The sequence below is a fragment of the Panthera uncia genome, chromosome B1 (genome assembly GCF_023721935.1).
Source record: "Panthera uncia isolate 11264 chromosome B1, Puncia_PCG_1.0, whole genome shotgun sequence".
In the NCBI taxonomy this organism is placed as follows: domain Eukaryota; kingdom Metazoa; phylum Chordata; class Mammalia; order Carnivora; family Felidae; genus Panthera; species Panthera uncia.
The window spans coordinates 40,532,119-40,604,207 of NC_064811.1; the positions used below are offsets into that span (position 1 = coordinate 40,532,119).

The window sequence follows — 72,089 nt, forward strand, 5'->3', positions numbered from 1 at the left end:
TGGGAAGTGCCAGTTGGAATCCCAGTGTGATACTTCCACTCTCACCCGAAAATGGCCAACGTGAAAAATCACACGACTGACAATAGCCAGTTTTGGTGAGGATATGGAACAACTGAAACTCACACATGGCTAACACGAGTGCACTTTGGTACAAATACTGTGGAAAATTGTTTGGCGTTATCTACTAAAGGTGAACATACACATACCAAGTGATGGATCATTTCCCCACTAGGTATACACTCATCAGAAATGCTTGCATAAGGGCACCAGATGACATAGAAATCAATGTTCAGAGCAAACTATGTGCAACAGCTTACGTGATTTTATAATTCTAATATAAAATGAAAGAAATGAGTGGCAATTCATTCTCTGTTATTCTATTTATATACGTTTCAAAAACAGAAAAGCTAATGTATAATGTTAGAAGCCAGGACAGTGGTTACTTCTGAGTAAGAGGGAAGGAATGATCATGTGGAGAGAGAATGGGTGGGGTGGTGAAGTTCTAAGGTTCTGGCAGTGACTTGTCTTAGGATGATGATTATACAGGTTTCTACACCCTGTGATAACTTATGGAGCAGTACACTTAATATTTGTACCCTTTTTTGCATATGTATTCTACTTCAATAAAAGAACTTATAATAACATTATAACATAGGCAACCATCTATTTTGCTGAAGTTCTAAAATCTTCTAATTGACATACAAATAGCATCCTGGTTCTTGTTCTGAAAGACAACAGTAATTTATCCTATGAGTGCATAAACCCTAACGTAACCCAAGAATCGGGCCAGTGGGCCCAATATAAGCTATAGAGGTGATCTGTAAAGCATCCATATAAATTCCTCAGTTGGCATAATGGAACCACCAAGCTGCCACTGACCTCAAGGACCAGAAGATGATTGAGGAAAATGCTTTATGGGGCAGGGCTTTAGGAGAAGGCTCAGTTAACAAATACCCAATGGGAATTCTCATGTTTCTCCTCCGCTGGCCGGTAGAGGATGCTTTGTGCATCGCAAGCAATTGAGACGTGAGAAGTTTGCCACCAAAGTAATTGTAGGTAACATCTGCTGAGTGCTTTCTGTGACCCAGGCTCTGTCCTAAGCCTGTTGTAGGCAATAACTCACTTAGTCCTCACTACAGCCTTATTATTCTCATTACACAGATGAAAATATCAGAGGCACAGACAGGTGTAACAGTTTCTCCAAGGTCACAGAGAAGTGAAGAGACAAGACTTGAACCGAGCAATCTGGCCTCAGAGCCCATACTCTTCGCTTCTAACCACACAGCTCCTCCAGGCTAATTAGCAGCTTCACAAACTGCTGTTGCATATATGCTCAGTAACGATACAGAAGGAATACAACTTTTTATTCACTGGAAGAATGTTCTTCCCACCCAAAGAAAATATATTTTTTTTCCTCCGCTGGCTGTGGTTAGAAACTCATCTGTGTGAAAAGCCCTTGCATTGGCAGCTTTGCAATAAAAAACCTCCTCCTTCTGCCTAGTAAAGTGGGAGGCTTGGAATTAGGGGAGGCTGCTGACCAACTAGAAGCTTCTGACCTCAGGAAAACTTGGCTGTGACTATGAGTAACACTATCCATTTTTGGAAGCAGTAGGAATCCTCTCTTTGCAAAGCTCTGTTCTGCTCAAGACCCCGTCTGTTTCAAACACCCTAATTCCCCAGGAAGAAGGGAGATTATAGACTGCCTATCATTTGGTAACATCAGACTTTTCTCAGATGCCATTCAGTATATTTTTTGTTAGAGCTTCTTGGTTTTTATTTATCTGTTTATGTGAAGATACATGAGATTACAGGAATTTGTTTTTTGTTTTTCTGAAGAGCAGCTGGGCCACTGCGGGAACCAGCAATCCAAATTTTGGTGCCTTCCCCCTTCCTTTAAGCTGTTAAGATTGTTCGACATTTCCAAAGTTTCAAAGGTCTGCTTGATCTGATTCATCTTATAGTAAGTGAAAGCTAGTTAACTTCTTCAAACTAAGTTCTAAGCAACCAAATGGAAAGTGTCCAAGGAATTCACTAACGGCTAAAATATTACATATCATATCATTATGACTCATGCCTTCCTGTAAACGTGTTTCTGGAAATGCTTGCCTAAAGAAAGTGATTTGAGACAAGTAGCACCCTAACACGGCTTGGATAGTTTAGGGGTGCCAGGCTGTCTGGGAACTCGGGTTCCAACCCAGGTAACTGTCGGGTGTCAGCAGATGGCAAAGCGTTTCTTTGCTGGAATGAAACTTGAATGAAGCCAACGTGAATTGTTGTTACCACTGCAGTGTTTCTGCTTGTCCGGACAGTAATCCCAGCGTGTGAAGCCTGCAACTTAATTATATGAATACAAATTTTAAGGATACTCTTAGATGCTGACTTTGTGCCACTGAAACTCAATTTTTTTTTTAATATGAGTCATTGAATAGGTAAAAGGGAGGCATAGATATGCCAAGTTTATGATGGCCAGCACTTCCTGGATTTCTAATTTCTGTTTCTTGGAGAGAAGCTGGTTCAGATTCTCTCAGTGAGACAGATTTGGGTTCTGTTTTTCTGCTGTTATATTCCCACACTGAGGCACCCACCAACAACATACGACTGGAATGCTTTGCTTATTTTTCTGACTTTGTGATTAATAAGACTTTGTGTCCTTCCATAACTTTAAAACCCTTTTATCAGAGGAATATATGAACATGGGTGTGGATTGCATAATTCAGAAAGGATTCCAATGAAAACCAAGTCATCTGTACCACTCACTTGCAGCTCAGTTCACTCCTTGTTATGGTTTTGATATCCAGGCGACTTCTCTTCTTGCTCACTGGTTTGTTCTCTAATTTGTCTATTTACTGCTGAATCATTTCATTCAGTTGGTTTATCATGATCTTTCTCTTCAGGGTTTTAGGCCTTAATCGATTCAGTGACGGTCTGCCAAAAAATCTGCAAATTCACAACTTTTCCTGAACCTGTCAGAGAGCTGAGGTTGTAGGTCAACCCACGAACTTGAAATCTAAGGGAAGACAGGCACCTCCAAGGAGAAATGGGCCATGAGCACCTGTTTGGCCAGAACAGATGCTGCTGGATGGGTCGAAGTTGGTAACAAGGATTTAACTAAGATTCTTAATGAGTTGCTAAAGGCTGAATGTGACTAATGTAAGAATATAGAGCCCTTTGGAGCAAACAATTTTTGTTCCCATTTGCACATTCTTCACTGGACTCCCATGTGCTCGTGAGAAAGGCTGGAGACACGGTGGTGAGGCTGGTGTGTGCCATAACCAAGGAACACTGAGTTTAGGGAAGCACCTCTTACAGAGCAAGCCCGCTCTTTGGGGGAAGAGGCTACCTCATCCCTCGGGCTGCTCCCTACACACTCAACCCTGAGAAGTGGCCAGGAGGAGGCGTGAGAGCCTCGCTCGCATTCTTGGCACACCCAGTAGGAACTTGCAGGCACCCATATGGCGGATCGCCTCTCCCAACAAGGTCGAGAGCCAGTCTCAGAGGACCCGGCCCGGGGAGTTCTTCCACTGAATGGGGAAGATCCTTCTTCTGCCCATTACGCCTCGGCCATGGGCTTGCCGTTTGGGACGGGAGGGTATGACATAGTGGAAGTGAAACCTGGGAACCTGCCTCTTCTGTTCTGAGGGACCAGAGGAGGCAATGAGAGAGGAGTAGGAGGGCAGAAGGGAGACGTGCCACCTCCATATGGGGGGTGTCGAGACCAGGGTCCCTCGGGACGGGTGAGAGGAGACCGGGGAAATGCTGAGGGCATCAGTCAGGACTCTGGGTGGGGGTGACCTCAGACACCACCCCTTCCCCCACAGACCTGGGGCCACCACGGCCAAGAAGCAGACTCAGTCAGGCAGCATGGTCAGGAGATGGGGGGCTGGACGGTAGCTTTCCAGAGCTGCTCTTTGTACCATTGCGGTGTGGCTCAGACCCAGACAGTCCCGCAGGGACCCAGAAGGGGGTGTGCTGGACCTAACTTGTGTGCCTCCCTACACTCCTTTGGCCACGTGCTCCTGGGCCCAGTCATGTGGACCCTTCCCATCCTCTGCCACCAGCACATCACCGCCTGTAAGCCTTACTTTCTTCATCCACATAATAGGGATGAGGCACCTACCCCATTATATAACCACTTTGTGCCTCTGTTGCCTCATCTGCAAAATGAAAATAATATTACCCGTTTTCCCCCATCCCAGGTTTATAGTTATAACTGATACACAGATTGTTTAAGGTATACAGCATAATGGCTTGGCATACATATTGCGAAATGATTGTCACAGTAACTTTGGTTAACATCTATCATCTCATATAATATCACCTATTCCAAATGATTGCTGTAAGGATTAAATGATTTAACACGAATAAAGCACTTAAAACAATGCCTGGTGCAAATAGGTACCATGTAAGTGTTTGCGTTATTGTCACTGTATTTTCGAGTTAGATTTGCTTCATCAGAGTTCCTTTGTGAAGCATAGGACGTAGCAAATGAATATATTTAAGTGTCACAGTATTGTAGGCTTTTAGAGCTGAAATGGATTAAAAAAAAAATTAATCTAGTCCAAACCTTTTGTGTTGTAAGTGGCAAAAACAGGCTCTGGGGGGCATACCCAAGATCGACCAGGCCATAATGGCAGGACTGGGACTAGAATCCAGTCCAGAGCTCTTTCCACTTTCCCACACTGTACTCCATACTTATCGAATACAGCACCAATGTGCCATTGGCCCTGATTAAGCCATGGTCTTTACCACAGCAGTCAAGCTTGGATCCAGAAGGCGACACAGAAGCTTACAGGCAGAATTCGGAAATTACCCCCAACACCACCACCCTCTGTCTTTGCCTTTGGAATACCTATTGAAAGCTGGTTCTTTAATGTCATAAGATAACATCAAGAGATGTTATGGAGCTCCCCCTCTGTGCTGCACCCCTTGGCCAGAATTGGAGCGATTGTATAGGAAAGTTCCTTTAATTCTTCCCAAATGAACTCTCTCTGTACCGCCTCTTAATTCTCCCTAAGAAGTCTCTCGTCCAGGGAGAGTTTACGTAATTTTCTAGTGCTAAGGCCAAAGAACAGTTCTCTTTTGGAACCTGATATTAGGCATCGATCTTTGAACTCTGCTTTTTCAGACTGCCGGGCTAAAACAGTGGAAAATGTTGGTCTTTTAGAGTGCTTTTTGCAAAACCTCTCTTCCATTCTTTCCTCTCTTTTGCCTCTGTCACCTCCCCAATGCAGACCCTTTTCACAACCTGGTGATTGAGGAGGGGTGCTATAGCATGTTGGTTAGAAGGGTGGTCTAGAGCGAGACCAGGTTTGAGCCCTGGCTCTGCCACTGATGTGCAGGGAAGCGCTTCTAGGGAAGTTGCTTAACCCCTAAGCAGACCCGTGCCAGAGCTGGCCCAAGCTGGCACAGGGGAACAGAGTTTGTGCATCTTTTCCCAAGTCTATGTCCAGTGACTTCCTGTTGGCAGGTTGAAATTCGCCTTGGGGATGTTTTACACCGTGAACGCTGGCAAATGCTACAAATTAGCATCCTCCTCCCTCCAGCATTTGCCTGCATACCTGTGCCTCTAAGCCTTGGTTTCTTCATCCATGTAGTGGGGATGACAATAGTATTTACCCCGAAAGAGCTGCTGTGAGAGTTAAATGAGAGAACGTATAGGCGCACCTCAGAGACCTTGCAGGTGTGGTTCCAGATAGCCGCAATAGAGCAAACATCACAATAAAGCAAGTCAAATGAACTTACTGGTTTTCCAGTGCCCACAACAGTTCTGTTTACACTATACTGTAGTCTACTAAGTGTGCAATAGCATTACATCTAAAATCAACGTACATACCTGGATTTAAAAATCTTGCTAGAAAATGCTAGCCCTATCTTAGCTTTCAGCAAATCATAATCTTTTCGCTGATCTTGGGGTCTTGCCTAGATGTTGAAGGCTGCTACCTGATCAGGGTGGTGGTGGCTGAAGGTTGTGGTGGCTCTGGCAATTTCTTTGAATAAGACAACAGTGAGGTTTGCTGCGTCGATCGACTCTTCCTTTCACTAACGGTTTCTCTGTAGCACATGATGCTGTTGGATGGCATTCTACCCACAGCAGAACGTCTCTCAACATTGGAGTCAATCCTCTCAAACCCTGCTGCTGCTTTACCAGCTAAGTTTATGTCATATTCTGTATTCTAACTCCTTTGCTGTCATTTCCACAATCTTCACAGCGTCTTCCCCAGGAGTAGACTCCATCTCAGGAAACCACTTCCTTTGCTCGTCCATGAGAAGCAGCCCCTCATCTGTTCATGTTTTGTCCTGAGATTGTAGAAATTCTGTCACATCGTCAGGCCCCACTTGTCGTTCTAGTTCTCTTGTTATTTCCACCACGTCTGCAGTGCCTTCCTCCACTGAAGTCCTGAATCCCTCCCAGTCATCCACGAGGGTCGGAATCAACTTCTTCCAAACTCTTGTTCTTGCCAATATTTGGATCTCTTCCGTGAATCATGAATGTTCCTAATGGCATCTAGAATGGTGGATCCTTTCCAAAAGGTTTTCAATTTACTTTGCCCAAATCTATCAGAAAAATCATTGTTTATGTTGGCTCTAGCCTTATAAAATTTCTTAAATATTTCTTAATAAGATTTGAAAGTCAAAATTACTCCTTAATCCATGAGCTAAAGAACTGATGTGTTAGCAAGCATGAAAACACATTAACCTCACTATACATCTCCTTCAGATCTCTTGGGGGACCAGGTGCATTGTCGACAGGCAGTAATATTTTGAAAGGAATCTTTTTTTCTGAGCAGCAGATCTCAACAGTGGGCTTAAAATATTCAGTAAACCATGTTGTCAATAGATGTGCTGTCACCCAGGCCTTGTTGTTTCATTTATAGAGCACAAGCAGAGTAGATGCAGCATAATTTTCTCTTTCTTTAAAGTTTATGTATTCTGATAGAGAGAGAGAGAGAGAATGGGGGAGGGGCAGAGAGAATCCTGAACAGGCTCCGCACGGCCAGCGCAGAACCGGATGCAGGGCTTGAACTCACAAACCGTGAGATTGTGACCTGAGCTGAAACCAAGAGTCAGACCCTTAACTGACTGAGCCACCCAGGTGCTCCAATTCAGCATAGTTCTTAAGGGCCCTAGGAGCTTTGAAATGGTAAATGAGCACTGACTTCAACCTAAAGTCCCCAGCTGCATTGGCCCCAAAAAGTCAGCCTGTCTTTGAAGCTTTGAAGCCAGGCCCTGACTTCTCCTCTCTATTGAAAGTCCTAAATGCAGGGTTATCACAAGCCTTTCATTTGTAAAAAAAAAACCAAAAACCAAAAAACAAAAAAACAAAAACAAAAACAAAAAACAACCCCCCCCCAAAAAAAAAACAATATCTGCAAAGCACAATAAAACAAAGCACAGTAAATTGAGATATGGCTATATGGAAAATACCCAGGAAGTGTTCAGTGTGGTTGCTGTTATTGTCCACCTCCTAACTAGTCTAGTACCTCCTAGCTCTTTCCGTTCTAGCCAATCACTCATTCACTCAACAAACATTATATTCAGCAATTCCACGCGCCATTCTCCCTCCATCAGTTTTCTCCTGTTTCCTACTGCCCGAGATCATTTTTCCCAAACTCAACCATACTGCAGACATATTCTGAATTATAGATTCTGTGAATGCGGAGTGAGGAGGACAGAAGATAGAAGTGAACAGGAGGGAAATCTAGAGTAAATGTAGCTGTAAAAACCTGCTTCACTATGTCAGAGATTAGTCTTTATTCCCGGTTCTTCCGCTAATTCTTTGCTGTCCTGGAACTGTGACATTGTCTACATCTCTCTGTTTATGCATCAAAACATGAGCAGCAGCACCTGTGTGTGTGCTTGAACAGAGGTGCACATATATGAGTGTGCAAGTGTGCGCACACACACACACACACACGCACCGCCACCCAGCGTGGGGAGGATTCTCAAGTTTAAACCTGATGGTGGTCAAAGCTGCTCCAATGGGAGGTGCTGCCTGCCATTTAATTCTTCTGGGATGTTCTCCAGGCCTTTTGCTTTGCTGTCTATTCTTTTTCCTGTTTGGCTTCCAGCTTTCTTGTCTGTCAATGTCATCACCTCCCGGTGAAAGAAGGGAAAGGAGGTTACACTGAGACTGTGCCCACAAGATGCCAAAACACCATGGAGCCCGAATGTGTACAAAAACTCACTTTTTCCTGAACTAACCGGTTCTTTATTTGGTTTGCTGGCTTTAGAACATCTGCGTTGTGATTTGCTGCAAGCTCCACAAGAGTGGAGGCAGAAAGCTGAAACTAACTATTAACTGTCTTTACTTTTAAGGTTTACAGGGTTAATTATTTATGCCAGGGCTCCCCACACATCCTTGCAAAGAGGGAAGGGAGAGGTGTTTTTCCACGCACTCTCTCCAACTTCTTTTTGCCCACATCCTTACCACAGCTTACCTGGCTCTTCCCTGATTTTCCAGGGGGCCAGCTGCTGACTCCCTCCTCCTGACTCCCCCCTACACCCATAAACCTGATCGAGATCACTTGGTTTTTCCTAACCAACATGCTCCAGATACAGACAAATCTCCTCCCTCCTCAGAGTTTGGAAGATTTCAGAAAGAGCTTCATTAGGAACTTAAAGGGCAAGCCAGTATTGAGTTGGTGTTCACCAGTATGATTCTACTTGTCATGAAGATATTAAAATATTGTGCATGACATCATCTTATATAGAGAAAAATTCTAAAGATCCCCCCCAAACCTGTTAGATGTATTAAAATTCAGTAAAGTTGCAAATTATAAAACCAACATGCAAAAACCAGTAGCATTTCTATACAGTGATATCAAAATATCCAAAAAATAAATTAAGAAAACAACCCTATTTATAATAGCAAAGCTATAAAATACTTAGGAATAAATTTCAGGAAGGAGATTAAATATCTGTACACTGAGAACTATAAAACATCATGAAAGAAATGAAAGAGGACACAAAACAATAGAAAGGTATCTATCCTGTGTTCATGGACTGGAAGTTAATATTATTAAACTGTCCTACTCAAAGTGATCTACAGATTCGGTGCAATTCCTTCCAAAATTCCAATGGAAGTTTTGCTAGAAATAGAAACAAACAATTCTAAAATTCAGTAGAACTTCAAAAGACCGCAAATAGCCAAATCAATCTTGTACAAAAAGAACAAAGCTGGAGGCATCACACTTCCTGATATCAAAATTTACTACAAAGCTATAGTAATCCAAACAGTATGATGTTAGCATCAAAACAGACATATGGATCAGAATAGAGCCTGGAAATAAATCCATGTATTTACAGTCAGTTGATCTTTGACAAAGGTGCCAAGAATACACAATGGAGAAAGGAGAGTCTCTTCAATAAATGTGTTGGAAAACTGGACACCCATGTGCAGAAGAATGAAGCCATACCCTATCTCACACCATATACAAAAATCAACTCAAAATGGAGTAAAGACTCAAACATAATACCTGAAACATAATACCTGAAAACTACTTGAAGAAAACATAGGAGAAAAGCTTCTTGACATTGGTCTGAGCAATGATTTTTTTGGGTATGACCCCAAAAGCACAGGCAACAAAAGCAGAAAGAGACAAATGAGACTGCATCAAACCAAAAAGCTTCTGCACAGTAAAGGAAACAGTCAACAGAATAAAGCAACAATCCATAGAGCAGGAGAATATATTTGCAAACTATATATCTGATAAGGAGTTAATATTCAAGATATATAAGGATTTCAAAGAATGCTACAGCAAGAAAATAGGTAACTCTATTAAAAAATAGTCAATGTACCTAAATAGACATTTCTCAAAAGAAGGCATTAAAAAAATACATTTGTCTTCTTTGGAAGATAAATTTTAAAATGCTCAACATTGGGGTGCCTGGGTGGCTCAGCTGGTTAAGCATACAGTTCTTTTTTAAAATTTTTTTAATGTTTATTTATTATTGAAAAAGTCAGAGACAGAGCATGAGCAGGGGAGGGGCAGAGGGAGAGGGAGACACAGAATGCGAAGCAGGATCCAGGCTCTGAGCTGTCAGCACAGAGCCCAATGCGGGTCTCAAACTCACAAACCGCGAGATCATGACCTGAGCCGAAGACTGACGCTTAACCCACTGAGCCACCCAGGCACCCCAGGCGTCTAGCTCTTGACTTCAGCTTGGGTCATGATCTCACGGTTCGTGGGTTCAAGTCCTGCATTGGGCTCTGCCCTGACAGTGAGGAGCATGCTTGGGATTCTCTCTTTCTCCCTCTCTACCTTTCCTTCCCCCACTTGTGCTCTCTTTGTCTCTCAAAATAAATAAAGAAATAAATAAACTTAAATAAATAAATAAATAAAATGCTCAATATTACTAGTCATCAAGAAATACAAAACAAAAGCACAATAAGATATCACCCCACACCTGTTAGAATGGCTATTATCCTTGCCAATCCACCCCAGCTAATACACCAGATCCTCAGCACCACAAGCCTGGCAGTGTGCAAGTAGCCCAGATGGGACACGCCACCCAACAGTGAATCCCGCCCTTAGGAGAGGGGAAGAGAAGGCACACACCAGTCTGACTGTGGCCCCAGGGGGGGCTGGGGACAGACATCAGGTCTGACTGCGGCCCTGCCCACCAAAGCAAGTCATTCAAGACAACACAGGGGAAGTGCCCCGAAGTCCCACACCACTCCAGGGATGATCCAAAATGAAGAAATGGAAGAATTCCCCTCAGAAAAACGTCCAGGAAATAACAACAGCTAACGAACTGATCAAAAATGATTTAAACAATATAACAGAAAGTGAATTTAGAATAATAGTCATAAAATTAATCACTGGGCTTGAAAACGGTATAAAGGACAGCAGAGAATCTCTTGCTACAGAGATCAAGGGACTAAGGAACAGCCAGGAGGAGCTAAAACATGCTATCAACGAGTTGCAAAATAAAATGGAGACAACTATGGCTCGGATTGAAGAGGCAGAGGAGAGAATAGGTGAACTAGAAGATAAAATTATAGAAAAAGAAGAAGCTGAGAAAAAGAAAAAAATCCAGGAGTATGAGGGGAAAATGAGAGAACTCAGTGATGCACTAAAGAGAAATAATCTACGCATAATTGGCATTCCAGAGGAGGAAGAGAGAGGGAAAGATGCTGAAGGTGTACTTGAAGAAATAATAGCTGAGAATTTCCCGGATCTGGGGAAGGAAAAAGGCATTGAAATCCAAGAGGCACAGAGAACTCCCTTTAGACATAACTTGAATCGATCTGCACAACATATCATAGTGAAACTGGCAAAATACAAGGATAAAGAGAAAATTCGGAAAGCAGCTAGAGATAAACGTGCTCTAACATATAAAGGGAGACCTATAAGACTCATGACCGATCTCTACTGAAACTTGGCAGGCCAGAAAGGAATGGCAGGAAATCTTCAATGTGATGAACAGAAAAAATATGCAGCCGAGAATCCTTTATCCAGCAAGTCTGTCATTTAGAATAGAAGGAGAGATAAAGGTCTTCCCAAACAAACAAAAACTGAAGGAATTCGTCACCACTAAACCAGCCCTACAAGAGATCCTAAGGGGGATCCTGTGAGACAAAGTACCAGAGACATCGCTATAAGCATGAAACTTACGGACATCACAATGACTCTAAACCCACATCTTTCTATAATAACACTGAATGTAAATGGACTAAATGTGCCAACCAAAAGACATAGGGTATCAGAATGGATAAAAAAACAAGACCCATCTATTTGCTGTCTACAAGAGACTCATTTTAGACCCGAGGACACCTTCAGATTGAGAGTGAGGGGATAGAGAACTATTATTCATGCCACTGGAAGTCAAAAGAAAGCTGGAGTAGCCATACTTATATCAGACAAACTAGACTTTAAATTAAAGGCTGTAACAAGAGATGAAGAAGGGCATTATATAATAATCACAGGGTCTATCCATCAGGAAGAGCTAACAATTATAAATGTCTATGCGCCGAATACAGGAGCCCCCAAATATATAAAACAATTACTCACATACATAAGCAAACTTATTGATAAGGATGTGGTAATTGCAGGGGACTTTAACACTCCACTTACAGAAATGGATAGATCATCTAGACACACAGTCAATAAAGAAACAAGGGCCCTGAATGATACATTGGATCAGATGGACTTGACAGATATATTTAGAACTCTGCATCCCAAAGCAACAGAATATACTTTCTTCTCAAGTGCTCATTGAACATTCTCCAAGATAGATCATATACTGGGTCACAAAACAGCCCTTCATAAGTATACAAGAATTGAAATCATACCATGCATAGTTTCAGACCACAATACTATGGAGCTTGAAATCAACCACAGGAAAAAGTCTGGAAAACCTCCAAAAGCATGGAGGTTAAAGAACACCCTACTAAAGAATGAATGGGTCAACCAGGCAATTAGAGAAGAAATTAAAAAATATATGGAAACAAATGAAAATGAAAATACAACAATCCAAATGCTTTGGGATGCAGCGAAGGCAGTCCTGAGAGGAAAATACATTGCAATCCAGGCCTATCTCAAGAAACAAGAAAAATCCCAAATACAAAATCTAACAGCACACCTAAAGGAAATAGAAGCAGAACAGCAAAGACAGCCTAAATCCAGCAGAAGAAGAGAAATAATAAAGACCAGAGCAGAAATAAACAATATAGAATCTTAAAAAACTGTAGAGCAGATCAACGAAACCAAGAGTTGGTTTTTTGAAAAAATAAACAAAATTGATAAACCTCTAGCCAGGCTTCTCAAAAAGAAAAAGGGGATGACCCAAATAGATAAAATCATGAATGAAAATGGAATTATTACAACCAATCCCTCAGAGATACAAGCAATTATCAGGGAATACTATGAAAAATTATATGCCAGCAAATTGGACAACCTGGAAGAAATGGACAAATTTCTAAACACCCACACTCTTCCAAAACTCAATCGGGAGGAAATAGAAAGCTTGAACAGACCCATAACCAGTGAAGAAATTGAATCAGTTATCAAAAATCTCCCAACAAATAAGAGTCCAGGACCAGATGGCTTCCCAGGGGAGTTCTACCAGACGTTTAAAGTAGAGATAATACCTATCCTTCTCAAGCTATTCCAAAAAATAGAAAGGGAAGGAAAACTTCCAGACTCATTCTATGAAGCCAGTATTACTTTGATTCCTAAACCAGACAGAGACCCAGTAAAAAAAGAGAACTACAGGCCAATATCCCTGATGAATATAGATGCAAAAATTCTCAATAAGATACTAGCAAATCGAATTCAACAGCATATAAAAAGAATTATTCACCATTATCAAGTGGGATTCATTCCTGGGATGCAGGGCTGGTTCAACATTCGCAAATCAATCAACGTGATACATCACATTAATAAATGAAAAGATAAGAACCATATGATCCTGTCAATCGATGCAGAAAAGGCCTTTGACAAAATTCAGCATCCTTTCTTAATAAAAACCCTCGAGAAAGTCGGGATAGAAGGAACATACTTAAAGATCATAAAAGCCATTTATGAAAAGCCCACAGCTAACATCATCCTCAATGGGGAAAAACAGAGCTTTTTCCCTGAGATCAGGAACACGACAGGGATGTCCACTCTCACCACTGTTGTTTAACATAGTGTTGGAAGTTCTAGCATCAGCAATCAGACAACAAAAGGAAATCAAAGGCATCAAAATTGGCAAAGATGAAGTTAAGCTTTCGCTTTTTGCAGATGACATGATATTATACATGGAAAATCCGATAGACTCCACCAGAAGTCTGCTAGAACTGGTACATGAATTCAGCAAAGTTGCAAGATACAAAATCAATGTACAGAAATCAGTTGCGTTCTTATACACTAATAATGAAGCAACAGAGAGACAAATAAAGAAACTGATCCCATTCACAATTGCACCAAGAAGCATAAAATACCTAGGAATAAATCTAACCAAAGATGTAAAAGATCTGTATGCTGAAAACTATAGAAAGCTTATGAAGGAAATTGAAGAAGACATAAAGAAATGGAAAAACATTCCATGCTCATGGATTGGAAGAATAAATATTGTCAAAATGTCAATACTACCCAAAGCTATCTACACATTCAATGCAATCCCAATCAAAATTGCACGAGCATTCTTCTCAAAACTAGAACAAGCAATCCTAAAATTCATATGGAACCACAAAAGGCCCAAATAGCCAAAGTAATTTTGAAGAAGAAGACCAAAGCAGGAGGCATCACAATCCCAGACTTTAGCCTCTACTACAAAGCTGTCATCATCAAGACAGCATGGTATTGGCACAAAAACAGACACATAGACCAATGGAATAGAATAGAAACCCCAGAACTAGACCCACAAATGTATGACCAACTAATCTTTGACAAAGCAGGAAAGAACATCCAATGGAAAAAAGACAGTCTCTTTAACAAATGCAGAAGATTGAAACTAGACCACTTTCTCACACCATTCACAAAAATAAACTCAAAATGGATAAAGGACCTGAATGTGAGACAGGAAACCATCAAAACCCTAGAGGAGAAAGCAGGAAAAGACCTCTCTGACCTCAGCTGTACCAATTTCTTACTTGACACATCCCCAAAGGCAAGGGAATTAAAAGCAAAAATGAACTACTGGGACCTTATGAAGATAAAAAGCTTCTGCACAGCAAAGGAAACAACCAACAAAACTAAAAGGCAACCAACGGAATGGGAAAAGATATTTGCAAATGACATGTCGACAAAGGGCTAGTACCAAAATCTATAAAGAGCTCACTAAACTCTACACCCGAAAAACAACCCAGTGAAGAAATGGGCAGAAAACATGAATGGACACTTCTGTAAAGAAGACATCCGGATGGCCAACAGGCACATGAAAAGATGCTCAATGTCGCTCTTCATCAGGGAAATACAAATCAAAACCATACTCAGATATCACCTCAAGCCAGTCAGAGTGGCCAAAATGAACAAATCAGGAGACTATAGATGCTGGCGAGGATGTGGAGAAACGGGAACCCTCTTGCACTGTTGATGGGAATGCAAATTGGTGCAGCCACTCTGGAAAACAGTGTGGAGGTTCCTCAAAAAATTAAAAATAGACCTACCCTATGACCCAGCAGTAGCACTGCTAGGAATTTACCCAAGGGATACAGACGTACTGATGCATAGGGGCACTTGTACCCCAATGTTTATAGCAGCACTCTCAACAATAGCCAAATTATGGAAAGAGCCTAAATGTCCATCAACTGATGAATGGATAAAGAAATTGTGGTTTATATACACAATGGAGTACTACGTGGCAATGAGAAAGAATGAAATATGGCCCTTTGTAGCAACGTGGATGGAATTGGAGAGTGTGATGCTAAGTGAAATAAGCCATACAGAGAAAGACAGATACCATATGGTTTCACTCTTATGTGGATCCTGAGAAACGTAACAGAAACCCATGGGGGAGGGGAAGGGAAAAAAAAAAAAAGAGGTTAGAGTGGGAGAGAGCCAAAGCATAAGAGACTCTTAAAAACTGAGAACAAACTGAGGGCTGGTGGAGGGTGGGAGGGAGGGGAGGGTGGGTGATGGGTATTGAGGAAGGCACCTTTTGGGATGAGCACTGGGTGTTGTATGGAAACCAATTTGACAATAAACTTCATATATTGAAAAAAAAAAAGCATGGCTATTATCAAAAGGACAACCGATGAGGGCTGAGGTGTGCAGAAAGGGGAACCTTTGTATGCTGTTGGTGGGAACATAAATTCGTACCTCCATTATGGCAAACAGTATGGAGGTTCCTCAAAAATTAAAAACAGAACCATATATTACGATCTTTCAATCCTCCTCCTGGGTATATACCCAAAGGAAAGGAAATCAGGCTCTCAAAGACATATCTGCCCTCCCATGTTCACTGCAGCATTATTCACAATAGCTAAGATATGGAATCAACTTAAATGTCTATCAACAGATGAACAAATAAAGAAAATGTGGTATACACACACACACGAATATTATTCAACCTTGGAAAATTAGGAAATTCTATTATTTGAGACAACATCGATAAACTTGAAGGACATTATGCTGAGCGAAATAAAACCAAATACTGCATGATCTCACTTATATGTGGAATCTAAAACAGTCAAACAGAAACAAAGAGTCGAATGGTGGTTGCCAGGGGATGAGGGGGCAGGAGGAGGTGACGTTGGGCAAAGGGCCCAAAGTTGCAGTTACGCGGAATGAATACATTCTGGAGATCTGATACACAGCATGGCGACTATAGGTAATGATGCTGTTTGGTATACTTGGACATTTGCATAGAGAATAAGTCTTAAATGTTCTCTGCACACACACACACACACACGCACACACAAATTAATTGTGTGACATGATGAACATGTTAACTAAGTTGATGATGGTCATTTTGCCACATGTACATATATTGAAACATCATGTTGTATGCTGTAAATACATTTAATTTCCATTTGTCAGTTGTGCCTCAATAAAGGTGGGGAGGGGAGAGACGGGAACACTTGTGTGCCGGCTGGTATTCAGGACCCCCCCCAAGTGCCATGGAAGCCCCCCAGCAAAGGCAGAGCAAGTAGTGAAGCAGGAAGAGAGCTCCAGATCCCTGCCCCACACTCAGCAAGCATCCATTTGACTGATTAGTTCTTATCTTTAAAATAGTTGAATATTACCCCGCGCTGAGAGGAATAAATAAGATTACATGTTCCAGAGCTCAGATTCCTCCTCTGAAGTCAAGAGTGGCCAGAGACTGGCAGGCTTCCATGGGCCGGGGGACACATCTGCGCTCTGCAACCCCCCCACCCCCGCCCCCTAGGAGCTGCCCTGTCCTGGGTAAACTCCCTTGGGTGCTGAGGCCAGAGCCACTCTACTTCTCCTTTTCCGTCTCTCGCTTAGAACCTGGGCCCCCTCCTAGAAGCATGAGATTCCTGGCCCAGCGGTTCCCAAACAGCCCTGCGGATCGGGGCCCATCCGTGAAGAGGGTCTTTCGAGCCTGCTGAGATGCGACACATGCAAGAGATATCCTCTTGTGGAGTGGCTTGTATTGTATTGTGTTGTGTTGTGTTTTATAGAGGAGAATGGTGGCTTCCTTTACTGTTTTATTTTTTATTGTGGTGAAATACACATAACACCATTTTCCATCTTAACCATTTTTTCAGTGTATAGGTCAATAGTGTTCCGTAGGCTCGCGTTGCTCTGCAACCTATCTCCGGAACTTTTTTGGTCATGCAAAACTGGAACTCTGTGTCCATTAAACAACTCCCATTCTCCACTTCCCTTAGCCTCTGGCAACCACTATTGTGCTTTCAGTGTCTATGAGTCTGACTACTCTAGGGACCGTTTATCTGTCAGTGGACCTTTAGATTCCTTCCACCTTTTAGCTACTGTGAATGATGCCGCTATGGACATGAGTGTACAAATACCTGTTTAAGACCTCGCTTTCAGTTCTTTGGGGTATATACCCGGAAATAGAGTAGCTGGATCAGATAGTAATCTTATCTTTAATTGTTTCATTGTAGACCTTTCAAGTTTCTGTCCCTTGTTCATAATTTGTGGCACTGGGGCATGGAGGGAATGATTGATTTCACAAGGCAGAATTTACAAGAGATAATATCGCAGCATCATTCGCAAAATCCAGCCTAGGGTAACATAAAGGAGATGAAGCCTTATATCAGTGGCTGGTTTTGGAACCAATAAGAACGTGAGGAGATGAATTGGTGTGTCCTTTCAAATGTTGTTATCCTGAAGGCTGTAAACCTATTTTAATGATTTTGAGAACACATTCTTGCGAACAATTCCCTGGGCAGTCAGTCGCCATGCATTCAGAATGGATGTGATTTCTGGAAATAGCTGAAAGTGATTCAGAGCCACATCTGGTGAAGATGATTGGAACCACGCAGGGAAATGCTGGTTTCATCAAAAAAGAAGCTATGGCTACAAAATAAGATAGCTGACTTGTAAACCTTTCTGAAGGCAATTCCAAGAGAGGAATTCAGAAATATTTTGAGCAATGGAAGCATTACTGCTACAAGTGGGTAGGTGCACAACTTGACTACACTGAAGGAAAAGCTGTAAGTTTTCACTCTGCTGTGAATATATGGTGGGGGCGGGGGGGAAGCAAAAAGAAAAACACAGCTTTCCAAGGATACCCCATAACTTACTCTCTTGGGACACCAAACACAAGCTGGCAACTCACAAGCCCTATCTTGGCCCACACTCTGGTTTTCTTGGCTTGCAGAGTATTTTTTTTTTTTTAACACTTGAGTATTTAAATTGGGAGATTAATATTTTTTGGTCTTAATTTCTGACTAATGAAAAAGTCAGCAGAATTATGCCATATTAGCAGGCATGTTCTGCAGCCAGACTGCCTGCGTCTGAATCCCAGCTCTGCCCCTTTTGACTCGTTTGACCTTGGAGTCACTTAACCTCCCTGTGCCTCAGGACTCTAACTCAGTAAGGAGTTGTGTTTGTTTTTTTTTTTCCCTCGTCTGAAAAATAGGGATAATAATAGTGCTCCTCATTGGGTTATTGTGGGCTTAAAATGAGGCTATCTTTCTGCCTGGGTAATGAAAACTACTATCTGGGAGCACTGCACTGTCTTTTCCGTAGGGGGCAACAGTGACTGGGCTGTGGCTTACAGGGCTGTGTCCCCTGGACGCAGTTCTCAGACAGTCCACTTGGCCTATTTCCATTACCCGTCTGGCTCCTGTGGGCCTGTGCGGTCTGCAGCCGTGCCTTGGGATTACGGAGCCAGCGGAACAGCCACATTTCAAGGTAAGGAAAGAATTAATCTCCCCTTCACAAGGTCCATTGAGGGTGGATTCCAGTGCTCCCGGACCTGTAATCCTGGCCCACCCCAAAGGCTCTCACCAGTGCTCCGGCAAATTCTAGCAGGGCCGCAAAACAGCTCACAAGCACGCAGACTTGCAGAGCAAGGAGAATTTCTTTCACCTTTTACGGATATTCTTTCTGGGATAGCAGGGACCACTTAGACTTAGCGATGAAAAATATTTCTATTTCTTACGATCTCAATTGTCTTCTTTTTGTTTAAAATTTGAATCTGTCGAAAAGCAATGGAACTCTCCAACAGGAATGGTTGAAGCAGTCTTCTGGGGTGACTTCTTCTCTCTGTTCATTGCTTCCAGTTGGTATCTGGGTATATGAGGGCGGTCCTTGATCTCTGAGGCTTTGGGGAGAAAGGATTCTCAAATTAGGCTTTGCAGGAGGTGGTCCTGGACCGCCCAGTGGCTGCCTATCTTGTTGTCATTCCCTGTCACTTGACTGGGCCCAGGAGCACGTGGCCAGAGGAGTGTAGGGAGGCACACAAGTTAGGTCCAGCACACCCCCTTCTGGGTCCCTGCGGGACCGTCTGGGTCTGAGCCACACCGCAATGGTACAAAGAGCAGCTCTGGAAAGCTACCGTCCAGCCCCCCATCTCCTGACCGTGCTGCCTGACTGAGTCTGCTTCTTGGCCGTGGTGGCCCCAGGTCTGTGGGGGAAGGGGTGGTGTCTGAGGTGACCCCCGCCCAGAGTCCTGACTGATGCCCTCAGCATTTCCCCGGTCTCCTCTCACCCGTCCTGAGGGACCCTGGTCTCGACACCCCCCATATAGAGGTGGCACGTCTCCCTTCTGCCCTCCTACTCCTCTCTCATCGCCTCCTCTGGTCCCTCAGAACAGAAGAGGCAGGTTCCCAGGTTTCACTTCCACTATGTCATACCCTCCCGTCCCAAACGGCAAGCCCATGGCCGAGGCGTAATGGGCAGAAGGATCTTCCCCATTCAGTGGAAGAACTCCCCGGGCCAGGTCCTCTGAGACTGGCTCTCGACCTTGTTGGGAGAGGCGATCTGCCATGTGGGTGCCTGCAAGTTCCTACTGGGTGTGCCAAGAATGCGAGCGAGGCTCTCACGCCTCCTCCTGGCCACTTCTCAGGGTTGAGTGTGTAGGGAGCAGCCCGAGGGATGAGGTAGCCTCTTCCCCCAAAGAGCGGGCTTGCTCTGTAAGAGGTGCTTCCCTGAACTCAGTGTTCCTTGGTTATGGCACACACCAGCCTCACCACCGTGCCCCCAGCCTGTCTTGTGAGCACCAAGCAAGTCCCGGTGAAGAATTTGGAGGTGGGAAGGGGTGGCTTTTTGTAGCGTTTTCCTCTTTTCTTATTGTAGGCAGCTTGAATCCATGGCTGCTGTGGAGCCTGAACATGGACAAAGCCAGGTGGCTGTTTCCAGAAACAAGCAGCTGCCTATTGCCTTTCTGGCTCCAGATAATCTAATTTCTGATTTGATATGAGCTTCAACAGAGCAGCGGGAGGAACGCGAAACTATTAACTGTCCTTAGTTTTAAAGTTTTCAAGATTATTCATGTATGCCAGTGTTGTGTGCAAAGTCTGTAAAAGATTTTTTATGGTAACAAGAGAGAGAACGGAAATCACCTAATTAGATGCAGGGAGGCCCTCCGTGCGCTGACTATACTCACCCTCCCTCTCCTGTAGACTGAGGTTGTACTGAGAGAATTCTATAAACCTGGTCCTCGCCCTTGAAGAGTGTTCAATCTCAAGATACACTTGCTGATGAGAACACCAAGGATTATAATAAAAGACTTCCATTGGTGACTGTCACTTAGGCATGTGGGACATATGGAAATCAAGGTGGTGTCCAAGCATGGGTGGGAAGCAGGCCCAGTACAGGACTTTGGCTAACGTGCTGAAAGAGGCCGAGGAAGACGTCAAACTCAAGAGACCAAAGACTAGTATAGATACCACCACGGACCTAGACGCCATAGGAATCCTTGCCTAGTGCCTTTAAAGATACACTTAGAAGTGGGTTTCCTTTCTCCAAAGCCTATAAAGGTGGGGTAAAAGCAACCATCTTTCAATGATGAAAATTGTCAGAGAGGCAGGGGTTTGGTAGGCCTCACTATTGAAATTAAAAAGAAAATTTTTATAATGTTTGTTTTTGAGAGAGAGAGACAGAGTGTGAGTGGGGGAGGGGCAGAGAGAGAGAGGGAGACACAGAATCGGAAGCAGGCTCCAGGCTCCGAGCTGTCAGCACAGAGCCCGATGCGGGGCTTGAACTCATGACCATGAGATCATGACCTGAGCCAAAGTTGGATGCTTAACCGACTGAGCCACCCAGGTGCCCCCCAAAATGTTTTAAGTGAAGAAAAAGACTGAAAGTCAGGAAGAGTAAACATTCTTCCTTTAATTTTAAAATTTTCTAGAGCACAAGAATTCTTCCCAATAAATCATACACAGTTGTTATTAGCGGAAATTGGATGCATTTTCCTTTGGGCATTTCTGAAAGTGAAAAGTCTGGGGCCTGGTTCCCATCGTGAATATGCGTGTCCTTTCTAACGTAAGTGCAACTCTTGGGAGTTGGAATTTATTTGTTCAATCGACAAATGTTTGTCGAGCACCTATTTTGTGCCAAGTACTGTCCTTGGCCCAAGGGATGCTATTGTGGCCAAGACAAGATTTTTGCCCTTATCGGAAGACAGACACTGAAATGATAATTTGGCAGATAATTCTAGGAAGTATGAAGACGACGGTAAAATGTGATAAAGAATGCTTTGTATGGGGTATGCTACCTCAGACAGGATGAGATGGGAAAGCCCAGCTGCGAGGGTGAGCTATGAGCTGAGACCTTTATTACAATGAGCAACCATGGCAAGAACCACAGACAGAACACTCCGTGCCCAGGAAACAGCAAACAGGAAGGCCTTGCAATGGGACCACACTGGGCGTGTTCTGGGATAGGAGAGAAAAGCCAGTGTGGCTGAAGAGGTGAAATGAGAGTGGCAGGTAGTCGGCTTGTGGGGGAGGCAGGCAGGGAAGGTGGCACGGGGGTGCTGTGGGCCAAGTGGGGAGCTGAGCTGGAAGGTTTTACAGGACAGTGATACCGCCTGGTGGCTGCATGGAAACTATCCCTGTATTTTCATTGGAAAATAACAAGACGGCAGTTTGTACATTCACTTCTGGGTCGGGATTCAGATGTTTGAAAAAGAAATATTTCATGTTTTGCTTAGTAGCAATCCTCTTCGTAGGCAAAGAGGTGTACATTAGCATTTCCTCCAGTGTTTTGAGTTGTGCTCACACAGTTCATGACATTATGTACTCAAAGACAAAATTTCCGCATGCTTCCGTCTTTAGATTTAGACCATCCTAAATGGCCGGGCCTTGGTAACTGAAATGTAAATCGAATCAATTTATACATTGAGTTTTCCTCTACTGACAGAAGTAAGGCTGTAGCCCATTACATTTTCATACTTTTGAATTCAGTTTAACATTATTTATTTGGATATGTGCTTTAAAATGTTTATTTTTGAGAGAGAGAGAGAGAGAGAGAAAGAGGCACAAGCAGGGGAGGCTCAGAGAGAGGGGAAAACACAGAATCCAAAGCAGGCTCCAAGCTCTGAGCTGTCAGCACAGAGCCGAGTGTGGGGCTTGAACCCACAAACTGCAAGATCATGACCTGAGCCAAAGTCGGATGCTTAACTGACCGAGCCATCCAGGCGCCCCGCACATGTGCTTTAGACAATACATTGAGATTCTTCCTGCATGCATGCATACATCACTTTATAAAGTGGACAAGAGTCCAGCATGCATGTTTCCTACCTCCCTGGCTTCGCATTCCTACCCCCTTGTCTTCACCTCTTCCTTCCCAAATGTGGAACTGATTTTTCTGGACAGCACATGTTTGTACTTCTGGTGCAGGAAGCACGTCTTTGGGAATCTCTCGCTCTGGATTCTGAGCTCTCTGAGGACAGGACTGTGTTGGTCCTGTCCCACCCCGTCCTCCGTCACACCCCACATCCCATCCTCCCTCACTGGCTTGCACAGTATTTTGCACATCAGAGGCCTTCCATTGAATTGTAGGATAAATACAAGACTGTTTCTGCGCATGAGTCAAAGTAGTCCTTACGGTATTTTAAGCGAGCCGCAAAGTTGACTGGAAGCAATTCGTTCCAGACTGCTGAGTCAGCCAAAGTCAAAGCTGATGCGTTTTGAAGCCGAGAGGTGGGGGAGTAGGTGGAGAATGTATGTGTGGGTGTGGGTGTGTGTGTGACCACAAGCTGCAGCACCTCCAACACGGAAGGATCCCAGGAAGGCTCTCCATTTGGAGATGGCAAGCTGTTACATAATCCACTCTCCCTGTTATCAGCGCTCTGCTTCTGTGCAAGGAAACACTTTTGCAATGATTCGGTTTTGTCACAGTTTGTTTCTCTTTTTCCTTGGTAACTGCAGGCAGGACTTGATGTTCCCCGCCCTCCCCGCCCCCCCCCCCTCCGGCTGGATTTGGGGGTGAGTGAATTTCCATTTTTACTGCTTTGTAAATCATTGCCCAGGCTTTGAAGGAGGCACTTTGGTAGGCACGGGTGGCATGTGCTTAATGCCTAATGCAGAACATACCAGACGTCTAATCACCTCTTTGCTGCGGCAAATGCATCGCAGCCATACTTGCTTTCCTCCACCCTGGCTGCAACTGCAGACCCTGTGTTGCACAGGAAAATTTTGTTCATTTTGGTGGAATGTTAAAATGGGGTTGCCAGGTAAACTGCAGGTCACCCCGGTGAATCTGAATTTCAGCCACAGAATAATATTTTAGTATAAGTAGGCCCCCAGTACTGCATGGGACATAGTTGAATAGTAAAAAAAAAAAAAAAAAAAAAAAAAAAAAAAGTATTTGTTTACCTGAAAGGCAAACGCAACCGGGCGTCCTGTATTTGTATTTCCTAAATCCGGCCGCCCTGATGAAAATCACGGTGGCTTGCCGGCCGGCAGATAGTCACCCTCGGTTAACAGGGATGGAACATTTCTTGTCAGTTCAAGGTCTTCTGCTGTGCTCGGTCTTTCCACGGGAGGGTAGCGAGGCCCTCAGTGTCCAGCCGCCATGTGGTGCTGGAAGGAGGCAGGGAGGCCGGTCTCGGAGCAGATGGGCCTCTGCCAGCTGGGTCAGGGCTGCTGTGGCAGGAACAGCTCCAGCGTTACTTAAATTAAAAAAAAAGGGGGGGGGATGGGGATCCACGCAGGCAGTTTTAGCAGTTAGCATTCTATGGCTATAGCGTCCCTGCTGCCCGGCCCACGGAGGGAAAAGGCATTGTGGGCATAGGGAGGATGGGGAGAGGAGAAATGCAGCCCCACCGCCCCCCATGCGGGGTGATGGTGAGTGCGAACGTGGAAGGGCCCTGGAAGATGGTGCGTGGAGCCCAGATGGCAAGAAGAAGTTTAGGCCGGAAGGGTGGAAAGCACAGGGCTACACCCACCTGTGGGGGAGCACCCCTGTCCCAGGGAGTGTAGCCCTGAGGACACAGGCAGGCATTTGCTGCAGCAGGCGGATGGTTTTCTGGGGCGGGAGTGTCTGGAGATGCTGTGCCATCCTGGGAAGAATGTTCTAAATCTCCTGGGGAGCAGGGCTTCCATACCCAGCAGGAACGGCAGACCGAAGGTGAGGACTGTCCGCATGGATGCGGGATGTCCGAAGTGAGTTCTGGTTGGAAACGCGAACTAGCTAAGCGACCTTGGGCACATAAATTTACTTAACTGCTCTTCAGTTTCCTGGACAGAATCAGGCTGGAGAACCTGGTGGGCTCTTATAGCTCTGATCTCATTATTCACCCGGAGACTGCTTGAAACTGCTTCGAATTGGAACAATGCTTCCCCAGAGGCAGTTCAGTTACCTATGTCATCTGTAAGAAAGAATAGAATAACAAATTTGGGGGAAGGGGGAATGGAGGGGAAGTGACTTGCTGTTTTCTGCATAATTATCAACATTATTTCTCACCAGCCACCTGAATCAACAGTCCCTCCTCCTTGCTGAAGGGTGTGAAATATCATTCTGGGAATGTGATCAGCATAAATAAACTGTAGCTAAGGCAAAACAGAAGTGTACCTATAGTAATTTTGGTATTTGCAGGGTCCAGAGAGTCTGGAAACAGATATTACCATTTTCCTTTTTTTCAGATTGAAGATATTTGTAACAACAGGGCCCTTCTGGGTAGAGCATTAAGTATATTCACTGTGTTTCTGGAACACACACACACACACACACACACACCCCTATACATATATATGTATATTACATATACATTCAAGACAGAGAAAGCAAATATTGCTTAGTGAATCTAAAAATAGTCAATGAAGGTGTATGTAACTCTAGATTTTTCACAGCTGTATTCAGGTAGCTGCTCTTTAAACAAAGCATTGCACTTGAATGGAAAATGAGCTTTCAAATCAATGAGATATAAGAAATGACTGTAATATTTGCACTAGTTATTAAAGGCATTAAGTACAGAGAAAGACTTAACTTTATATGCGTGCAAAGAATTGATAGGCAATATCTAGTATTAATAAAACATTCTCTCTTCCAAAAACAGACAGCGAGGGGTGATTTTTCATTTTTGTTCCTTTTGGAACTTTACATTTGATTTGAAAAGCATTTCTGATTTCTGCACCAGATCCCAGGTAAGAATTACCAGAACCCGTGGGCTCATGCTTTCCAGCACAACTGGTTAAAGCTGTGCTAATTATCCTTTTTTTTATTAGCTACACCTAACCACTTTTCATTAAAACTGGAGAGTCAGCTCTATGTTCATTTTATTTTTATGAAATAATTCACCAAATAATTATTTGAAATCTGACTTTACCTTTAAAGTTCCATTCAATATTTGATCCTGGAATGTCGGGGCGTGGGAGTTATGTATCAAACATGATACTTCCTCAATGAGCCGATGGTCCAGATGCTACAGGGCATGGGTTGCTTCAGGACTGACATTCTGGTTCTCGGCCTGGAATCGGAGGCGGGTTCTTTTTTCTCTAAAGGAGTGGATCTTTATGCAGCCCCACGAGGTATGAGTAGAACCCCAGTGAGCTTCATTGCCGTCTCCAGCCCTTCTGGGTAGAGCACAGAGCATTGTCAGAGACGGGAAGGAAGAAGGAGTTGCTCTGATAGTCCAGAGTCTCTAAGCTATACCCCATGCACCTCCCAGTGAACATCCTGTTGCCTTTGACGACGTACAGAAAAAGTCAGAGGGCCCTCTCTTTTTATGGAGTCAGTGGTGTTGTTCTGACCCATATCAAGGCAGGCCAGCTTTAAGGGCCTGGACTGTGCAGGTACAATAGCCTACAAATCCCATAAAAATAGATGCAAAAAGTGAGACCTTCATTTTAAGCACAATATTGGGGCCTGAATTTAAGCTGCTATTTCGCAATCAAGCTTCCTCAGCCGGTTTCTGTCTTAATAGTTGGGAGGACAGTCCGATGACTCAAGAAAGCATGGTGTTTTAAGGAAGGGATAAGCTCCCAAAGGAGACTATCCAGGGGCTTCTTCCTAGACACAACTCTGTCAGAAAAACAATGTGGTTCAAAGCAGAACGAGGTATGGCGCCCGGGTGGCTCAGTCGGTTAAGCTCCGACTCTTGAGTGCTGCTCAGGTCATGATCTCACGGTGGTGGCGTGGAGCCCTGAGTTAGATCGGGGCTGAGCATGGAATATGCTTGGGATGCCCTCTGCCCCTCCCCCACTGAGGAATGTGCTGTCTCTCAAACTCCAATTCAAGGGAATACGTGTATCTTGATGTTTACAGCAGCATTAGCTACAATAGCCAAATTCTGGAGGCAGCCCAAGTGTCCCTGACTGTTGAATGGATAAACAAGGTGTGTCGTATATTATTTGATTTTGAGTTATAAATAATTCTGTGGCGGGGCAAATTTATGAAAGAAAATCAAAGTGTGGAATTTCAGTAGGTATGTCATAGAGAAAATCTAAAAGAAAGCCGGAGAATTAATGTGAACTCTTGTACACAAAGGAGATCACTTCTAGCTCTGCCCGTAAATAGCCCGCCTGCAGTTACCCCAAAGCTACGCTTGTTACTCTCTTGGGCCTTGGACTCACTAAACAACAGAAATTTAGGGGCCAAACGGGAGTTCCTGGTAAGGCTTTTCACAGGGGGTTATGCTCTAGCATAAGGGAGCTGGTACAGAAAGCTAAGGGTCCTTCAGGCTAACTCCCCATACAAAAGGGGGAAAAGCTTTTAAAGGGGCAGAGGCGGGGAAAGGAGTGACCGCTAAGACCTTTGGGGCAGGGAGAGATACAGGAAGTTGGTGAGCAGGCGCAGTGCCCAGAACATGCACGCGTGTTGTGGCATGTGAAATCTCCACCTCTGGGCATCATTTTTCGTATCATGATGAGGGAGAAAGTCAGTGAAAGGTCAGCGCTGGGGTCCATCTTGGCGCAGACAGGTTTGGCCAGGTCTTCAGTCTTGTTGAGTCCCTGCTTGAGGCAAGCACCCTGCTTCCGCATTTCTGCAAGAAATGCTACTCATGGGGCATAGGGTTTCAGCTCTCCAGGAATGCTAGATTTTGTGGTTCAGGTTGAGGGGACCGACACCAGTTCCTGCCTCACACTCCATAGAAATAATCTAGTCTGCATTCCCATGCCTAATTTTTACACGCCAGTACAATGTATTCCTGTATTCCTCTATGTTCAGATAACAGCATGCAAACAAACCACTCAAAGACGTAGTGGCATAAAACAGCATTTTACTATCATCTCTCTCAGTTCTGGAGGGTGGTGAGTTCAGCTGAGTTGTCAGTGCTGTGGATCTTATAGGGTTGCAATCAGGTCGTGGCTGTTGCTGAAGTCACTGGCTTTATTCATAATGTCTGGCATCCAGGCTAGGAGGTCTGGAACATTTGGGAGCTGGTTGGGCATCTGTCTCTCCATGTGGCTTCTCCACATGGCTAACTTGGGCTTTCTTAGGCTACAGTGGTCTTAAGGTGATTGGACTTCCTCTGAGGGAGCTGGCTTCATCCAGAGCAAGCTTCCCCAACACCGGCGGCGGAAACTGTAAAACTCCTTATGACAGTCTCCGAGGTCCTTTAGTGCACTTACACTGTCTCCATTGGTTAAAGCAGTCACAAATCAGCTCTGATTCGAGGAGGGGGAAGGACAGCCCCCACCCCGCGATGTGCCCTGCATGTGCACAGAGGGAAGAGTCGATGGCTTCACGAAGCAGGTTTCTACCATGTGAATTAGTTCACGTGCGATTAAAAATGATGTCCGTGTAACCTAGAACTCAAGTTCGATCATACCAGATTTTTTTTCTGTGCAAGGGGAGCTGGCAGAGCAAGAGTAGAATTAGAACCTTCAGCAAGAAAGAAAAAAAAAATCCCACAAACTAAGCAAAGCAGGATTTCTTTAGTTGTGTTTTATGAAAATTAAAAATGAGCACGTGCACCAGGCTCCCCGGGGATGCCCAGATTGGTGCATCCCGGTCTTGAGTCACTCTTGGCCGCTCTGCCTGGGAAGCCCCTGGCTCAGATTTCGTTCAGCCGGCATTGTCCCAGCACCCCCCAGCTCTAACTAAACCGTGGCCAGCATTTCCACTCAAGAGGCCCTGTGAATTTTTCACAACCACCATTGTTAGCCTCTAGCTGTGCCTCCCTGCCTGCCTGGGAAATCCAAGGTGACTATCAGGTACCAATGACTGTTTTCCTTAGCACCCTGGTTACAAGGTTGCCTGACTTTTGAGTGGTCTCCCGAGTTTGATGTCTCAAAGTCCCATGGTTTTTAATGTGACTCTACAGAATGTGAGGTTTTTCAGATACACAAATTTCATATCATAGCAGAAAAACCTGAACTATTTATCCTCTGCTGAGAGAAAGCAGGAATCTTTGGAGAGAAGCTGATTCCATTCTTGGGGTAATGTTGTAGCCTGGTGTGGAACATTTATTGCCAGAAAGCAATGATGCTTTAGGAATTCTGGAGAAAGACACAGAAACCAGGTTAAGGGTGGAGCCATTGGCCAGGTTACCACAAATTGAGTATCAAAACAAAAAAAATTATGGTTGATTAAATATGTTGAGTCATGGGACATCTGGGTGGCTTAGTTGGTTAAGCGTCTGACTCTTTTTTTTTTTTTTTTTATTTAATTATTCCAAGAGAAAGAGAGAGAGAGAGGGAAAACAGAGGGTGGGTAGAGAGGGAGGGGGAGAGAGAATTGCAAGCAGGTTCCGTGCTGTCAGTGGAGAGCCTGATGTGGGGCTTGAACCCATGAACTGCAAGATCATGACCTGAGCTGAAACTAAGAGTCGGATGCTTAACCGACTGAGCCCCATGGGTGCCCTCGACTCTCGATTTAGGCTCGGTTCATCATCTCACAGTTCGTGAGATTGAGCCCCAAGCCTGCACATCAGTGTGGAGCCTGCTTGGGGTGCTCTCCCTCTCCCTCCGCCTCTCCCCTGCTCATTCTCTCCCTCCCTCCTTCTTTCCCTCTCTCTCTCAAGAATAAATAAATAAATTTTCTTTAAAAAAGCAATTCACTTATGGCACTGGTTGCTCTTCAAGAAGAATAAGATATTTCCCCCCAATTTTATTGGGATTTAATTGATGTATAGCACTATGTAAGTTTAAGGTCTGTAGCATAGTGATTTAAGAAGACTAAGATTTTAATGTTTCATGTTTTGGGTTTACAGTCACTGGTCCGAGTTTTATGTAATAGGTTTAGAAGCATGTAAAAGTAAATTATACAAGGGATTTTTCAAATGTTTCTTAGATAAAAACGTGCTATTATGGAATTGTTAGGCTGATAAAAATTTGAGCTACTCTGCTAGAAAAATGCAAAAACGTTTATGTTAATGAAAAGTAAGACAAGTTTTAAAGACCATTTATGTAATCATAGAACTGGAGACATCATAAAAATAAGTGAAACTAAAACAGAAGGAAAATGGAGGTGGGAAGACCTATGGGGGGTGCCTGGCTGGCTCATTTGTTGGAGCATGTGACTCTTGATCTCAGCCTTGTGAGTTCGAGGTGTAGAGATTGCTTAAAAATCAAATCTTAAAAAAAAAAAAAAAAAAGATCTGTGGAACTTAGGTGGTTTCAACTTTGAGGCAGTTTGTGGGCAGAGCCCAAAGGTGAGCCATTTTGGAAATCTGGAATTCACAGGCCTCAGATCTCACTCACATCAAGTAATGTTAACCACGCTTACAGCAGGCACGTTGAGAGGGGTTTTAAAAATTTGTTTGTATAAGCACTTGCTGAGAAACAGAGCTACTTACATAGAATGCCTGTGATGTTAATGCCACATTACCAGAAGCCTTTTCTTTTTTTTTGGAAGCATGAAGAAAAACAAACAAAAAGAGTCAAAACCGTGTTTACCTTTGCTCTATGCTGCTGGAATACAAAGTAATTTTTCACTTCATAAAAGAACTGTCCACCCTGAGATGATTTGCAGCTTCATAGACTTGAGTCAGAACTGAATGTCACCTAACAACTGGAAGTTGGCCCACAGATGTCTAGAACTCAATCACACCATGTGAAGCTTTGTTTCTTCCACAATACACAGCCGTGCCGTGGGGGCCCCAGGAAAGAAGGCAGTGGTCCACTCTACTTGGGTGGAATTGGGTGAGACAGACTCATGGAGGAGGTGATCCTTAAACTGTATCATGAAAGAAAGGTATATGAGGCTGAGTTTAGTGGAAAGCTCATAGGTGCAGCCTGGAAAGGGGGAACAGTGTGGACTAAGGTGTGGTGGGGCGATATAGCCCAGTGTGTTTGTAACTTTGAGGTCAGGAATGAGGTAGAGCACAATGAAATAAATACGGGATGGAAAACTGCCTGGAAAGCAGGGCCAGATCATGGACATCCCTGTACATTGTAATAAAGGGTTTGTTTTCACTCATTTATTTAATACATTGTTGTATGGAAAACCTAAATGACAGACCTGGGGAGGCAAGACACATTTTGTTATGGTTGTTCTCCTGGAGGTTATAATATACAAGGGGCAGACAGACGTTAAATCAATAATCACAAATATACCTATTTAATTTTACTTGCGATAAGCTCTTGTCTGTGAAGGACGATGCTTATGAGAGTTTGTAATGGAAAAATCTAACTTGCTCAGGGGGTCCAAGAAGCCTTCCCTGAGGAAGTGAACATGAATGTGAGAACAGAATAGGGGTTACTGAGCCAGAGGAGGGCTGGTTTGGGTGTGGTCGTTGGGTGGGGTTGGGAAGTACATTGAGGACAGTTGTGACAGGGGCAAAGACCTGGGGACAGGGAGTTATCTGGGGCTGAAGTGAAGCAGAAAAGCCTATCGATGGACTCCAATCAGGGGAGCCTCATGATCATATTTGCATTTTAGGGACTGCCCCCTGGCTGTACTGTGGGAAATAATAACAGCATATAGGACTGGAGGTAAAGAAACCTGTTGGTGTGCTATTATCTTAGATCCAGTGGGAAGGTCAAGGTGAGAGCAAAAGCTGGCAGTGTGGACAGAGAGGAGGGGCTAGATTTGGTAGATGTTTAGGGGCTAGACTTGGCTGTTCCTGCTGACTAATGAATTAGATGTGGGAATTGAGGAGGAAGTCAAAAGAATGACTCCTGGGTTTCTGGATGAAGCAACCGAGTAGACGGCGAAAAGGGGCACAGAGGATCAGATATGGTGGGTGGAGAGGATTAGGCGGAGCTAATGAGCTTCATTTTGGACACACTTGGTTGGAGGTGCCTATGGAAATATCCAAATGGCAGCTGGATGCGAGTGTGAAGTTCCAGGAAGATTTCAGAGCTGGAGTTACAGAAACAAAAAACATCAGCAGTTAAGGTGGTGGTGGAATGGACAGTTCACACAGGGAAAGTGGATTGAGTGAAAGACAGAAGACAGGTCCTGGAAAGGACCACACCCTAGGAAACAGAGGTATTTAACAGGGCAGCGTAGAAAGAAGAAGTAGAAAGGAGCCCGAGGAAGAAAGACCAGAGAGGTAGAAGAACCAGAGGTAAGGACATGCTGGATATTCTCCATTTGCCCCCCTCCAGATCTACTTTCTTTCCTTCTTTATCCAGCTTTGTGGCCGGGAAGGCTGACCTCTGTGGACTGCAGCTACCAGCTCTCTTGCTCTCTGGCTTCCAGAGGTCAGCTGCTGGGAGGCACTGACAGGAGAAGGGAAGGCCAGAAGAGAGGGAAGCTGGGTGATCTTTCCCGCCACATTGTGGATTGTCAGCGGGTGTGCTCCTCAACCAAAGTCCACACTCCCGTCGTGTACACACAGCTACAGTTCTTTCGCCTCTGCAGGCCTCGGGGTGGGAAAGGCGCCCTCTGTTGCTTGTCTGTAGGTCCCTCACCTTCCTTTGCTAGTCGCTCTTAATCCCGTCTAGATCTTTTCAAGTGGTTCCTTCATTGGACTGTCTCCAGTCTCCCTGTTTCTTGCCATCTGTGTCTTGCTGGGATCCTTGCCCTTGAAGAGAGCTAGCACAGACCACAGGATGAGTTTCAAGGTGGGGGTGGTCTACAGTGTCCAATGCTGCAGAGACCTTGTTTGAGGAAGACTGAGGAGTCTCTGGTATGTAGCAGCTGGAGGTTGTCGTGACCTTTACTGGCACAGGTCAAGAGCATGGTGAGCTGAAGCCTGATGGCAGTGCACTGAGGAGTCAATGGAGAGCCACTGAAAACTCCTCTGAGGAATCTAGCTATGGAAAGAGAAGAAGGTGGTATTTTGAGGGAGCCATAGGTAGGGTTTTGTTTTGTTTTGTTTTGTTTTTTTACTTTTACTTTACTTGGGCATGCTTTAGCCAATGGGAAGAAGCCATTAGATAAGGAAAGCTTGGAAGTGAAAGAATGGGAAGTATGAATGGATCCATGCCCAGGACTGTAGCAAGAGCTAAACCTTGACCACAGAATGCTCACTTCTTCGACGGGCCAAAGAGTGAGTGTGAATGTGGATAGTAAATGTGTACTGCTATGGGGTAAGGAATGAGGAAGTTTCTTCCTGACAGCCTAAATTTTCTCAGTGAAAGTTCAAGGACAGGGAAATTTCAAAATAGCAATTGTGAACAACAGGGGATAAATTGATCCAGGACCAATGAAGACCTCAAAAGTTTGCTAAGATAAATGAGTAAATGATTGGTCTAAATGATGTAAACCTGAATGCAGGATGAAGTTATAATGTCATCAGATAAAGTTGGAAAGTTAGGAGGTGTCTATGGAATTTGGTGTTTATATAGGCAGAAGGGAGTATGGGAAGTTCTTTGTTTTGTTTTAGTAATCTCTACACCTAACGTGGGGCTTGAACTCACAGCTCTGAGATCAAGAGTCTCATGCTGTACTGACTGAGCCAGCTAGGTGCCTTCATCAAAGATTTTTGAGTGATGGAGAGATGAAGAGAACATAAGACTTTTGGGGGAGTAAGTGGGGGCATGGAGAAGTACCAATGGTCACAAAAAGGCCTTAAAATAATCTACGTGATAGATAGGGATGTGCCTTATTTTGAGGGTAGAGATTACAAACTTAAGAGTCACTGAGGAGCTAGATCCTCTAAGACTAGTGGTGATGCCAACAGTTGAATTAAGGGATGGTTAGTTCCTTTCCCCAAACTCACTCACCTCCCATCCTAATCACCCTAAATATACACTCTAAGTTAAAACAGGGTGCTTTCTATGCAAATACTGGTTTGACATAAACTGCCTCGTCCTATCCAGACTTAAAACGCCACACTTAAACGTCTCCTTGTATAGACATACGCTGCATACACTCCCACTGCATAGAGCTTAGAGGCTACTCAGATCTAGGAAATAAAAGACAGAGAGTCTGAGATAAGTCAGAAATTTTAACTGGCTTTACTGGGTGGATGTTGTGATGCTATTGACCAAGAAAGAGAATGTGAGAGACCATGTTTGTGAAGGAAAATGATGAATTTTAGGTCCCAGGATGATCTATGTGGATTTGGGCCATTGGGGTTGAGAATGTGAGTCTGAAGCTTGGGAGGTGGGGCTGGGCCTCATTGTACAGATGCAGGCGCCATCTGTATGGATCTGTTGTGAAACAGCGGGGTCCCAGGAGAGTGGTGTGTAAGAAAAACTGGGAAGAGATCCTTGAGGAACGCTCTTTGAGAGGGCATGCAGAGGTGGGAAGGAGTGTCGGAAAGGAAAAGGAGAAAATGCCAGAGAAGTGGAGAATGAACAGAAGACCACAGCTCCTGACAGCCCAGATTGGACAGTCACACTAAGGAAGAAATAGTTGAAGATAATGGCAGAGGATCTTTTCCTTGTACAAAACATATCACGTCTCTTCTTAAAGACTGATTTTTAATTTACTGTTTGGTCTACAAAATGGTCCCTCTTTTAACATAACTTATGGGAAAAAAAAAAAAAACAATTTAGAGTTACTCTGAATCCCCCCCAACTTTGTAGTTTCATGATCGACCTCTCAAAAGCTGTGATGACTTTTGTGCAGAATTTGTTAAAATGGGTTCAGCCGTTCTGTCCGGTGCTTCGGTCTATACTAAAATGCTATTTGAGTTCTGTTTGACTTTCAAATGTCCTGGTCTCTGTCGTAGTAGAGCTGGTCCTCACACAGAGAGCCAACTCCCAACAGGTTGTTCTGGGTCTGCATTTGAGTAGAGACGTTACAGTGCTCCTTTTCTGACTGCGACACATTCTGTGAATATGTACCCCAGTCTCTATCACCAAAGGGCTCCTGTGCTCCTACTGAACTGGTTTCATTTGGAGGCTCTTGTAACAACGGCCCCTGGCTCCTGGAACTGTTTTCAGTATAATCCCTCTCTTCTCTTTCACACTGAAGAGCTGGCTCGTCACCACAGGACTGTAACAATAGAGTTTGGCTTATAACCTTCCTGGAATCATAGTCCTCAAGAGGACGGATCAACCCCTCATTTGCATCAGTGTCTATCGGGTGGGAATTCATGTTGACCCCTTCAGGATTTTGTGGTGAGGGTCTTAAGTTTTCACCTGTAGTGACCTTGAGAGGAGTATCATTTTGAGCTGTGTTTCTCCCCTGAATGCAAGGTTCGTATTTGTAAATATCTGAGTCTCTTTCATGACAGTCACTCTTATCAGAATCTGAGGGAGCTTCAGGAGAACATGATGGTTTTTGTGGTAAGACATCTACACTGAAAAATTCTAAGTCTCTAAGTGAGCACTGCCACTCTACTGCCTCAGATTGGAGAGCTGTGGCATAATCATAAGTGACCTTGCCTGCGATCTCGTCCCTGAGGGGACTATTGCCTGGTGATCCAGGCAAGGTCAAGGCATCCTCAACTGTACGAGTGTTAGAGGCACTTTCCAGATGAGTCTCGTATAAACCAGAGTCTGGTCCAAAAATGAGAGGTTTTTCAAAACGATCCTCCTGATTCTCACATTTCCCCAGAATCTTCTGGAAAGTGCTGTAGGCCTCAGGATCCTCTAATGATGTAACATTGTCCTTCCTCACCCCTGAGTCCTTGTCCTCTGGGGGCCCGCTGGCCCTGTGGCTCTCTTCGCCATGTGCCTCTTCTTCGGTCACATTTCTTTCATCATCTGAACTTGAACTGAGGGTAAATAAAGACCCTTCATCAGAATCGTAGTTGCTGTCCAGCTCGCACCGAGGGTCACAAGGAGCATGTTTCTGCTCTGGTTCCGTGTTAGTGGGTGTGACACGCAGGTCACGGCCCCATCCCGGAGGAAGGACTGGTGGGGATGGGTTCATCTCTCCTGGGTCACTGAGTGTGACCTCGCTGGAGCAGGCGGGAAGCCCCTCCTCAGCACTGGCCCTTGTGAGCCTCTGCTGCTGTGTGTCCAGCAGATTCGTGTAAATGCTCACTTGCATTTCCTCCGAAAACTCCGAAGGTAACCATTCGGTGTCCCCTCTTTTCTCGTTCTCTGCAGTCCTCTGTGCTTTCGTACATGCTTGCATTTTAGAGAGAGAAGCTGTCATTCCTTGTGAGAGTGGTGCGTTGAATTCATCCGAATCACTATGAATTGATCCAGAGACAGTTAGCAATCTGCCAGCTGCCGCAGGGACACCCACTGAGTGCTCGCTGAGAGAATCTTCCTGGGCCACCGTCGCATAATTTATTTCTCCAAAAACATCTTTCTGGTAGATGTGATCCTGTCCTGCAGGAGTTGGTTCCTTATGATTGGCATTTGTCTGTCCTCGGAGAGTGGAGCAGGCCTCGCTGTCACTCAGAAGTACGTCATCCTTTCCACTCCCAGGGCCACTGTGGTCCCCGCACGGTCCCCTGCTCTGCCGGCTGCCAGAAAGAATTCCGTCAGGGAGGGCAGCAGCATCGGGGCCTGCAGGGGTCTGCTTCTCACGGAGGGGCAGGTCTGTCCTCAGGCCCTGGGTGTTGCCTGCAGCTTCGATGTCCATACAGAAGCCCTCGTTGGAGTACGCGTTATCTGAACTGGGCCTTTTGTGTCCGCACCTCTGTTGCCACAGTCTGTCCAGGAAAGGCCTGGCAAAAGCCCCCAGGCAGAAAGCCACGAAGAACGTGATGAACACCGCCAGGCACACCGCCAGGGTGAGGTCCTGGGAAGCCTCCTCCTTTACGGGGCTCCTGACCCATCTCGGCAGCCGGCTCCGCTTCTCACTGGGGTGGGTGCCGGCAGGGTCCTTGCTCCCCGGGGTGGAAAAGTGCTCGGATGGTCCCTCCTGGGGCCGCTCGGCTCTGCCTGCTATGAGGCTTTTCATATGATTCATAGTAACGAGAGGAAGGCGGGTGTCCCTGGAAATTCTTTGGGGAGTCCACCGGTAGGCCTCCTCATTCCCTGCAAGTGGGGTGGGGGAAACGCACAGTGAGTGGACACTGAAGGAGGGCTCTGGTGGCTTCAGAAGCTTGCGTGAGTCCTCCTCAGTGCCCTATCTAACTACATCTGAAGCGTATAAGCAGCCTTACTGATGGATCAGGCAACTGTCTAATGCCAATAGGATGTCTGCGGCTCCCTGCGCTTGTGCACGTGGCTGTCTGGCTTAGGTCTGCTACTCGTAGGCCCAGGAGGCTGGGTGTTTCTTAGACTTCTTGCCCGACTGCTGCCCAGGGGAGGAAAGAAGCCAGACTTGAGGGGACAGCTGCGTCGCTCCTCCTTCCTCCGCATCCTCCCCTGCCGCACATTTCTGAGAACGTTCCATCAGGGCCCTGCAAGGCCCGCCCTGGCTCTGCCCACGTGCACCATTATCTTTCCCACGGCTAACGTTAAGACTTCTCTGTGGTCTTCGTGGATTTCTTCTAAACCTGGTAAGCACGGCCTTGCTTGTCCTTTAGTGCAGCCGTGAACAGAACAGAGCCCAGGGCTCACTGAAAAACACTTCCCATCCCACAACCAGGAGGGGTTTGGGATCTTTAGCCAAGATAGTTAATGGCAAAAAAAGGTTTTCAGAATGCTCAACTCTAGTAATGTGGTCTAGCATTTGGGGAAAGTGTCAGGGAACAAATCAAAGAAAAGTATATTTTTGAAATATGTATGTTTTGTTTATCTATAGGAATATCTTTTCAGAGGGTTAGGAAGTATTTTATTTTATTTTATTTTATTTTATTTTATTTTAATTCCGGTATAGTTAACATACAGTGTTATTTTCAGGGGCAAGCACTTTAAATAATCATGTTTCACATTTTAAAAGTTCGTTCTTTGATCAAATATTTGTTAAGAATTGGGATAAAAATGCGACATTTTGGGGCTTTCTCTTCTGGTGAAATTTCTGTTTTTGACCAAATCTAATTGTTTCTGAGCTATTTAAACTAGGTTTCTTTGACCCTGTGAAGAAAATTATTCATGAAGTGAGAGAAATAGGTAGCAGTGATGATTCTGTGACACAGTGTGTGGCTGACTTAATGCTATAATCAACATTTTTGCTTTAGGGAGACTGTCACCGTTTCAAATGAGACTAAATTTTTCATGGACTTTTTTTTTTTTTTTTTTTTTCAGTTCGGCTGGAACATTTCAGGAAAAAGAGGCACCACTGACTTACCTACAGACTGGCTGCAAATTATATTCCATGTTTTCCTCCAGGATTCAGAAATGAAATTTTGGAAGGCTGCCACACTATGGTCACACTGCCATCGATTATGAGCCAAGTCCACCTCCAGATGGGGAAATTCTAGAGCAATGAGCATCATTGGCAGGATGGTGGTGAGAACATTGTTGCTGAGGTCTACAACCTGCTTGAGAAGGAACAAATTTAGGACAGTCTGTGAATAAAAGACATTTGGAGACAAAATAAACAATACAGATATTGCGTACATTGGTATGGAGACAATATGAATTTTGCACTGATGTGAGAGTTAGAGAATACTGGGTTTAAATTTCTGTTCTGCCCCTAGCAACTCTATCAGCCTCAGCAAACTGTTCACTTTTTAGGAACCTACCCCCTAGGGTTGTTGTAAGGATTAAATGAATGTGAAAGCTTTAAGTATTGTGCCTACCTATATTAGATGCCTAATCATTTTCCCTTTCTTCTCTCCTATGATTTGAACTATTAGATAAAACTTAGACTTCCTGTTGTTATCAAGGTCTAGAATTAGATACTAGGTCTAGAATTTCTAGAAGCACTGTGATCTTGAAAGTGACAGAAGATGCTGGATGATGAGTGCATAGAACACAGAACTGTGGTTGACCAGAAGTAGCAGAGAGATCTTTTGCATCAACTATTATCTCAAGGGTAGTAGTACATTTCCCTGCATCCATGGATACCTAGTATACACAAGATGACTAATTTTTCTAGTTTGATCAGAAATGAAGGGGAGAGACGCCGGGGTGGCTCAGTCGGTTAAGCATCTGACTCTTGATTTTGGCTCAGGCCGTGATATCACAGTTTGTGAGACAGAGCCCCACGTCGGGCTCTGCGCTGTGAGCACAGAGCCTGCTTGGGATCCTCTCTCCCAATCTCTCTGCCCCTCCCCTGCTCCCACGTGTTCTCTCTCAAAATAAATAAACATTAAAAAAAAAAAAAAAGAAAAGAAATGAAGGGGAACCTGGGAAACAAAAAGGATTCGGTGGCTCTAGAAACACAGAGCCAGATCTGCTGAAGTTGGATATGGCCGTGACACGATACGGCAGGAAGAGCAGTTGGGTGTAGCTCTAGCTACTATTGGCCGAGTGCTGCTGGGTACCAGGCCTTCCATCAGGCGCTTCACATGCATTATCTCCAATCCTCCCCAAAGCTTCCTCAGAGGAGGAAACTGGGCTAGGTCACACAGTACTTACCACCTAGCCCCTGCTACTAGGGCCTGGTACATGGCAGGTACTCAGTAAATAATGGAGAAAGCAATGAATGAATGAAATGGCAGAGTTGAGAGCTGATCTAGCCCCACAGCCGTGCGCCTTCCACTCTGGAAACGCTCTCTCAGAGCCTGATCTCCCACTGCACTGGAGTGCAGGGCTGGGTGGGTGGGGGGAGGCAGCGGGAGGCAGAGGTGGGGCTTGAGGAGGGGCAGGTAGTCATTAGAAGAACAGAAAATCGTAAAAGAGAAAATGCAAACCTTGCTGGAAGGAAAAAAAAAAAAAAGGAAAGTGGGCCATGGATGAAAGCCAGAGAGACTGAATGTTATCCAGGTCAATTGTTTTCTAAACATCAGGGGAAAAAAACATCACTGATATCTTGGGCTATATAAATTCCTAAGACCACTACAGGTAGAATCGGAATTCTCCCTGAACTTAGGTAGTGAGGGCAACCTTTCCAGTGTTGAGTAACCAAGCAGTCTTGACTCCCAAGGGAAGGTTGCCAAAAATAGGAAGTAGGAGACCAGGAGGGGGATAGGGAGAAAATTAAACCACTTTGCTTGGCCCGGCCTGGCCTGGGACCAATAGCTTTCTTCTGTACCCCTCCTCAGCAACAGAGTGAAATCCTCTGATGGTTTTCAGCTGGTTACTTTCTTTTTAGTGCATTATCTACATTTTTGTCACCCTAGCATCTTATTATATTACAAATCATGGGACTGAAAACAAAACTGAAGCAAGGACAGAAAACGAATCAAACGATTCAGGAGGAGTAATTTCTGAGAAAAGATGAAAGCAGAACAGTCCAATTTGGCTAAAGAAAGAAGCCATCCACCAACATCTGAAAGGGGTGTACGTTACAGAAAGATTGGGAGGCACCTAATATAGCTCCACAAATCACTGCATCTAGGAAGAACGGGAAAGATACAGAATGCTAATCTGAAATGTCAGTTTACATAGATCTCATTCTATCTAAACACGATGATGACTGTATGCTTTGAAAAATCTATCTGGCTTCTGGAAAGATGCCCTCACGGGAAAACACATAGCATAGTGCAAGTATTAAATACATCTCCTGAAAAAGAAGAAAACATCTATTTTAATATTCAGCTTTCTGGTACCAAATATATCCATCGAGTTCCAAAATCAGTTTTTAGAGTTCTTGCCAAACACGGAGAAGGGATAATGGAGAAGGAGAAATTGTATGATTCTGGGCAGGTCAGGTGAAGCAAGAATTACAGAGGATTGAAAACATTCCTGGGGCTGGTTTTTAGTTGGCCTGTAGCATCTGTTGCATGCGAGCTACGGAACACTAATGAAGCACAGCAAAAATGCACAGGAGATAAAAACAGACATAGGGCAATTACATACACAAATACACTTATAATCAGTATCCAGTGTGTTAAACGAGGTTCCCAGGCAATCTGGCAACCTATTTGTGGTGAATCGGGGAGCACTTTCTCATCTGCTCTGATCAATACTGTGGCAAAGATGGTCCCCAGCGATCGTGCCTCCTGGTATTCACACCCTTGAGTGGTCTCCTCCCCTAGAGCGTGGGCAGGGCCTGTAACTTGGTTCTAAGCAACAGAATATGGCAAAAGCAATGTGATGTCACTCCCATAATCACATTGTATTAGATTGTAATGTTTTTCTTGCTGGCAGGCTCTGTCCTTCAGGCTCTAAAGCAAGTTGCCATGCTGTGAACTGCTCTATGGAGAGGCCCCCATGGCATGGAACTGAGGGGAGGCTTCGGCTGACAGCCGGTAAGGAATTGTTCAACAGCTCACAGGAACTGAGTCTTGTCAACAACCACATGAGCTTGGAAGTGAATTCATCTCCAGCTGGACCTTCAGGTGAGCTTCCAACCCTAGCCAACACCTTGACTGCAGCCTCTTGAAGTAGCCTTAGCAAAGGACAAGGGACCCTGCCTGGCTTCCTGACCCCGCAAGTTATGAGATAATGTGGGGTTTGGGACTGCTAAATTGGTAGTAATTGTTACACAGCAATAGGTAACTAATACACCTGTTCATGATCATCTACTTATTCATTGCTTTGCTCGACAAGTGTTTTAAAATATGTGTTGTGAATTAGACATATGCAAAGCACTAGAAAACAAAATAGATTATGGCGTATGTCCTCAAGGAGCGTAAGGATTATGGGGAGGTAGGCATTAACAACTAACCATCCCTAAAACTAAATGATGATTTCTGTTGTGATGAATGCAATAAGGAAAAAGCATAGCATATTATAAGTGTATATAAATGGGCAACTAATTCAATCTGGAGGCCCCGGGAAGGCTTCCTTGAGGAAGTGACATTGGAGGGATTCATAAGAGTTAGCTCTTCCAAAGGATCAGCAAGTGGGGAGGCCTTAGTGTGAAGACAGAAGGAGTGCAGTGAGCAAGGGGAGAGTGGTTTGCAATGAGGCTGGAGAGGCAGGCGGGGGCTAAGCTCTTGTTGCGAAAGCTTAGGAGGGGTTCTAACAAGAAGTGGCACAAGCAGATTTGTATGTTAAACTAGTGGGATACCGTGGCCACTTTAGAATTTCTATATGTAGTCTACGATTATAAAGAGCTTGGGGCGCCTGGATGGCTCAGTCGGCCAAGCATCTGACTCTTGATTTTGGCTCAGGTCGCTATCTCGTGGTTCGTGAGATCAAGCCCCGCATCAGGCTCTGCACTGACAGTGCGGAGCCTGCTTGGGGTTTTCCCTCTCTCTCTCTCAAAATAAATAAATAAACATTAAAAAAAAGAGCTTGCTATATTCCAAATACTGTTCAAAGCACTTTATGTGCATTCAAACATTTAATTCTCACAACATTCTATGAGAAAGGAATGAAGTCATCTCTGTTTTTTCAAATGAGAAAACTGAGGCACGGAGACATTGGGTCACTTGCCCAAGATTGTGGGGCTGCAAAGTGGCAGAGCTTCGGTTTCAACTCAGGCAGCTGACCCCAGGGTCCACTCACCTCACCACCACTTTACTGGTCTCCCTTCAATAGTGGAGGGACTTGGGGGACCCTGGTTGAAAGGGGGCAGTTGGAAATTTGTCTTGCAGAAATACTTGAATAACACTTCTCATAAAATTGAGAAAAATCAGCTATGGTGCTGCTGTCTAATCTGACGGCCACTAACCACCCATGTGGCTTTAGAGCACTGACCTGTGACTAGTTAAATTGGGATATGGGTGTGAATAATATACACCAGGGTTTAACAATGTGAAATAGCTCATTAATAATTTTTATATTGATTACATAACTTTATATTTGTAAAAAATAATATTTGGGTATACCGGGTTAAAAAATATTTTACCAGGGGCACCTGGGTGGCTCAGTCAGTTGAGCGTCCAGCTTCGGCTCAGGTCACGATCTCGCGGTTCGTGGGTTCGAGCCCCACGTCGGGTGCTGTGCTGACAGCTCAGAGCCTGGAGCCTGTTTTGGATTTTGTGTCTCCGTCTCTCTGCCCCTCCCCCACTCACGCTCTGTCTCTCTCTCAAAAATAAACATAAAAAAAATTTTTTTTAAATAATAAAAATATGTATTACTAAACGAAATTCACCTACTTATTTTTACCTTCTGAATCTAGTGACTAGAGCCTCTAAAACTGCATACCTGGCTCACAGTGTGTTTCTCTCGAACGATGCTGGCCTACATGAAGAGTGAGGGTGACAGAGGATACGGGGCACTAAGTCTCTTCCTGAGACATCGCTAGATGTCACACTGGAGGCCCCTCGGCCTCTCTAAAGGAGTACTGTGGGAGGATTTTACAATATCCCTCAGAGAAGAGGGAGGTGGAGGACAGTGCTTGGGGAAGGGACGGAAGCTGCCGGGCCCAGAGCAGGGCTTTGGGATGCTTCCCCCTCCCAGCTGTCAGTTCTTCAGTGAGATTCATTGCAAAGTGCCTGAGAGACAGGTGTTCTGGCTCCAAAATGTGACGTAGAGACTCCAGGATGGATGGGTCTAACGTGCAGAACAGTATGTGGCATGTGGTAAGTAATGTACAAGCATGAGCTGTTGTTACTATCATTTTTGTATTTAGTGCCCAGCTTGGGTTTGGAAGCAACAGTGTCACAGGCCTTCAGGGCCCCATGTCATCCTGGGTTGCTGACATCTCAGCATTGACCAGCGTGGCTCAGGGGAACCTCCCCAAGTGCTCCAGATTGCACAAGACCCCAGTGACCTTTGACCCACCTTGCAGCTCAGGGAGGGGGCCTCGATTATAACTCCAATTTAATTTCTTGCCAGCTGGTAAGTGGTAACTTGGAACTGGGTTTAGTTTGATTTAGAAAAATAATGTGCCAATTCTTGGTGCTGGGTAATATGTTTGAATAACACTCATGTCCATGACTGAGGCATTTGATTTTTAAAAAAAAATGTTTTAAATTAATCTTTAATCTTTATTTTTGAGGGAGAGAGAGACAGAGTGAGAGCAGAGGAGGAACAGAGAGAGGGAGATGCAGAATCCGAAACAGGCTCCAGGCTCCGAGCTCCCAACGTGGGGCTCGAACCCACAAACCGTGAGATCATGATCTGAGCTGAAGTCAGATGCTTAAATAGACTTATCCTTTTTGACTAACAGCCAGTACTCCTGGGTATGGGGAATATTTCAATAGAAATATTCTTCTAATGTAATTGCCCATATGGCTACATATTGGAATACTCTAAAAGTCATTTTATAACCTGTAACTTCTTGAGGTCCTTGAAGGCTCCTGGATGAATTCTGAATATTTTGTTGCTCTTTAAGTTGAGGTTCTCCAGCCGTAGGCAGTTACGAAAGTCAGACAAACCTATCTGTGATATCCCATTGAACGACAGGTCCAAACTCTGTAATGACTTCAGTTTCCACAGTCCTGTTAAAAATAAAAAGCAAATTAAAATATAAATGGGTGATATTTACTGTCGCATTGTTTATCATGGTGAAAAAGTGGAGTCACCCTACGTGGTTCTCAGTGGAGAGGTGGCTGGACAAAGCACGGTACAGCTGTACCCCAACATACTGTTCCGTCTGAAAGAGAAGGGGGGACCGAGGGAGCGGGAGGGGAAAGGTCAAGTTGCAGAGCAGCAGAGAGTAGGATTCCAACGTTCTTGGGGAAAAAGCCACATGCAAACCAGATACATATGTTCTGAGCAAGCAGAGAAAAAGCCCAGGAAGGAGATGAACCAAACGATCAGTACTAGGAACACTCCAGAGGTATTGTTGATACTATGAACATTACTAGGCATTCATGTATGTTTCATAGGTAGTAAGTTGTAGCTAGATTTTGTTTTCTGACAAAATAATCTAACTGGGTTTTGGTCTCTGTCTTTGTATTTCACTTGACTCCAGAGAGTAACCAGGAGGCCCATTTGGTCCAGAAAATAAAGGCGGAGAAGGAGGTGCCTGTCCTCGCAGACTTCCAAATTCGATTACTCGTCTGAGTCTCATAAGGCAGCCCTTCATTTTTACGTTTCCTTCCACTCTGTTCTCACATGTACTTTGAGTCTTTAACCAACCACTACCTAATAGAGCAGGCTGGTTCAATTCCAGAAGGGTTTGTTCCTCTGTACTGTCTGCAAGGACCTCGTAATCAGACTGACCATGCAGAGAGAGGATGACCTACTTCAAATAGCTGTCCATCCATGTTATCGTATGTTCACATCAGCCATACAGGTGAAATAAGAGATCAGGAGGACAGCTCAATCAAAACATTAAGAGCAAGGCACATAGTGCTGAGGACAAATAGAGCATAGAGCCCTTGTGTCTGACTGAGTGATAAGACATACAAGAAAAAGTTTCCAGTTATACAGGCAGCTACATCCTCACCATCCTACTATAAAAGTAACTGTTATTTGTCCGTCAGCCTCTCCATTAGGTGACCAGTCCCTTCAGGGCAGAATTCACATCTTTGTGAACTCCTGCCATGCCTGGAATATAATATGTATTCAATAAGCCAGAGATTACGGTGTTTGACCTTCTCAGAGATTTAAAAATTATTGAACTAACAATAAAGATGCAATACAAAAATTTGCATTTCTAGCTTCTCTTGAAAAAGCTGAAGTTCCAACTGGCACAAGACAGTGTTTGGTGAGAGCCAAATGAGGGCTGCCTGCTTTAGATGGGGCAGACACTTACAGAAGATGATTTCTTTGTACTCACGCCTCTATTAAAACCGGGAAAACAAAGGATAGGTCAAGAAGCTGCCTGTTTAAAAAAAAAAAAAACAAATGGGAGAGAACCAAGGCTGATATTCAGCTGGCAGATGCTACTAAGAAGTGCTTCCATATTGGTTTGTAAATAATGATTGCAGAGCTCTCCTGTGATGCCACATGACCCTAGGCACCTCAGTGAGTCCCCTCCCCTGCAATGTCCACCCCCCACCAAAGCAGGACTCTGCTCCATCACGATGGCCGGGAGGCATGCAACTGGAAAGCCCAGGCTACAGTCCAGTTGTTAAGTATTTTGAATATAACCCCTGGAAAAAAATATGTTTCTTCGTGGAGTGAAGAATATTCCTACACATTTTCATTTACAAACATATGGGTCTGCGAGAAAAAAAAATGCAGCATAAGACACCAATATGAAAGCAACTATAGTTTCCTTAACATTGTCATGACGCTTACCTGGCCTATATATGGATGTGAGCCCATAGTTCCCTATAGTAACTCACTGCTTAACTGAATTGAACGTGTACCCTAGAAGTCCAGTGGAGGGAAGAAATCATTGTAAAACTCCTATGTAATTGTACACTCTCTTTATGCCCTAAGCATGTCACAAACATGTCCTTTTGAGCCTCATAAAGCCCTGGGAGCTGTTACCGTCTTGTAAATGACAAAACCTAGGCGCAGTGAAGTTAGGAACTTGCCTAATGTCATAGTAGGTGGAGCTGTGGAGCTCGGATTGAAACTCAGATCTCGTAACCATTACTGTTTAACCATGGACACTTCATAAAAAAAAAAAAAAAAAAAAAGACACGGGCAGGCCCATGTTTAAAGAAAAAATAGTATAACATATGTAGTGGCAAAATGAATGGCAATACTAGCACAAAGATCAGGGGAAATTAAATGAAAGAATACTGTTGTAAGTTTCTTGTGTTATAGGCAAGTGGTATAATACCACACAAAAAACAGACTGTGATGTTAGGATGTATATCAAAAACCCCAAAGCAACCCCTAAAACAGCACAGCAACAGCAAAGAATTATGGCTAGAAAGCAGATAAAGAGGATTAATTTCAAAAATACACCATTAATGCAAAATAGGCAAAGGGAAAAGGGGGAACTAAGAATAGAAGGAACAAATGGAAAAAAATATAAATATGATAGGCATAAATAATAGTCTAAAAACACCAATTAAAAGGCAGAGATACTCCGTTTGGATAAAAATTCAAGGGTCAACTGTATGATTCCTACAAGAAACCCACTTTAACTATGAAAACATGAATAGGATACATGTTAAAGGATGGAAAAAATAGTCTTTCCTGCAAATGGCACTGGAATAATTGCATATCTTTAAAACTTCTATATGCTATTCATACTATGTACAAAAATTAACCCAGACTATTTTAAAACTATCATAAACCTAGCTGTGAAACCTATATTTAAACCTACATGTAAATAGATCATAAACTTAAAATGTAAAAAAGTAAAGTTATAAAACTTCTAGAAGAAAATATAGGGGAAATATCTTTGTGACTTTGGATTAGGCAAAGATATCTTAGATATGACACCAAAACACAATTTATATGCTAACAGATGAACTGTACTTCCCCCAAATTAAAAATTCTGCTCTTTGAAAGACATTGTTAAAATAATAAATACTCAAGCCACAGACTGGGAGAAAATATTTGCAAATCACGTATCTGTGAAAAGTCTTATATCCAGTATATATAAAGAACACTAAAAGCTTAATAGTTAATTAGTATGGCTGAAATTAAAAAGATTGACCATACTTCGTGTGGGTAAGGATGTAGGACAACTGAAATTCTTACATAATGCTAGTGGGAATTTAAAATGACACTGTGACTTCATACAACACTGGCAATTTCTTCAAAAGTTAAACATCTACTTAACATACAAATCAGCCATTCTATGCCTACGTTATTTTCCCAAGAGAAATGAAAGCATATATTGGCCACAAAGACTTTGTTTCATTATTCTTTTAACATCAATAGAAACAGTAGTGATGATCCCTCTTTTACGTCTGAGACTGGCCATTTGTGTCTTATTTTTTTTCTTGGTTAGCTTGGCTAGAGGATTATCAATTTTATTTATCTTTTCAAAGAAACACATTTTGGTTTTGTGGATTTTAACTGTTTTAAATTTCATTGATTTCTGCTGCAATTTCTATTATTTCTTTTCTTCTGCTTGCTTTAGGTTTACATTGATCTCATTTCTTTAATTTCCCTAGGTGGAAAGTTACATTATTGATTTTAGACTTTTCTTCCAATGGGTGGTTTTAATGCTATAAATTTCCCTCTAGCCACTGCTTTTGCCACATCCCACATATTTTGATAAGTGCATTTTCATTTCACTTAGCTTAAAATATTTTCAAATCCTTCTTGAGACTTCTTCTGTGATACATGTCTTATCTAGAAATGTGTTGTTTAGTTTCCAGAGATTTGAGGGTTTTGCAGCTTTCTGTTACTGATTTCTAGTTTAATTCCATTGTAATCTGAGAGTATATTTTGCAAAGTATACACATACACAAACACACTCTATATAGAGTAACACTATACACACACACACACACACACACACACATACACAATGGACAATTATTCAGACATCAAAAAGAATGAAATCTTGCCATTTTCAATGACATGGATGGAACTAGAGTGTATTATGCTAAGCAAAATAAGTCAGTCAGAGAAAGACAAATACCATATGATTTCACTTATATGTGGAGTTTAGGAAGTATGATTTCTGTTTATTCAAGTTTGTTACGATGGGTTTTATGGACCAGAATATGGTCTGTCTTGGTAAATGTTTCGTAGAAGCTTGAAAAAAAATGTGTATTCTACTGTTGTTGGAGGGAGTATTGTATACATGTCAATTAGATCAAGTTGATTGGTGGTGATATTCAAGTCAACTGCATCCTCATTGATTACTTGCCTGCTTAATCTATCAATTGACAGGCGAGTGTTGGAAGTCTCCAGCTACAGCAGATTTGTCTATTTTTCTTTTCAGTTGTCAGTTTTTTCCTCACATATTTGATTCTCTGTTAGGTGCATTCATGTTTAAAGTTATTATGTCTTCTTCAAAAATTGGCCCCTTTATCCCCTTTATGTAGTGCTTGATCCCTGATAATTTTCCTTATGCTCAAGTCTCCTTTGTCTAAAATTAATGTACCTCCTCTACTTTTCTTTTGACTAGTGTTTATCTAATGCTTTATCTTTCTCCAACCCTTTAGCTAGCATCTTTATTTATAATAGCTAACAAAGATAGCCTAAGTGTCCACTGACCGGTAAACGCATATCCACACAATGGAATTCTGTCACTGAAAAGGAATGAACTTTTAATACATACAACACCATGGATGAATCTCAAAATAATTATGCTGAATGCAAGAAGCTATACCCAAAATAAAAGTACATATCATAGGATTGCATTAATATAAAATTCTAGAAAATGTAAACAAATCTATAGTGTGAGAAAGGGGATCAGTGGCTACTTGGGCAGAGGAGAGAGGATGAGTAGGAAAGATAGATTATGAAGAGACACGAGGAAACTTTTGGGTGTGATGGATAATTCCTTATCTTGATAGTAGTGATGGTCTCGCAGATCAGGGTGGTTCAGAAAGTCAGAGGACGGATCAAAAGAGTGCTCAGAACATGGAGAAGCAGGAGGCTCCAACAATGTCTAGACTTACAGAAGCCTGAGCAGCGGGGACAAGATTGTTGATGAGTGCTCTGAACTTCACATAAACTCTGAACTTTTGCAGAAAGAGAAGGGAAATCACCCTCAGTTACCCATTGTGCCTCAAATCACAGAAGTGACCATCATAGCAAAGACTGGGATGGGAAATAGAATTAGAGCCTCAAGGTGATCAAAAGGCACTAGAGGGGTACTGCCATTTTTGAGCACCTATTGTGTCCCAGGGACTGAGAAATATTTTACATACACCATCACTCTGTGTGTTCAAGTATTTACAAACACCATCTCTAACCCTCGCATCCTCCCTGTATATGCCATTATCTTCAGTTAAAAATAAGAACCAAGCAGTTTTTCATAGCTTAAGTGACTTGTTTAAGGTCAATTAACAGAAGTCTAATACTTATGTTAATTAATACAAGAAGTATAGAAGCATAGAAGAGTATAAGAGTAAATAAGAAGGGTGGGACCAGAACATCCTAAGCATAAGGGGGGGGGGTGTGGGGATTTTGAAGGCAGAGAGTTACGAGGATACCCCCTTATTTGATTCCCTTCATAATATCAAGCTAAGATCCCCAAGAGGAAGGAAAACTTCTGTAGATGGGAATTAAGACTGTTGAGTTCAGTTATGCCTCCTACGTGAAGAATTTCCACCTACTTCCAATTTTAGAGAATTAAGGTTTAATTTTATGGAAAGAACTAGTGCGGGTCCTATAAATGACTTTGTTTGTTTAGGGTCTCCCAAGACAGAGTTGGGAAATTTGAGTAAACTCCAAGATACTTGGCTGTGAAATTATGGAAAGAGCCTAAAATGTCCATCAACTGATGAATGGATAAAGGTGTGGCTTATATATACAATGAAATACTACTTGGCAACAAGAAAGAATGAAATCATGCCATTTGCAGCAACATGGATGGAACTGGAGGGTATTATGCTGAGTGAAATAAGTCAGTCAGCAAAAGATAGATACCATATGTTTTCACTCATATATGGATCTTGAGAAACTTGACAAAAGACCATGGGGGAAGGGAAGGGGGAAAAATAGTTACAAACAGAGAGGGAGGCAAACCATAAGAGACTCTTAAATACAGAAAGCAAACTGAGGGTTGATGGGGGGTGGGGAAGAGGGGAAAGTAGGTGATGGGCATTGAGGAGGGCATTTGTTGGGATGAGCACTAGGTGTTGTATGTAAGCCAATTTGACAATAAATTATATTAAAAAAATAAGATACTTGTCTGTGTTTCTTGATGGGGGAAAATATGTTCTTTTAAAAATTTAGCATGTGAATCAATGTTGAGGGGATGCTCAGGTGAATGAAAGAGGCTGAGAAGTACATTCATGGCTGGGGCTTGGACATCAGAGGGTAGATTCCATGTTTCAGGAGGCTAGAGTCAAACACTGGGAAGAAAATATGGAGGCACTTTTGTGGGGATGGAATTATTTATTGAACTGCTTTCTGATGATCACATAAGCCATGGGAGCCAGGAATCTGATTAGCCTTTGCATTTAAGAAGCCAGAGGTGTTTTATTATTTCCAAGAAATTATTTCAGTGTCTATTAGAAGCAAGACCACAGAAGGTATGCCCAGACATTAAATTGCCTTAGAAACATTCCTTTGGACTATCAACCTCTTTAAATGCTCTCCTAAGAGTGATAACTTGATAATGTAAAACAATGATATTCAGGGGTTATTGCTTTGAGTTCAAAGAGTATTAAGAATTGGAAGAGTCTGGAATGGTCCTAGACAGGTATTGATTTATAAGGTCAGCCCTCAATGTGGTCTATTTTATATACATGAGCCAAAGACCTTGCCCTCTTAGCTTAATGAGATACATTTCATTTTGTTATTTTAGAACCCGACTTGGTTTTGAGAATACAGCTTGTTGGTATTTCCATAATCCAATAACAATCAGCAGGCAATATTCAATTCCCTAAAAATTAAAAGAGTACTAGGGTTGCTTGGGTGGCTCAGTAGGTTAAGCATCTGACTTCAGCTCAGGTTACAATCTCACGATTCATGAGTTCGAGCCCCTCCCTTGTCAGGATCTGTGCTGACAGCTCAGAGTCTGGAGCCTGCTTCGGATTCTGTGTCTTCCTCTCTCTCTGCCTTTCTCCCAGTCAGGCTCTCTCTGTCTCTCAAAACTAAACAAACATTTAAAAAAATTTAAAAGAATACAACATACTTTTGTTTTTACCAAACAAATTTTTAGTGTGTTAATGTCAGGCTGTCAAATCTGGTCAACCTAATTGGAATCCCAGTAAAATGTTGGCCCTTAGACATTTCCAGGCACTCCAGTCACGTGATGAAGGTGGGATAGTATAACTGGAGATTGATTCCACTGTTGTAAATGTTTTAAAACTGATTTTTCTGTTATTAATGCTGCATTCCAAAAATATAGGAGGAAGGTGGCATCATTAGTAAGGTTAAAGTCACGGCTAGCTACTGTTTTGTAAATTGCATTGGCTGGCACCTCCTCTGGGTGTTTTTCCCAACATGAAGCTTGTGGGTGACATCACGTGTGATTCTGAAGATAGGCGATCAGTTGACACTGGGTTAGTCAGTGTCCAAAGGTGGGCTTTCCTGAAAGCAACTTTTCATTGGTTCTATAAACTGTCACCATTTTAAGTCGTGAGGCATGATTTATAAAAGTACGCATGTGTTACAGGCCAGTTGCTTGATTGCTACTTTCTGAGAACCTCTAATTTATTATTCTTTTAGATGAGTGCAAGCACTTATATAAATAGTTAAACACAAATGATTCTCTGCTTGTGAATTATAGTGGGCTAGGGGTTCCATCTACTACAATAGTTATTTAACATTTCAAAAGATAGCTTGAGATTTAGACAAAACGGAATTTATAATTACAATTTGTTTCTAAATAGACTGCTATTCTCAACTTGTGCCAAGAGAGTAAAAATAACTAATATTTGCAAAGCACTTTACAAGTATACAAAGGACTTTTCACACACTTTAATAGCTACCATTTATTATGCCAAATACCATGTTAAGTTAGGTTCTGGAAATACATTTTTTCCTTTACTAATCCTCACAACAATTCTATGAGTAAATTACATTATCCAGATGTTACCTTTAAAAAAAGTTTTTTTTTGTTTTTTTTTTTTTAACGTAGGGCTCAAACTTACAACCCCAGGATCAAGAGCAGCATGCTCTACTGAGTCAGCCAGGCACCCCCAAATGTTACCTTTAAATAGGGTTAAACAAAGGAATAAAAAAAAAGGGGAGGTCAGAAATAGAATGGTACTCTAGGAAGCACCTCTCATTTACCAGCTTTTTCTCCCCAAGATAGGATTTCAAAATCAGAGTCAGTAAACCACAGTTACAGAATCCCAGAACAGCAAAAGGATGTTACAGGGGACTCAACTGAAATGTATGATGATTATGGGAAAATAATTCAAATCACACAATGCTATGGATAAAAGAACTCTGAATTATATCCAGTTAGATTCAGGGCTTACATTGGTCTTCCATCATCTATTGGTTTCATTAATCTCTCTATGGTTGCATTTGCTAGACTTCTAATAGAAACTCAGATACAGGATTTGCTCATTTCACATTTTTCCCTCCTTTGCAAGTTTAATATTTTTCCTGGTATTTTGGGAGGCAGAAATTGAACTTGGAAAACAAAGATGGGATGTATGTGCATCTTACAGGGGTGTTGGGTCCTAAATGGAATTGTATTCCCTCCAACCTCTAATTAGCTCTGGGGAATTTGTCCGCCTTAAGGAGATATGTTCAGTGGTGGGGTAATATTTTGAGATATTAATCTTTTATCTCTATTTCTCTCTTTCCATTTCTCCCCATTCAAGCAGAAGGTAGGTTCTGACCCCAGGGAGTCACAGTGGGGGGCAGAAAGTAGAGGAGTCTACAAGTCTTTCTGGTTTTTGTTTTCTAAAGGCCTAAACCTTTAGAGGAAAGAATTTCTAGATCTAGATAGAGGTTGTTGAGTGTGTGTGTTTTTTTAAGTCTATTTATTTATTTATTTTGAGAGAGAGTGAGAGCGGGGAGGGGCAGAGAGAGGGACAGAGAATCCCAAGCAGGCTCCGTGCTGTCAGTACAGAGCCTGATGCAGGGCTTGAACTCACAAACTGTGAGGTCATGACCTGAACTGAAATCAAGAGTTGGACGTTCAACAGACTGAGCCACCCAGGTGCCCCTAGACAGAGGGTTTAAAAAAAATAAAAAGTGGGAAGAATCTTCTCCAAACTGAAAAATTTTAATGTTCTCTGCCTGACAGGAGTAAGGGATACACACATACACACACACACACACATACACACTCATGTACACACACACACACATATGCACAAACACACACACAGATACTTTGATGCCTTGTCTGAGTAGAAGATTCTAGATAGAGCTGTGGTACAAATTTGGAGAAAGGCAGAGGAAAGCCCATGAAAGACTGATGTCAAGTGCAAGTATCTCTATATCCCACCCTCAACTGAATGGGGGCTCAGAATCAGAAATTATGTTGACTTATAGACAATAGAAGGTTAGTACAATTGAATTTGTGGGGTTGAAATTCACATATACCATACTAGCTAAAAAATATGCTATATCATATGGATATATGTAGCTATAATGATGATCAAAGAGTTATAGCAAGCAAAATGGAAATAGTCTAAATATTGTTTGATCGATCCAATTATAACATATGTACATATAAAAGCTATTCAGTTATTTAAAATATTATTTTTGAGATTTCTTAATTATATAAAGATGTTCAAAATATACTGTGATATGAAAATATGAATTATTAAATATTATGCAAAGTATCATCCAACTTTGAAAGCAAAATATCTATAGACACATAAAGAAAGACCTTAATATATACAGTTGGCCCTTGAACTATACAGGATTTAGGGGTATTGACCCCAAGCACAGTAAAAAGTTTATATATAACTTTGACTCCCCCCAAACTACTAAAAGCCTGTCATTGACTGGAAGCCTTACCCATAAAAGAAAGTCAAATAGGGGTGCCTGGGTGGCTCGTCGGTTAAGCATCAGACTTCAGCTCAGGTCATGATCTCACAGTTCGTGGGTTCAAGCACCGCGTCGGGCTCTGTGTTGACAGCTCAGAGCCTGGAGCCTGCTTCGGATTCTGTGTCTCCCTCTCTCTCTGCCCCTCCCCACTCACACTCTGTCTCTCTCTCGGTCTCAAAAATAAAACATTAAAAAATTTTTTTTTTAAAGTCAAATAATATTTTGTATGTTATATGTATTATATACTATATTCCTACAATAAAGTAATATTGAGAAAACGTTATTAAGAAAGCCATAAAAAAGAAAAGATATACAGTACTCTACTGTATTTATATATTTAAAAAATCCATGTATAGGTGGGCCTGCATACTTCAAACTGCATTGTTCAAGGATCAACTGTGTTACACGAGGGTCTTCAGTTTAAAAAATTTTTAATTCCTAATGCTCTACAAATAATAGGTTTTTTAAAAATAATAATACAAAAAATTATAAAATAAGGTGCAATTAGTTTATACTTTACACTGAAAATCCTGCAAATTGCTTTTATGGAAAAGCTTAGGGAAAGGAGACTCCTCCCCCTTCTTACACAATTCTGTTGATATGGTGCCTGGGATAATCATTCCTTCACTTGCCAGGCTATTATTTTCAAAATGATGCTTAAAACAGACCAGAAGCTGGAGAAAGAGCAAATCAATGAAAATATGAAAGAATTGAAAATAAGAAAAATTAAATATGCATAATTTGGGATGGAGGAAAAAAATGACAATATCCTTACACTTTCTTTTTTAGTATAGTGTCTCATATAAAGTAAGTACTTAGCAAACAGTGACCAAGCCTAAAAACAAACAAGGAAAGGAAATTGTTTTAGCACTCTTGAATATAAAAAATGGCAAAGGAAGCTAGGGATTATGAATCTGACACATTTTCTTATTAAAACATTGGTGATTCCTTAAAGAGCTCCAACGTGTAGACTACTGAATGTCAGAATGGATGAAAATTTATTATAACAGCAGGATATGTGGAGTATCCTGTTAGAAACCAGGATGAAGAATTCTGATTTTGATCTGAATCAGAAACTGTACATATTGATTATATAACATCAGCATATTTCTAGTCTACATTTGGAGGGCAACTAGACAAGCAGAAAATGTATTCTAAGAAAAGAAAAATTATAAATATGGCAACATACTTAATTTGAATTGTGCTAAATATTGAAAGTATATGAACTAGTTATTCCTTAGTGCTTTTCTATATTAAGTAACATGTATATGATAAAGTAATTTAAAAACCTGATTATTTAGCACTTAAATAGTTCCTAGTATCTCTCGACAAATCTACATCACATTAATGTAAGTTATAATAATGGGAGATTAAATTGCATTGACTATGAATTCCACATATTATAACTTGAAATTCCACTAAGGAACTCATTTATTTGTTCTGATAAAATTGGTTTACTTTCAGCTATTTCCTCAAATCTGAAAACCACCATGGAATTCCAATGGGCATAAAACATGAACTCTCCACATACTCATTGTTTCTTGGGCTAGTCCATCTTTTAAAATTGTACTTACCCTTGGGAATGTCACGGAGTTTGTTTCTTCGAAGAATTAACAGCTGTAGAAATGCAAGCCCACGTCTCAAGCTGCGTCTGCGGCGTTTCTGCCGTGGTGACTTAGGACTGGGTAGATCCAACCAGACGGAGCAGAGGGAACTGTTGCTGAGGTTTAGTATTTCCAAAGCATGGAAGTGTGCAAGGGGGCTTACGGTTATTTTTGAAAAGAGATTGTTACTGAGGTCCAGATGTTTTATATTGCAGTCTCCTTTTTTCATGGGGGACTGTAAGAGAGCCCTAAAGAAACGGGCACTTGTATCCCCTGTGGCGGCTGTCTGTGGTCTGTCCACAGGTGTATCATGCACTCCAGTAAAAGAACAATTTGTCAGAATATATCCCTTCTGTTGGCACTCAGAATTGAATGAAATACTGCTTTTCCTTGATGGGTTTGCCATTGTTCCAGTAAAATAAAGACCTATTAGCATTGTTATGGCTCTGAAATGCAGGTTTTTCATAATGCCTAGAGAAGGGAAAATGAATTGACTTATTCAAAATAACGTATGTAAAAATTAACAGTGAATAAACAGAAAATTCAATTTTCAATTTAAGATTTAGGAAAATTATCTTGCCTTGATTGCCAATTTAAGTGAAGGATTTCTTAGAAATTGGGGCATTAAAAAGACAGCTAAAAACATGTTATAGTTATAGTCTACAATTACATTTATGTGACATCTTAAAGTAAGAACTCCCCTGATTTTTCAGAAAATACATATTCACTTGGGCCTCACCTCTGTGTCTGCTTTTCCAGGAACATTCAGCCTGCGGTTTTCTTCGGAGTGAGGGAAACCTACCAAGATTAAAGACTTCTGTTTTCTTGTTGGTCATTAGTACTGAGCAAAGTCTATTACGCTTATCTACAACCTGTAATCAGCTATGTGGTTTATTATGTGAGTAACAAGCCATCCGGTTACACTAAACTGTGAACTGTATGGATGGAAAGTTCAACTCACAAAGGAGACTCTTGATTTTTTATTTTTTTGATATAAAATTTATTGTCAAGCTGGTTTCCATACAACACCCAGTGTTCATCCCAACAGGTGCCTTCCTCAATACCCATCACCCACTTTCCCCTCCCTCCCACCTATCAACCCTCAGTTTATTCTCAGTTTTTAAGAGTCTCTTATGGTTTGCTTCCCTCCCTTTTTTTCCCCCTTCCCCTCCCCATGGTCTTCTGTTAAGTTTCTCAGGATCCACATAGACTCTTGATTTTTTAGCATTAAATTTTTTATAACTTTTCAAATTCTTTTGAAATTATTTAGATGCAACATAAACAAAATGGGTTATAAAAAGGATGTTCTGCATCAGAACCACGAAGATGTAATAAGATATAGAAACATACGTATCTTTTTCACCAAAGATTGAGAAGAAACTGAAAATTTCAAAATAAGCCTCTATAAATTACAATGGCCAAATGTATGCACAAAAATATTTTAAAGAAAATGGGATAGTAAACTCCTCAAAAGACTGTATGCTCCCAGAAGGTCCATGTTTCTCTCTCTCTCTCCCTCTCTCAATTCACAAAAGAAACTCTTGCTTGATTTTTTTAAGGACTAGAAGAACTACATATATAAATCTCTCCCTGCTGTCCCCCAAGTTTTATATTTTCAATAGTCTGTCATCTGTCACTATGTTGTTTGGATGAGTAAGTGCATGGAGTGAAATTTAACATGTAACTTTTAAACTTTAGTTTTATACAAGGTCAATTCTCCTACTTTTGAAGGGCACCTATATCCAGGTACACATGGCCACGAAGCGTAAAGGTGCCCTACAGCATGGAGGAGTGATTTATTTTTATAACGTGCCTCTCAGACAATACCAGAACTTGAATTAATCTGTACAGCCAGAAAGATATTTGTTTCTGTATTCAAAGCTGCAGTCATTGTAAATACAATTGTATACCAAGTTAATGTAACAATATGAACAATAAAAAAAATTTAGTCATTATTCACAGGCACATTACTTGAGAAACATGTGATTGAAAAATACTTATGGGGGCGTAAGTTAGATTTTCATTGACCTGGTTCCTTCAAAGTTGAAGAGATTTATATACTAATAGATTTGAATTCAAAAAAAAGCTAGATAAGGATAATTTTAGGTCTTAAAGTGAAAGATGCTAATTTATAAAGAAAAATTATATATACTACAAATTTCTATGTATTAGGTAAGGAACCACAGTGAACTCCAGAAAAACTTTCCGACGAAACTGGACACAATTAGGTAAAATGTCAGTCTTTAAATGGACACATTCAAGGCTAAGTATGAGGAAGCAGTTAGAGATACTGGGTGTGTCAGAGGGTGAGAGAGGGAGAAGACAGTAGAAGAAACAAAGTACAACAGAAACCAAAGAGGCAGTTCTTAAAGAAAGAAGTGAAAACAATTAAAAGACAAAAGCAGAAGGTAGTTGTAGGAGGAAGGTGTAGGAGGAAGGCAACAACGGTAACAGTTTCTAAGGCATACCTTGTGGTTCTTAGGTAGTGTGCCAACAGTCTTCTATCTGGATCTAGCCAGGTGGGGATTTAGACCTGAGCCTTTGAGGCTCCACCCATCTGCCTTTGGAGCCTGTCTGCCCACCCCGTGGCAAACCTTCGCCCTTTCATCCTTCAGGCTCTGGCCTCTTGCCACAGTGACAGGGCACATATTCCCCTGGAACACTGAGGGAGGAGCCACTCGAGAGACATTCTGCAATGCACAGAGGGTAGGACTGTCCAGACAGGAACTGGACAGCTTCGAACTGTAAGCTCCGGGATTCCAGAGAGATTATACAAATACCAATGTATTTAAGTATTATCAAGCTATAATTAAATCCATCATGTTTGAACGATTAAGTAGGAACCTTAATTTAAACCATTAAAAAAATCAACAGCAAACAATTTAGAGTCTTTATTGTAAACAGAGATCATTAACAGTTATTACAAACTGAATTGACTGAAACTCAGGTTAGCAATCCAAAACAGAGTTACAGGGTTATCTTTGTATGGCATAATTTGTAGTCTTTGCCCCCTCAACACTTCTTAAAAGACTACTAAAATTATCAGCATTTCAATGGTTTCTTTTCTGTCAAGTTTAGCACTGTAACATTCTCATCCTTTAAAAAAAAAATTCACTCAAAACTAGGCAGAACTTCCACCTTTCATCAAAACTATCGCACAAAATTTGTTTTCTCATAATGCAAAAACAATACAAATATTTTTAAATCTTGCAGCCCATAAATAGGCAGTCCCTCCTTGTGTTGTTTTACATTTTCCTAACTGCCCTTTGGACGGTTTCTGAAGTACTCTGCTTTCGTTTCATCTGTCCCTGTTGTCACTGTAACCTACCTCCGGTTAGGTTAAACAAGCATGTATCCACGCCCCTTCTCCTGGGGTCCTGTCTCCGTCTACCTTGCCGGAGTCTGCTGCTTGTCATGTCCGTGCTCAATGCAGGGGAGGTACAACCAGCAGAAATAGGCAAAGCTAACGTTTCAGTTTATAGGAAAATACCATCTGGTGGTGAGAATGCGTAGCTAAAGCTTTGCCATTGTGCAAAACAGATCACAGGTAAAATGGACGGTTTGTTCTTAATCTCCTTTCCGGTGAATTTTCCAGGACATCTCAAGGAAAAGGCAAGGGTTACCTGCAAAATGTCCTAAAAAATATGTTACCTGTTACCTTAACAATCACTTCTGTAAAAACATCAAAATATCCTCTCATTAAAAGCACTTAATGGAGATGTATCAAAAACACAAGTATTTCTCAAAGAGGAATAAAAATAGATTGTTTCATGAATTATATTCAATAAATAATACTCTGTAACATAGTGTTTTGTAGTTTTTGTAAAAATATTTAAAGAAACCTTCAAAACCTAAATAAAGCAAATAAAAATGTAAAATTAAAAATATACTCAGCATCTGAATGAAAATTCCAATGGATTTTTCTGAGTATCACTCAAATATTAAATGACACTGAATATATTCAAATAGGATTTGAATATCGTAACACTCAGAGGTCATAAAGTTCAATTTTTTCCCCTTCCTTTAAAAACTGCACTCAGTATTACATAGTAAGTCAATCTATTTTAAATACTTTAATGACTGTTCATAATCTCTAAGGCATTTGGTTGTCCTATCAGAGGGAACTGTGATTGTAGTGAATGCAAATTGCTTTTTGTATTGATTTTCTTATCTACATAGTTCAAAGACCATGACAGAATACTGTTGTACTTGAATGCAGAGTGGGGCTTACAATTCATCTCTACTGCTTATTTTACAGTAAACTGTTTTTGAAAACTCCATCCCTGGTGTTGTGTGTCTGATGAATACCAGAGAGTCCCTTTTAAGTCAAATATAAAATACCTTAAAAATCAACTGGCTTGAGGGTTGATCATTATGATGGGATTGTAATATGAGGAGCAGAGATCAAGTCTCATACTTACTCAAAAATTACTTAAAAATTATTTCCTGTATCAACACCCTTAACTCCAGCGCTTCCCAACTTTGTTCAAGGCATGGCGCACACTGCAAAGGGGACTATTTGTAGGGCTTGTGGCTGTGGCAACCTTCCCAGCCATCCCCAGCCACCAGGACTTGCCTGGGGCCACGTCCTCTCCCTTCTCACTGAGCTCCCCTGAGGGCTGAGTGTATAAGTTAGCAATCCTTTTAGCCAATTCAGGTTCTCCAAAGTGCCAAGGCCCATCAGTTAGGAAACTGGGGTAACCCACCCCTACACTAATTTGACTTCTCTAAATTATAATTTTGGAATTGGCTTAAGCTAGTTTAAAACCTGATAGCTGTTGGCCATTTTATTTATTTATTTTTAAACCTGAGTAAGCATAACTGTTTTGTTTGATTCTTATCTACTTAGGTAAGTTTGAGTTACTCTTCATTCATTTTTCTGGAGTTTTAAATAAGTAAGACTTCAGTGCAGATAGTGAACAGAACATGGGAGTTGGAAGCAGGTACATTTTCATTTGAATCCCATGTGAATTCCAATCTCAACCCTGCTCTTTTCCATGTGACATCAGGCAAGCTTCTTAACTGTTCTGATCCTCAGTTTCCTAATGGGTAAAACTGGAATAGTAACACCTACATGCAGAGCTGTGGTGAGAATTAGAGATTGCACACACAAGATGCCTGGGACAGTGCCTCGGGTGTGTAAGATGCACAGATGACCGCTATCATCGTTTGCTATTTAAAGCTGAGATGGTGTTTCAATTTCTACCACACTGTGAACACGACTTATCAGTATTTAACAAGTAAACATTCTATTACAGAGTATTTTCATCCTTTCAAAACTAAGGAACCATAGTTTCATGCCAGCTCACATATGTGAAGTTCTTTAATGACTTCACTTGCATTGAGAATATAGCTGAAAATTAATGCATCAAAAATCTGTCTTTTCTCTCGGAAGCCAAAAGACAGAGCATGTGACATTTATTAATGGTGGCCCTTTCAACCATCTTAAGTGGGTATATCCCCGTTAGTTATCAAAAGCTTTCTTATAGTGAGTGGCCTAAAGAGTTATCCTTTAGACCAGGAAGAGTGGAGTTTTAAAAACACTTCTTTAGAGATTAATTTTGCTTCTATTCACTTCTGGTAATTATTTTAGAGAATTGCCATTTGAAGATCAGTGCAACTTAATGAAATGTGCTAAAATTTAGGCTCTCTGAGAATCTTTTCAATATGGAGGTCATATAATAGATACAATAGTGCTCTGTGGATAAAATAAGAGTTATTGCAAACTCTCTAAAAACATGATTTGCATGCACACTCTTAAAAAAAGGTCAAGTCAAGATATGAACATATTGGTGGCCTCGCGGGTTCTTCTAATGAGTGTTTCCACAGGGATTGTCTGAGATCTGGCAGCCCATGTTCTGGCCTGTTACTTGTACTTTGAAGAGAGTTCCATCTGCACACATACAGAGCTTGTAGCGTACCCAGTCACCGGTACCAAACTGGTCCCCACTGGAGGAACTAGGTAGGCGAGTTGTGCTAACCATCACGGTTCCATTTAGGATGATGCTGTTCTCCTAGGAGAAGAATAGTAATACAATTTGTTTACCTCCACAAGTGGTGACAGAACAAAGTTAATAAACAAAACTTAGAATATTAACAAGAAAAATATGTAGTAAGAAACAGTAAAGTCATGACCAAATCAACAACAAAGAAAACAAAACCAATGTCAAGATTCAACTAGTGACCTCTTAGTAATAGTTCACAATGTAGATCAAATACAGTTATAACACTCTTAAAATTATATCAAAATTCCTAAGTATATGGGACTGATACTGATAAAGTCTCAGATCATTTTCATTTGTTACTTCCTAAGAGAGTTTTTACAAATTTACTAATGATTGGTAAGTTCCTGATGATAAGAAAAAAGGCTTTTCTCTCACAGAAAATTAATTTTGATTTCTAATATTTATGCAATGCCACAAATGAAGTTTCAAACCAAATAATTCTGAAGACCAGGCATTCAAAGAAAACTGCCTGAAGGTTCTCCAGGCTGTTTCAGGAACGTTTAGGTCTTTTCTTTTTGGGAACTCCTAAGCCTCTCCCTCCTTTCTTTCTTCTTTTCATTCATCCAACACATAATTATTAAATGTCTACCATGCGTTAGACACCATTCTAGGTGCCGTCTACAGCAGTCAAGAGACAGGTGAGCCCAAGTTCTCACACAGTTGACATTTTAATGGGGGAGGGGCAGACAATAAATACATGAACAGGTAAAACAAATAAAACATCAGTGGAGAAAAATAACTCAAGGTAAGCAGAGAGAGAGTGACCAGTCAGGAGCTGTGTTTACACAGGATGGTCAGGAAAGGCCTCTCTGATAAGGTCACAGTGCAGTGCAAACTGGGTGATATGAAGGAGAAAGCCATATGGGAAACTGGGGAAGGGCACTGCAGGCAGAGGAAACAACCCATGCAAAGGCCCCGATGTGAAGATGTGCTTGGTGTTCTAGAGCAGGTGGAAGCCAGTGGGGCTAAAGCAGAGAGCAGGCAGGAGTCGACTGGTAGGAGATGAGTCAAAGAAATAACTAGGGGCCAGACATGTTAGGAAAGGGAATGGACTTTTGGGTTTTATCCTGAATTCTATGGGAAGCTGCTTGGAGGGATCTGAATACGGAAGTGACGTGATCTCTGAGAAAGGGTCATTCTGGCTGCCATACAGGGAACGGACTACAGGGGCGAAAGTGGAAGCAGCCAACAGTGCAGCAGGAAGCGGTGGGTTTATACCATGAGGGGTGTTGTTGCTGGTGGTGGTGGAGGCAGTGAGAAGCGGCCAGACTCTATCTTTCGAAGGCAGAGCCAGGAGGCTTTGCTGATGGGCTGACGGGCGCCATTTCACAAGAGGGGGACACTGAAAAAAGAAAGGCATGTTTGGGGAAGGAGGGAGGATACGAAGATTTTAGACTTGTTGAATCTGAGATGTGTATTATGTCCTGGAGTGGAGAGGTAAGAAGGCAGCTGGTGGGTGTGCGAGTCTTAGTTCAGAGGAGAGATTAGAGTAGGAGTTCCAAATGTGAGAGTTATCAGGTTACAGAAGGTATTTAAAGCAATAAGACAAAGTTGGTTATGAAGTCACGGAAGCGGCTATGGACTAGTGATAGTTATGCACAGGATATAAATACAATCCATATGTGATGAATTTTGAAATTTTGTTCCAATGTTGCCATCTTGTGGTCATTTAATTTTCCTTTCTTCTAACTGCTAAAGCAGTTACTTCTTTAAAAGCAGTTTGATATTCTTTTTTTTTGATAAAATTTTTTCTTTTTTATAATTAGCTATACACTTAAAAACTAACCACTGATGTTAACTGAATTATAAAGCTAATTATCTTTTTAATACTGGATTTTTTTTTCTAACTGTGGAGAAACTGGTATGTGTTTATGTGCATTTCAAAGTATTTTAATATTTCTCATACTAACAACAGTTAGAATTTTCAGATAGGAAACAAGGAGTTAGCTGGCTTGCTAATGGTTATATACATATCTCTCACACCTCTTGCTTCTTTGAGTTTCATAGCCCCCTGTGACCATTCTTCACCATTACTCTCTTAGAGGAATAGCTTCTTACTACAATATGTGCAAAAAATACTCAGTATTGCTACTGAGTTTCTAGCAAGAAACACATTTTATGTTCATCTTTCTTTCTTTTTTTTTTTTTTTTTAGAAATTGGAATATGTGCTTTCAGGGAGAAAAGCTATTTATGAAAATGGAAGAACTTAATTTTTCAAAGCTTATTTTTTCTAGAACTATGAAATTAAACTTAAATAAAAGGAAAAGAATTATTTTATAAGTCCTGGGGTTCAAGCTCACTTTTGCCATATTTTATGCTTGGTAAAATAAATTTAATTAGTTTCAGTTAAGTTGCATATAGCAGGTGGCCAAAGACATTTTGAAGAAATACGCTTTGATCAGAACTATAAGCAGGTAAGCCATTTTTTTTTTTAACGTTTATTTATTTTTGAGACAGAGAGAGAGCATGAACAGGGGAGGGTCAGAGAGAGGGAGACACAGAATCCGAAACAGGCTCCAGGCTCTGAGCTGTCAGCACAGAGCCCGACGTGGGGCTCGAACTCACAGACTGTGAGATCACGACCTGAGCCGAAGTCAGCTGCTTAATTGACTGAGCCACCCAGGCGCCCCAGCAGGTAAGCCATTTTTGGACTTCTGGCTCCCTTATATGAGATATGTTACTTACTGAAGTTCAGATATAATCTGTGAAGTACAAAATTTCACTTTTCAATAGCTATAATAAAGGCAAAATCTTTTTCCTTTCTAGTTAATAATAGATGGGTGAATAAAATACATTTTGTACACTTGCTAATTGATTTTCACATCATTAGATACAAAACTCATGAAAGGATATGAACAACCTTTAACTAAAAAGTAAAACCCCAACAACTTCAGAGAACGGATACTTCGAGAATTCCCACTTGGAGAATTCTTTCAGAATTTTAAAAGATTACTTTTGTCTTTTAAAATAATAGAGGAATCATTATGTAAAAATTTTTTTTTTTTAGAAAACAGCAGGCAGGCAGAAAGATAAATAAAATTAAAATTAGCTGTTAGCCTGCTACCCATAGCCAGCCACTGTTGACATTCTGGCATAGTTTTCCAGGTTTTTATAAACGCATATATGTTTTGCAAAATAAAAATGAGATATTTCACAAACTGTAACTTTCTTTCACTTCAAAGTCCATTTTGAACATCTTTCCATATCAAAAAATATACAACTACATTATTGTTTTTAATAATGGTATACTGTTCCACATATGGATTTATGTACCCAAGAATCTAATAATTCTCTAAAACTCTTAATACTCACTGCCTTTAACTCCATATTACCACCCATGTGAAATTCAATGGTTTTGCCCATAATGAATACACCTTCATTTCCACGCACAATAGCACGCCCGTCAACTTTTATGTTTAAATCACTAGTAGCATTGCTGGTAATCTGAAAATTAAAAAAAGAAAGCAATAAACAGCGTTTCTAAATTAAAGTGAGAATTATTATCAGAGACAGAGGAACAGGAGTTTCAACCATGGAATATGAAAGGCAAGTATTTTTGGTCACGTTTTATAGGTGTTGAGATAGACGTGACTTGATAATGATCAGGTGACAAATCTAGAACAAATCAACCCTTCCCATTGTTCCAGAATTTATCCTTTCACATCACTATAAAACAGCAAAACTCCCCTCCCGCTTTGTAAATTCAGACAGTAATTCTCTTCCATTAAGAAAGCAAACAAAATAAATCATACCCTTTCAGTAGATGCTTTTTGAACATTCAAACTTTTCACTCCACTTGGCAAATGAAACTCATGAGTTTCATAGTCTGTGCTGAATAAGATATTCTGAGTCCTCGGGTCAAAAAACTGCATACCAATGTCACTTGTAATAGAAGTTTTGTTCTTTTCTACACTGAGCTTTGTTGTCCCTTGCTGAAAAACAATCTTCAGAAAAACACTTTATCATAAATATGTTTTCAAAGGAGACTGCATCCAAAACTCATCAAGAACATTATCAAAAACACTTTATAATAACAGCCTAACTTCAAGTAATTTTAACTGCATCTGTCTGTCCCCTCTCTATCCACTTGGGAAAAGAGGGCTTTAGAATGAGGGCTTATGTGCTTGTTTGCTTACGCTGCTCTGCACAAATCCATGGGTCACAGGGCATATAGACCTAGGCCTAAGATGGGCGGGGGGTGGTAAGAATACCTCCTTGAGGTTCTATTCCATCAAAAACCTATGTTATAGCAGCCACTTGGCATGGGCTGCCACAGACTAGACTGGCATATTCTCTTCCAGCCTCCGGAAAGTAGAGGGTATTCCAACCTGGGAAGGTGCTTCGTGTGCTGGTTACCTCGTGTGGAGGAGAGAGAGTACATTCTGTATTCTCATAGTAATTAATCTACCACAAAAAAGGATACCACATTCAGATATTAAGAAAGCATGTTACATTAATAGATTGTAAGACCAACAATATTATTAAATAGGCTTATGGACAGTCTCTCAAGGAAAATACCCATTTCCAAAAATCAACACTGGGTTTTTACTAAGAATTTTTCTCTAATGTCCCTCAACCACTGTGGTAACTTACAGGCTGGTTGTTGCCCGTGATGACCAAGTTTTCATTCCGCCTTCCTCCTACTGTGCTCTTATAAAGAGGATGTATGACTCCCATGTCAGATACTTGCTTAAACCGAAGCAGGCCACTTTCGTGGAACTCCATGCTGTCACAGCCGTTTGGTCCGATGCGGATCACAGCCCAGATAACAAGTGTTATCTAAAAAAGGAAACAAGCCCCTTGTTGATAGGTCACGTACATTTAACATAACTGGAAAAAAACAGAAAAGATCATTGCCAAAATGTCTCATCAGTGATACGAACACATAAATTGGTTTTCCACCTATCAACGAAACCAACTTCATTTTTATCAAGGCAAATAGCCAAGAGTCAAAAAAAAAAATGTGCTAAAAGAACAGTTTCTTATTTCTTCTGCTCCCTCCACATCTCGTCCAGGGACAACCACTTTCAGCAATTTTAGGTATTTCATCTAGAATTTATTTCGTATTTTTAAGTAATATGAGTATATTATTTCTTCACTCATCATTTTTAGGTTTTATCTATTCATTTCCTACTTTACCAGATGAGAATTTATCTCATTTTTTCTCCCCCAATCTCAAGTCTTGGCTAGATCCATGTTCAGAATTGTCAGTATTACGAACATGTAAGTATTTTTCAGTCCTAAACCAAATACTGTAACTAAGAGAGCAGTTCGTTTCTTGAACTCTGTGTCTCCTGGAGTTTCATATTTCTCTTTCTTTAGCATCAGACCAAGGTTGGTGAGTTTCTTTGGAAGCCTGACTGAATCTTTTCAAAACCTCTGATGTTTCTGTAAAATGTCACTCAGTAAAATGTTCTGAAAGCCCAAACCTCTCAGATAGTTTATTCTACTGGCTCTAGTTTTCTGTCTCAGGAAATCTTGCCGGAACTCTTATATTCTTGGTCCAGTCTGTTAGCCCTGGGTCTGTTATACAACTGTAACCATGAATTTTTCCTTCACTTTCATGCTGGAACTTCCTTGTCTTTCTCCAGTGCTAGATACCCAGTTTGCTGTGTCCTTTCCTTCAGCTTTCTGGGAGTTAATGGCTTCTTTTGGTGAGCACCTCCTCCAGTGGCCTCCTTAGAAAGAATCTATGTGAAGGAAATTTTGAGAGTGTGCATGGTTAAAAAATGTCTCTGTAAGCCCTCACATTTGGTGGATAGTCTAGCTTGATATATACATTCCTAGGTTTGGTGTTATTTTCTCTCTAAATTTTGAAGGCCCCTGCTTTCTGGTTTCCAGGGCTGCATTTGAGGGGTCCGATGCCTGTGATTTTGTATTCTTCATGCATAACCTGTTTTTATTTTTCCTGTGGAATATTTTAGGATCTTCTCTTTATCCCTGTTTTCTTAAATTTTACAGTAATAGCCTTGGTGTGCATCTTTTTTATGCATGACACTGCACCCAGAATGGTAGTTTTCGATCTGTTTTAGGAAATTTTCTTGATTTGTTTGGTAACATTCTCCCCAGTGTTCTTTCTTCTCTCTTTCTGAAACTCCTATTAACAGAATGTTACACTTCCTCGATTGATTCTTTAATTTTGTTGAACTTTCTGGAAGGGTTCCTTTTATCTTCCAATCTTTCTCTCTCTCCATCCACCCATCCATCCATCCCTGTGTATTTCTACAAGTTCTTCCTTATTCTTTAATCACTCCTTTTTAATGGCATGCTATTCTTGTTCCATGGATGTAATATACTCTTATTTCTCTGAAGATACTGATTTTAATTTTTTGTTTTCTGCCATTCATCACATTTTCTCTCTCTGAATTCTATTTCCCTACGGCTTGGGTGTTTTTGGTCTCCATCATTTTCTCAGTTCTGGGAGCTTTCCAAAAAATCTATTGATCCCTGGTGGCTCAGTGTTCATATTTAACACTGAGGCTTAAAAAAGCGCATAGAAAGTTCTCTGTGTGGGGTGGGCTTGTGGTAGACAGGCTTCAGAGTACGAGATTAGGTGGCTTTTTCACTGCGACCTGCCAAGCGTCAATATCTACAGGTCTTTCCTCCACAGAAGGCTATTTCATGTCTTGCCTGGGGTACATGTGCCTGGTGCCGGGTAGCTGGAGACAGAGGACAGAGACAGCAGACAGATGGAGCTGGAAACAGTCTCAGCGCTTCCAGGATTCAGACTTCCCTGCTTCCGGAATGGAAAACCATCCCTACCCTCTTCTGCACAACAGTATCCTCAGGCAGGAAGAATCCCCTCCCTTCTGTAACACACTGTGTGGGGTTAGGAGGCATAGTGGCCTCACTGCTGGCTGGAAGGGTGAGGAAGGCTAGGGATCTCATGGCTCCTCCTATAGGTTTTTCAAACAAGCTGTTTTCAGTTCCTGCCTCACTCCTGCTTTTCAAAATACTTGTATTTCCAATTCCTGAGGCAATCCTGATGATTCTGCAAGGCACTTTCATGAACACACCCTGCAGCCCCCTCCTCAACACACACAAGCAGTTTCTCTTCTCTGATAAGTTATTTGCCGTTTCTCACCCTGCTTTTTGGTCTTCATGTATTATGGTTTAGGATTTCAGTTGCCTCTTGCTCTCTTTCCAGATATTTCTGTTTGTTGACATTGTCATCTTAGGATGAGCTTTTTAAACGGGATGGGAATAAAAAAAGTCTTCATTCTGCCATCTTAACCAGGAGTTTCCAATAAAATAAATTTCTAAAATAAGATAATTTCAGAATATGTGCTCCCAGTATTTATAATACCAGCTCTTTTCAATGTAAGGGAAGAATTCGACACAAATGTTTTGGATGTATATAACGGGCTGGCTTGAAAGTACTGGAAGTCAAAAATAAAGTAAACGGAGTGACTTTAGAACTGCTGCAGCCCATGCTCACGACCAGTCTTAGTTATACCAAAAACTACCCTCTGAAAATGTCATCTACACACATGCCAGAGGGTTTCAAGTTTAACCCTCAGAGAGTTACAACCTTGGATTAAGTCTTCTTTCAAAAAGCAAGTATCTTAGGAAAAGGCAACATAGTAGGTCCTCAGCACCTTAGTGTAAACTGGCCTGCCACATCCTTTCATTCTTTGACAACAGAGACTTAAGACTATAAAACATAACCCTTTGCTGTCAAACAAGGGTTTACAATTTTAAAACCTAGTTGAGGAGGTAAGACTTCATGTAGGAAAAGCTGAATGAAAACAGAAAGGATTATTATTTTTTAGGACAGATGAAGGCAGTAAAGTCATGGTGCAAAGGTCTCTTCTGCTGAGTTGACTTTACCCTTGCAAAATTTAAGCCATTTAAAATACTCCATGAACATTTTCTTCTACATAAAATTAATACATGGCAATATGAGCATACTAGGTAACATTTACGACAACTCAATAAGAGGTGCAAACTTACTGTTATAAAATAAGTCACAGAGATGAAAAGTACAGCACAAGGAATACAGTCGATAACACTGTAATAATGTTGTAATGTGACAGATGGTGACCACACTTACGGTGAGCACTGAGTGCTATACAGAACTGTCGACTCCCCATGTTGTACATCTGATACTAATAAAATACTGTATGTTAACTACACTTCGATAATAAATAAAAAAAGAAAAGGCTAGTGGGTCTTTCCTAAAAGTATTTAAAAGATGGAATCTCCTGTTGTCTTTCAAAGTATATATCAGAAGAAGGAACATCTGATAAAACGCACTCTTGGTTGTGAAATTAGGAAGACAGGATTCTGTCATATAATATTTTGGAGAGTAAGCAAATCAGGGGCTCTTTATACAAACTGTAAAGGGTAACTGTGCATCTAAAAAAAAACCTTAAGAGATAAAACACGTATAGAAAAGCAGAAAGAGGGCTTCAACAAGAAATTATAGAAAGTCCATGATGTCACTGAAAAATTCCCCATGGTAATTAAAACAAGAAAATTCTGGGGCGCCTGGGTGGCTCAGTCAGTTAAGTGTCTGACCTCAGTTCAAGTCATGATCTCACGGTCAGTGAGTTCGAGCTCCACATTGGGCTCTGTGCTGACAGCTCAGAGCCTGACAGCTCAGAGCCTGTCTCCCTCTCTCTCTCTGCCCCTCCCCTGCTCATGCTCTGTCTCTGTCTCTCAAAAATGAATAAACATTAAAAAAAAATAAAAAAAAAAACAAGAAAATTCTGTGGCAGATACTTACGATTAAATTGATGACAGCCAGGATAAACAAGAGGATAATCACACAGATGGCTAAATTGCCCTTTCTCCCTCTCAACCCCGTTTTATGGAGGCGATCTTCATCAATTGGAATATATCCGGCTTTAAAATTACTATTGTGCTCCTTATTGACATTCCTCCTCTCGACAGCCTTCTCACGCATGGACTTCTTTACGGGACCATTGGAACTTTGCTGAAAACAAAATACAGCACAATGGAACAGCCATACCCACTCCTTTCGACGCATTTATTTATGAAGTGCAAATTCCTACCTAAAGAAAGCTGAACTGGTTAGTGATATATTTGCCATAAATAAACTTTAAGGTGTTGAGTTGCAAGCTCCAACTCAAGACATTATTTTGCTTGGAGGGATAGTAGAGAAGAACCGTTACTTTTTTTTTTTTTTTTTTTTTTCCCCAGAGAGATAACTTTTATTTATTTATTTTTTATTTTATTTATTTTATTTATTTTTTAATATATGAAATTTACTGTCAAATTGGTTTCCATACAACACCCAGTGCTCATCCCAAAAGGTGCCCTCCTCAATACCCATCACCCACCCTGCCCTCCCTCCCACCCCCCATCAACCCTCAGTTTGTTCTCAGTTTTTAACAGTCTCTTATGCTTTGGAGAAGAACCGTTACTGAGACTATTTGATAACATATCTCCACTCTCTGCTCTGAATAGTCCCATTGTCACTAAAGTGCACAGCTAGCTCATTTGGGGTAAGAGTTGACACAGACATTCCACAGTCGGTAATCTTTTTTTTTTTTTTTTTAAGTTAATGACTTACAATGATTTGTTTCATTATATATATTTTTTCATTTATAGGAAAAGAATTTGGAAATTCTGACACACTTTGCTGTTTATGACCCCAATTGGCTAAAGATAATATTATCTTAGATCAGTAGTTTTCAAAGTATGGGCAGGGGGGCCCCGGAGGAGCCCTTTGAACTCTTTCAGGAGACTGGAGGGTAAAAACTATCTTCAAAACAACACCAAGATGTTATTTACTTTTTTTACTCTCCTTCTTTCATGAATGTTCAGTGATTTCCAGAGGCTAAATATGTGATGACATCACTGCTCTAACAACTAACGGAATGTGTGCTTGTGTATTCCCGTGTTTCAAATTTTCACAGGTTTAATTTCTAATATAATAGGCATCAATGGATATAGCCCACATAAACAAAAGTTCTTTGGGATCCTCAGTAACTTTTAAGGGCATAAAAGTAACCTGAGACCAGAAAGTTTGAGAGCCTCTAACTTAGACTATGGTTGAATGATATTTTTGGTAATACATCAGAAACACAAAATGGGTAGAAATGGATACTGCCCAACTTACATATATGTTAGAGCTCTGAGACAATTTATTTTTTGAATAGGCATTTATTAAACACTTTATGCTTAAACACTAGTAGGAATACAAAAATAATATAGGACAGGATCCTTATCTTCTAGATGTTACACGTTATTAAAACAGTTAGCGATGCAATAAATTATTCTGTATGTTCAGGTGCCAAAATCAATAGTCTGGGCAACACATGCTGTGGAGTCCAATGAGAGGAGAAACAGGATGGCTTGGAGTATTTTTTCAAGGAAACAGGAAGTAGGTGGTCAGAGCCGGCAATGTAGGGAGAAGAAAGCTGCAAAGTAGGGCTGGTTGGGAAAATTCCTGGCCTGCTGGGTACAAATTCCAGTCTTCCTCTCTGTTTAACTTGGAGTCACTGGAGGTTTATGAACATAAATGACATATATTTCAGGATCCTAAACATGCGGGTGTTTGTAGGAGAGATCGGAACAGGAATACCAGTTAAGTAGGTTGTTGGGCGATGTTGTCATAATGGAGGTTAGAGGTAATGAGGTAATGAGGGCCTGAACTAAGGTGGGATGGAAAAAGACAGATTGAA

At 41.7% G+C, this 72,089-nt stretch overlaps 2 protein-coding genes across 3 annotated transcripts in view; both read right to left on the reverse strand.

Moving 5' to 3' along the window:
* Positions 1-34,007: 34,007 nt before the first annotated feature.
* Positions 34,008-55,897, reverse strand: LRRC66 (leucine rich repeat containing 66). The gene is made up of 4 exons (XM_049632077.1): positions 55,402-55,897; positions 43,652-43,821; positions 37,728-37,917; positions 34,008-36,529 (listed from the first exon to the last, which is right to left on the reverse strand). Exons 1-4 carry the CDS (start codon positions 55,895-55,897, stop codon positions 34,296-34,298), a joined length of 3,090 nt encoding a protein of 1,029 aa, XP_049488034.1. The 3' UTR covers positions 34,008-34,295.
* Positions 55,898-58,307: 2,410 nt separating this feature from the next.
* The window catches only part of SGCB (sarcoglycan beta), a 22,293-nt gene continuing 8,511 nt past the window's right edge, over positions 58,308-72,089 (reverse strand). For both annotated transcript variants that reach the window (XM_049632067.1, XM_049632066.1), the window contains exons 2-6: positions 70,166-70,375; positions 66,031-66,216; positions 65,190-65,381; positions 64,750-64,881; positions 58,308-61,445 (exon numbers count right to left, since the gene is read on the reverse strand). In XM_049632067.1, coding sequence (XP_049488024.1) covers positions 61,242-61,445; positions 64,750-64,881; positions 65,190-65,381; positions 66,031-66,216; positions 70,166-70,345 — 894 coding nt within the window. In that variant the 5' untranslated portion in view covers positions 70,346-70,375 and the 3' untranslated portion in view covers positions 58,308-61,241. The remainder of the gene's footprint in view (positions 61,446-64,749; positions 64,882-65,189; positions 65,382-66,030; positions 66,217-70,165; positions 70,376-72,089) is intronic.

Bases quoted from the DNA above. Each gene is read 5' to 3' on its own strand.
- LRRC66 (XM_049632077.1), bottom strand. From the start codon at position 55,897: ATGAAAAACCTGCATTTCAGAGCCATAACAATGCTAATAGGTCTTTAT. The intron at 37,918-43,651 runs GTTATAAAATGA...CTTCTCAAGCAG, and splicing joins AGGACCTCAAGAAGTTACAG to GTTGTAGACCTCAGCAACAA. The intron at 36,530-37,727 runs GTAAGTCAGTGG...CCCCACTTGCAG, and splicing joins AATTTGCAGCCAGTCTGTAG to GGAATGAGGAGGCCTACCGG.